This window comes from Ambystoma mexicanum, chromosome 4q (assembly GCF_040938575.1).
Source record: "Ambystoma mexicanum isolate Mex_15411 chromosome 4q, UKY_AmexF1_1, whole genome shotgun sequence".
NCBI lineage: Eukaryota > Metazoa > Chordata > Amphibia > Caudata > Ambystomatidae > Ambystoma > Ambystoma mexicanum.
In genome coordinates, this window is record NC_090928.1 from 361,159,966 (window position 1) to 361,232,054 (window position 72,089).

Below are 72,089 nucleotides of genomic sequence, written 5' to 3' on the forward strand. Positions count from 1 at the left end.
TACCTGTCACTTCTTGCCCACCGCATTGCCGCACTCTGCCCCAGCTTCCAGTGCTATGCGGATGATACTCAGCTCATTTTCAGGATACCCTCAGCCACATCTTCTCCCTCCCTCATCTCTCACTGCCTGTCTGCCATCCAGGAGTGGTGTGCCGCCAATGATCTCTGCCTGAACGCCAGCAAAACTGAGATTCTCCTCATCGGCACACCCACACCCTCCTTTCCTGTCACTCTCTGGCCGGCCTTTCTTGGCCCTCTCCCTGCTCCCACCTGTGAGGCTAAAAACCTTGGGGTCATCTTCGACTCCACACTCTCCTTCTCTCCTCACATCTCCAATATCTCTAAGAAGTCACATTACCAGCTGCACCTCCCCAGAGGTATTCTACCTTTCCTATCCTTCCCCCAGAAGCTCACTGTCTCCACAGCTCTGGTTCTCTCCAAGCTGGACTATTGTAATAGCCTCTTTCTAGATCTACCTGCTTCTACCCTCTGCCCTCTGCAGCTCATCCAGAACCGGACTGCAAGACTTGTCCTTGGCCTCAAGCCCAGGGATCGTATCCCTCCAGGACTGAAATCCCTGCACTGGCTCCCATTGGTTGCGAGTATTAAGTTCAAAACCCTCTGCATCGTCCACAAGGCCTTCTGGGGCAAAGGGCCTCAATACATTCAACTCTCTCTTCCTAAATATCTCCCCTCTCGATCTCTTCGCTCATCCACCTCCAACTCCCACAGGGTCAGTCGCTTCTCCAAGCAACAAGTTGGTGGTAGATCACTGTCTTTGGCTGGGGCCTCCCTCTGGAACCTCCTCCCTGCCCCCCTGAAACTTGAGGAGAACCATTTCCGGTTCCAGAAGCACCTCAAAACCTTTCTCTTTGCTTCTTCTTTCTCTCCTCCTCTCCCCTGCTGATTTCCTGGCTTATACTGAAACTGCACTGGCTTACCTGGCCACCCTCTGATCTCGGGCCCAGGTCCCCCACCCCCCTCCGCCAGTCGCACACCTGCACTGCCCTCCTGGATACCCCAGCACTTGGGGACTGTTCTCTGTACCCCTACAGTCCTACCAAAAGCACTTGACACCCAATGCCTGCACTTAACATTCTCCTTTGCACTTGCCACCTGTTGGCCATTCTTTACTTTGTTATTTATTCTTATCCCATGTATTGCACTGTCCACTTCCCCCTTGCCCCCCTGCACTTCCCCTTCCCCCTTCCTATGCACTTGCGCGATCTGAATGACACTTGGCCTCTGTAGGATCTTTGTCTGTCTTCCCTATGTTCCTCCTCCCTTGCCTCGTCGTGCCGTGAAACTTTTGTCTATAGGCATGTTATAAATGCCATATCATATCATATCATAGATGTTTATGACCATGAAGTGACACAAACATACACACACACACACAATTACACATTGACAAAAACTCATGCTCTTTTAGTACCATACTGAGATATCCTTGGACACATAAATCACTGCAAAGTCACTCACACTTAAAGAGACCCCCAAACACACACACACAAACAAAAAACTGGGGGACAACAAAAGGTTATTTGTAAATGGTGACACTTATTCAGCACCCCTGAATTTCTTAATACCCTGTGTATTAATTCCTATTGAGTGTGCCATTGGCTATGATGGGGTAAGGTGCAGAGTTTCATTCCATAATGGATGGTCCATTGCTTTAGTCCATGTGCCTGACTTCAACATGGTCGCTTCTCTGGTTATATACACTAATGCTAGACAATCTGAGCAGGTGTAACATTCTGCAACAATGATTGTGCACAAGATTGTACCATTCAATGGATCACCATGCATTCTATCCAGTCTGCTAGTAGAAAGATAACACTGACACACTCCCTGTCCAGGGTAACAGTAGAGGGTGTGTATATACCCTTCTGTTTCATCATTTGTTCTGATATGCAGAAGGTAAAGTGTTCTTCTCACCAGAAGTGGTTATGTTATGGAATTAATTGGAACATAAAGATTGTGGAGGGTCAAATACAGCTTCAGACAATAGATTAAGCAGCTACACAGTGTAGCAAAGTTGGTTGGCGGTAGGCACTGGATATGGTTGCCATTTCTTGCACGAGCGACTGCAAGGATAAGGATTTTATTTGGTCATTTGAAGAAAAGCCCTGGAGAATTAAAAGTGACATAATCCAGTCTCTATAAGTGGTGATGCCCCTACTTGGAGTGTATGTGAAACTGCATCTATTTTTGTTAGCCTAAGCCCTCCTTTTTGGGTGCGATCTGACTCAATTTTGTGTCACCCATTTTCTCTCCTTAAAACTAAATACATCTGCAGCATGAGAATACCGTGATGCCTGACTCAGTGTTTGTTCAGCCTTGTACCTTGAACAGCTGGGTCCCAGTGAGATAGGAGATGATATATGCCTTCCTTGTCTGCCTCCGCTAATTGTGTGGGTCCCAAGATGTATGTGCCAATGATTAACAATGCAGGAGGTGTTCTGTGCGTACGAGGAAAGAGTATCCTAAATAAGTTACAGATGCACAGAGACCTTTGGTCGGACAAACATAGTTAGGTTGGTGAGAATGTGTCTTGGAAGTGGGAACAGCCTGAATTCTGAGAAGGTTAGAAAATGTAATTACAAATACTGATGAGTAATGAATGTTTATACATGCATTTGCAGAAAATTCTGTATGTTGCAGGAAACCATAAACCGTCTGGGAAATGACAATTTCGGTAGATCTAAATGTATAAAAAGCGAAGCGATCTTGTTACAAATTGCCCACTTCTCTATGACTGTACTTGGTTGTAGATGAACCTGGGTCCGCTTGAAGCAAATAAACTGTTGTTAATATTTTACTCGTGACTGTGGTCTTCTCTTATCTTTTTTGCAGTTACCAGATTCTGGTTTACATGCATGAGAAGAAATCCATCTGGATGCCTTACTTTATTGTAAGGATGGTGTGGATTAAGTCTGAATATCCATTTTGGAATTGAAAATAATAAAGCCTTGTGTCTAAGCCTGTGTCTAAGAGGAACACAAATCAAGAGACCATTCTGGAACAGAAAGTCTTAACTCCAATTTGTGCATGTACTGAGTTCAGTTTTTAAGTTGCTATTTGTCCTGATGAAGGCCCTTTGGAACATTGGAGGAAACATCAGGGATGAATGTATTCCATCTATAACTTGGGCCGAAACATGCAGTGTCGACACCTGAATATCGACGTTTAATGTGTGACGTCGATTGTTTGTCATCCTGAAGGGAGGTTAGATTCTCTGTGGGTTATGTGGTATAATAAACGTTGACAAATTGTACGTGTTTAGTTTAAGTGTCCTTGAAGCAAGCACTTTCAAGCATTTTGCACTTTATGGTATCTATGTAGCACCTTATTGGACTTTCACACAGAGACTGTGGGCCTGAGTTGCTATTAACTGTTGGGATTTTAATGTGTATTAATAACAATATATTGGTGTTCATTACAAGGTTGCCGGTCTGGATACAACGGTACCGGTAAGTCTACCATTATTTTAGACATTTGAGGGCATGGTATCCTTCTCTGTGTTCCTTAGTTCACTATATTATAACCCGCTATTTGAGTAGGTTTCCCTTCTACGGATAAAATAGGGGTGACCCTGTAGTGTTTTTGAGCCTTTTTAATGAGGACAGTCCAACTGTGCGAAACAAAGAAGTCTGCTCACAACATTGTTAATGAAAGAATGGACAAAAAGTTGACTGTGTAACCACTAGAACAGAAGTGAACTCAAGAAAGGTAACACCCTGGATTTCTTTCACTTCAAATGGTACACCAGGAAGTTGTAAATCAGCTTACCATTGTATTATGATTATAGGTTATTTATAACGTGATTAATACCCAGAGGTTTCTAAGCACAGAAACCTGTGTTGCTCCGTGTCATCTTGCTTCCAAGGGGAGCACTTTGCCCCTGAGCTATACTCAAGCTATCCTCAATCTTGCTAGATTGATAGAAGAGTGTCTTGTGTGGTACAGAAAGCACCATGGACCACCACATCAGCTTAGTTTTGTTTCTAAAGATAATGATGACATGAAGTCACATTGACTGTCCGTTATCTTTGGTGTCATTAGAAGTAGGAGCTGTGGTAATTATTCTAGGTAAAAGTCCTTCAATGTCTTCCACTTGTAGTGCAATCACCCACCACAGAATCTGGAATGAGTGGAACGTTGTGAGCTTGACTAACACATGTCCAACTAACCACTTTTCTAGCTTTCCTGCCATTTTGCTGGCACTGTTTATCATTTATGGAGCTCCATGAAAATGCAATGTCATTTGTAATTGAACTGGCTGATACATGCTCTGTGCGCTCTCCGGGCAAATTGTCCTGACCCATCAGACTATGAGACAGTTCCCTGACATCCCTCCCTTGAGCCAACTCACAACCAGGACCGCAATGAGTAGACACCTAGAGGATCCAAGCATGGTACCCACCAAATCTCCCTACACTCTACACCCTCACATTCATTGCCTTTGACCATAGCCCAGCGCCACCTCTGAGCTTCTAGATTACAGGCTTCTTTAAACCCCAACCATTGTCAGGGCTACTCATGCCCCTGGGGAAAAGCAGGCATCCACAGAAGTGAGCCCAGCATTGGGGGACCTCAGACAGTAGGAACGTGGTGGCAAGATATCAGCAAAGCCAAGTCTGTTTTTATGGACTATTCATAGTTATCTAGCTTTTCTTAAAACCGCCTTACTGGTCCACACTGTTCTTGCAAAAAATGCATTTGTAAGCGAAGATGAGATTAGGAAGTATACACATTGTTTTATCTCTCAATCAGCCAGATCACACTTATTGAATGTCTCTGATGTCAGTGTGCCCAACCAGAGAAGGCTCCCATTCAGACACGCCCATGCCTCTCTCTAGTGTCTGGGGAGGATATGACTGAAGCAGCTACACAAATGAGTGCAACCCTCTTCCCCAGACTCCCCTGCAGGGACTTGGGAGGCCTCAACTATCCCAATCTCCTCCAACTTAATGCCTGGAATCACGCTCGAAGGGAGTCACTGGCAAGTGCTGCCCCCATGTGCTTCAGTGGTCTCTAGTCCTTCTTAGTTACACAGATGTACTTTTGCAAGTACCTGCTTGTTGTAACAAAGACTCAGGCTTCCACTGTTGTGGCCCAGCCCCTTCATTCATGTCACTTATGCTGCCCATTCCCTATTCCAGCAGTACACCAGAAACCTCAACTGGTAGGGTAGCTAGCAGTATTTTGCAATGCCTCCATCCAGGTCTAATTACTCGCCTGCCCTCTTTGGGCAGGTATGTGAAACCCTGTGGAATGGATTTACCAGGCATCTTTTTCTAGGAAAACAAGGCACACAATAAAGTTTGTCTATTCCCTGATGGGATGGCACATTTTGAATTATTCCTTGTTCCTGTGTCACCTCCCATGTCACAAAAGGATGCATTGAGTTTTGCTAAACTGTGAATTGTCAGTGGGGTTGGTACCATGTGCCATAATTGTTTCTTTTTCACCTTGTTTGATAATGCAGTTATACTTACAAAATACTTCTTTTCACAAGTAGTTGGCCTTTCCTCTGCATAGACTTGCTTTACCTCCTCCATACACCCTATGTCAGGAAGCCTGGCACCTACTTTCACCTCCCTGCCTCTTAGCACTGGCATGGCACAGGTGCACTTTTATCATCCTTACTCTTTCATACCCATTAAGAGTGCCCTAATTTAGAAATATATCTAAGTACCACTGGTTGGATCTAACTGAAAACACCTTTGCAATCCCTTTTCTAAGCCTGAATGTGTGGTTCTTTTCAGGTTTTTGTCACTCTTTACCAATACAAATGAGGTGCTATTAAAAAAGCCAGGTTTTGGAAATGTGCATAATTGAAGAATTGTGGGGGCATTCAGAGTCAATACTGGATCCGAGCTCCAAAGGGTGGGGGTGTGACAATGGAAGGATTGTTTGTGGATCCTCTCTTTGCAGACTAGTTGTTGTTCGAGTTGGTTGGTCAATTTGCTGTGCAAGGAGAGTGTGCCACCAGATATGTGGTGCTTAGCTGCCAGGTACGCTGGTGGGCTACTCTTGACTGCTTTGTAGATGATACATGCAGTCTTGAACAGTATCCTGGCCTGGAGAGGAAGACAATGTAGTTCGCATAGGACAGGGGGCTATGCGGTCAAATTTCCACGACCTGAAATAAGACGTGCTGCAGCATGGTGGACTGCTTTTAGGGGAGCCAGGTGAGAAGCTGGGAGCCCTGTCAAAAGGGCATTTCCCCATCGATGTGCAAGACCACAAGGGCCTGCACTACGGTCTCGAGGTCCTGCAGTGGGGGGAATGGTTTGATTTAGCAAATGGTGGAGATTTGGAGTTGTGTATTAAATTCTTCTAGGTGCATATCATTGAATCATTGTTGGACAAGTTATTGTTTAGTGGGGGGGGTGATAGGGAGACATGTAGGCTTGTCAGGGTTAGGTTTGAGGTACAGAGCCGACGTTTAGGAGTGAGATGACTGATTTCCTGAGGGCTTTTTATTCTCATGTACAACTGAGTAATGTCTGCATATTGGTGGATGGCTGTATCAGGACCTTTGGGGAGTATACCCAGGGGCTCCATGTAAATGTTAAAAAGGATCAGTGATAGGAAGGAGCCTTGGGGGACTCAGGAGAAAACTGAGAGTCATTTAGAATGCACCATGTTCATCTGGATGGCCTGGTGTCTGCTTCTGAGGTACGAGGTATGCCAATTCAGGACAGTGCCAGAGAATCCCATCCTGTCAGCAAGAAGGGAGAGGAGGATACAGTGTTCAGCATTGTCAAATGCAGCTGAGAGTTCAAGGAGGATAAGGAGGCACAAGTCACCCTTATCCCTGATTTGAAGGGCATCATCCACCACCTGGGTGGTGGCTGTCTCGATGCTACACTGTTAGGCAGAATCACATGCAGTACCCTTTGGATCACTACATGCAATTAAGACTACAAGTGTCAGTACAAGTTCACCTTTGGTACAAGTCTGTACTACACAGAAATGTGGTAGCAGTGGCTGAGCAGCCAGACCTATCTCAAGAGTAAAGTGAGCAGTAGAACAAGTTAAACAAAGGACCAACAAATACAGTGATTCAAACAAACACTTACTCAAGGTTTCTTGGTAAAAGAATATACATTTATTTACACAGTCATTTGGAAAACATTACACTAGCAAGAGTAGCTCAATATCATATACCAATATACTACAAATACACAACTAATAAGTTACTGAACAAGTTCAGCTCCCCTGAAGTGGGAGCAACATGGCACTTTAGTTACTTTAAAAAGGGGTAAAAAGACAAGGTTATAAGAATCAACAGCACAAATAGTTTCATAGGCAGGGCAAAGGGTTTCAGTTAACTACAACCAGCAATTCAGTTCATAGGCCTGGGTCAAAGTCAATGGTTCAGAGTCTTTGTATAGGAAAGCACAGTTCTGGTAGGAAACGGTTAAGTCTTTGCCACAGAACTTAGAAGAATTTGGTCAGATGAAAAGTTAGATGTTCGTTTAGGGAAGGACAAGCCTTCGAAGTAGGGAAAGTTTCACAAACTTTCACCATGGCCGAAAAGATTTCCGTACCGTGTTTGCACAGTACCTTTAAAGTGAAGAAGAGCTGTAGCTGAGGCAGTTGTTCATGGCAGTTCGAGCAGATCTCGCTGTTCCTGAGCTTCAGTTGTGGGGACAAGAAGGAGGACATCGGGAGGTTCCTGCACCACCCAGGGAAGAGGCCACAAGCTTGGCAAATGTCGGTTTAAGGTGTGAGGGCCTTAAAGATCACAAACTGGTATCCTTCCCACCGGCTATCCAGTTTTCCACAGCACTCTGCAGAGAATTCGACCAGGAGGGGATGGTGTCCAGGCGGCTTGCAAGTTGGTTGTTCCCACCAAACTCAAGGGAAGAAGTTAACCTTGAAGGGCTTCTCTGTCGTTGGAGTTTCAGGCAATCCGGAACTGCAGGAGGGCTTCACCGGCCATCCAGGAGTTGCAACAGTCGTCTTCCTTCAGCTCGTCTTTGGTTCTTTCGTTCCAGTGGTCGACTCTGCTTTTCAAGTCCCAGAGACCTACTTTTAAACAGTTTTCCCCCATTCATTCCAGCCTGGCTGTCACTGAAACAGCAGGGTGGCTGTCCTTGCCGGACAGCCAGCCGGCCAATCACACCAGAGTGCATTCAGGTCTCCTAGGACACTAAGCACAGGGAGTTTTGGGCACCTCCCTCACATCCTGTCCTTCCCAGACACTCAGGCACCAGAGGAGGGCTTCAGCACTGAAGCCCGCCAAAGGCCAACGAACAAAGGGACCAAACCTGGTTTGCCGTGCAGAAACAAACACAAAAAGGACCTTTCCAAAAAGAAATGCCCAAAAAAGTTGACCGGAGTCTGTTTTTACAGATAGGTCCTGGGCGCCATATTGAAAAACATGGCTGACCCGATTTTAGCTACCGTTGTTCGCCGTCGGCGAAAATCATGGTAGTTTGATCTAAACCACTGCTACCAGCCATTTCAAGTAGGAAAGGGTAACATTTGACTGTTACATACGTTTTTTGACTCAGGGGATGGTAGGCAACCACTCCAGTACTCTATAGGAAGATAGTTGTTAGGATTAAAGATGATGAGTAGGCAAGCCAGGTAAGTTACGTGTATATTTATTCTGTATGCAGCTTAGGTTTAGTGTGAGGGCACCGGCACCCCGTCCGGCAAACTCTCCTCTCTAACTGTCACTCTCCGAACGCCCAGCCCCTCACATGTGCACACCAGCACATCACACGCGCACCACATACCAGGGTTCTAACAACCCAATACAACACTACAACACTTCTCCCCACGTAAAAGGCCATCAAACCCAACACAACACCTCTTCTCCTGCTAAAGGCCAACAACCAATACAACACTACCAATACAACACTTCAACACAAACTCCTCCCGTAAAAAGGCCAACAACCCAACACAATACCTAACAGGGGAACACCAACTAACCTCACCACAGAGAACTCCAGCCAACCCCTGGGAACACCAACTAACCTCACCATGGAGAACTCCTGCCAACCCCTGACACATGGCCACTGCGCAAAATGAACAAAAGTGTCAGCAGATAGATTTATACGCATACATATACATAAATATATATATTACACGACCACGGTAGTGGCCGTGTAGTTATGGTTATATTGCTAATCCCATAGGAAGAGCACTTTTTGGGTGGGTTATAACTTCGCTCTCCCTGGACGAATCCTCACCAAACTTGGCACAAAAAAAATCAGAGTGGGCCATACACTTTTTTTGCAAAGTTTGGTGAGGTTTGGTCCAGGGGGTGCAAAGATATAGGGGGGGTCCCAAAATTTCTTTTTTTCCCGTAGACTGAATGGGGAAAAAACTTTGCTCATGCCTACAGCCCAAACCACTGGACAGATTTGAATTCCATCCAGTAGTTTTTTAAAAAATGACCTAAAGGTAGGTCACAAAAAAATTAGTGATATCTATGTCCGGTCCGCGGACAAACTTCCCTGTTCGCTCCACGGACAGTGTCCTGATTGGCTAATCGGCTTGCGTCATGTCCACGGACATGTAACGTGTTCGCTGATTGGATGGTGAGGAGCGTGAAGTGCGTCAGATTTTTGGAAATGCCCACCATCTTGGATTCGTGGACAGCGGCCGATGTCCGCGGACATCGCGGTAAAAACATATGAAAAAACACAGCATTCCACTTGTCAAATTTATAAAATAATCTCTGGGGAGGTGAGGGGTGATGAGGATGGGATGGGATATGGCTGCAAGAAGCAAAAAAAGGGTGTTTTTGCCGCAAAAGTGTGTGAACATTCCTAATGTTCACGAAGAGTTCTGTGAAAGTTTGCAAACACCCTAGCATTACAGGGTTGATGAAATGTAGTTATTGGATGGCTTATAACTTAATGGAACTGCATAAAATTTTGCATATTCCTGGGCTGATTCTGAGTGAGTATGCAAAGACTGGTGAGATTCTGTCATGAGGGGGCAAAATTAGAGGGGGGGTCCCAAAATAATATAAAGGCTTATAAATGAGGTGCCATTTGACGAATCCTCACTTAATTTGGGAAACTGATAATACATTTAGATGTGAATGTTTTTCCGAAGTTTGGTAGGATTTTGTGAAGAGAGGGCAAAATTAGAGGGGGGGTTCCAAAATAATGTAAAGGCTTACAAATGAGGTGCCATTTGACGAATCTACACTTCATTTGGCAAACTGATAATAGATCAAGATATACATGTTTTCACAAGGTTTGGTGGGATTCTGTCAAGAGGGAGCAAAATTAGAGTGGGGGTCTCAAAATATTGTAAAGGCTTATAAATGTGGTGCCATTTGACAAATCTACACAAAGGTTTGCAAAAAGATTATAGATCTAGATGTTTTCGTAAAGTCTAAATGGATTTTGTCAAGTGGGGGCTAGGTTATATGACGATTGTATGTGCATACAATTGACACTTTTGAAAAAATAAAACATGGGTGGATTTCCAGCAAACTTGTGTAAGGAGCATTGGCAAGGACCTACAAGCATGGCTTTGCAAATGTGTCAGTGTTTTATTATTTGACAAGTGTCATAATGTAGCTACAAAAATAGCGGTATACCTTTAGTGACTGAGGGGTAGCCTGTGGCCATGGGCAGTGCCAGATTGTCCGGGTCATGGAATAAGGTCATGATCCAGACAATCTGGCTATTCGCCATGACCACAAGGGACAAAACATAGGATTAAAGTGGCCATGTCCACCTGGGACTGGCTTTGTGGTAAAGTTATTCGAAATTAGGATAGATTTGAAAGGGAAGAAAAATGTGCTTGTGGTAATATGGTCATAGGGTTCTCTTTTTGCCTTCTGCAGGCTGCTATGGAAAGCGAAGAGGGGCCCTGTATGGAACCCTCACCTTCCCTTTCCATGGTGGCCATGCTGGAAAAGGATTTTCCTTCCTACACCGGGACGGATGCAGCAGGCATCCCGGCGTTGGAAGAAAAATCCTGTTTTCTATCACCCCGGGTTTTCGCTTTGGGAACCTAGGGTGCTAATGGCCTTCATCCCCTATTTCAGGGGCTGGAATGGGGGGATAATGGTCCAGAGACCTCGTTATCCACCATTGCTTCGCTTGGGCTGATAACTTGTGCTGCTGGGCTGGTATCCACCGTTCCAGTCCCTGGAACAGAGGATGAACGCCACAATATTCTCATTAGCATAACACAAAATGCAAATGGAAATGTTGGTAAATCTTATTTAGTCTATGAACTTTACTGAGAAATATAAAGTAGATGGAGTCTATACATTTTTTGTTTAGTTCTATTTTTTAACTGTGAATGGTGGTTCCTAAAGGAATATGTCGTTTGTTGTTTTTGGATGTATTTTTTTTGGCAGGATAGCTGAGAACGAAAAGGTGGGGAGGGAAATGAGGGAAGAGCAGCCACACACTAATATGGAGGGGTAGTTGGACAAGGGAAAATGTTGCGCGTGTGTTATTTCTAAGTCAGGGGGCACTGTTTCTCATGCTCCTTGATTACAGCAGTGGTGGTGGCTCTTGGGGAGGAGGGATGAAATTAGCTGATGCCATTTTAAGATAAATAGCAGTTTTGCTAAAAGTATGTACTGTGTACTAGATTGTTAATGGATAATGAGGAGGAATAGGTGTTGGAGCTGTGCAAGGGAAATTTTGAAGTTGGAAGTTACTAGATCAGTAGAAAATGCAGTTCCGAACTGTCCGCCAAGCAGAGATCTTATCGTGAAGTGCGGACGGGTTCTCAGACACGTCATCATGCCGCGCACCAGCGTATGGTCATGTGGCACTGTCCGGAAGGTCAGCTATGAAGTCAGATGTTCGTAGACGTCTAAGGATGCAAAACTAGTTGAAATAGTTTCAAGAAGTGTATAGAAGTGTTAAAAATTATTCCAGATGGTGGGAAATGGCAGAGTTTTAAGGTGAAACTTTGGAAATTGGACACAAATATTGATATATTGGGTAAGTATGATATTAGTAAGTTGTAGGAAAATAGCATTCACTGGTAAAAACCTATGAAATTCAATGAAAAAACTTAGTTAAAGGGACGTTATAGTTCAATGAAAAAACTTCTTTCTTAAAGGGACGTTATGGTTAAGTTACACTAATAAAAACCTATGAAATTCAATGAAAAAAACTTTGTTAAAGGGACGTTATGATTAAGTTGAACTAATAAAAACCTATGGAATTCAATGAAAAAACTTTGTTAAAGGGACGTTATGGTTAAGTTTCACTAATAAAAACCTATGAAATTCAAAGAAAAAACTTTGTTAAACAGATGTTATGGTTCCAAGTAAAACCGAAAAACCCCTGAAATTCACCAGTTATGGTAAGCTAAGCAACCATAACTCGTGCTACCACCGTGCACTGCTAAGACTAACACTCAGGACATCAAAGATGACATCACAAATGTCATTGATGACATCACTGATGACATCACACGTGAAATACATTTTGATGAAAAGTCTCTACAAGGAGTTGTGTTTATATTGTTGATAACAAGATGTCTGGAGTGATCGGGAGACCTCTCATGAACTACTTAATCTATTAAAGAATGTACTCATCTAATATAATTGTATGGGAGTTTTGTTGTTAATACAGAAACCTAATCATATATAAGCATAGGCAATGACTGCAGCATGCACCATATAAGTACACTATTTATAATATTGTAATTCTGGATAGTACAATAATGAATGCTCCCTTATCAGAGTTTTGAGTAATGTTAAACATGTAATAACTAGCTAACAATTCAAGACTTACAGCACTTGTGCTGGTACAAACAATACATATGAAGCACCACAATGCATACAAATCAGAGGCACATACAGGGAAACTAAAGTAAGGAACAAAGAAACTGCATCATCAGAAAATGTTAATGACATTAAAGTTTATCTTCATGTATACAAATTAATTGTGTATTTGAGGCCTGCTCATTTCCCTATGTATGTGCAGCATGAGCTGAGACCAAACCCTAAGGAAAGTACTTAAAGAACATATGACAAGGTTAACATCTAGATATATAGCACCTTTTTTAAATTGTATTATTCTGACTGCCAGTGAACAAAACCACCTGGCCTATATATGTCAAGGAAAAAAACAAGTGGCCCAGATATGTGATGTCATCAGTGATGTCATCATTGTCATTTGTGATGTCATCTTTGATGTACTGGGTGTTAGTCTTAGCAGTGCACGGTGGTGGTACGAGTTATGGGTGCTTAGCTTACCATAACTGGCAAATTTCATGGAGTTTTCGGTTTTACTTGGAACCTTAACGTCCCTTTAACAAAGTTTTTTCAGTGAATATATATATAGACAACCAGAAATGAAACATCCCTGCTGAACCAAAAATGAACTTCACACCGACCACTGAACGGCACCCCACCTGCACAAACACGCAATGAATCAGATACCCCATGTTCAACCACCAACTACACAGACACTGCTACCACCAACCACCAATTCACCGCTATCTACCTTCCTCCCAAACAGAACAACACCATGACTCACCAAAGAACACCAAAACGGGACCCAAAAACCCTCGAGGCCAGAAAACAACAAACAGAACATCCACCGGTCCTGAGCTGCCCCTCAGAACTAGGCCTGCCACACCTAACTTCCCGTCAAAATGACAATTGAAACTAACCAACCGAAACCTTCAGTGCACAAACTACCTTCCGCCCCGAGCTGCCCCTCGAGGCTTCGAACCTGCCACGCTCGCGCACGAGCCCAGCTCTAAGACAGAGCAACAACAAGCACAATAACCCAAAACGGTCCCAAAATTCCCAAGATCTAGCAGAAAACTCAACTGAGCAAATTAAACGCCCGAAAGAAACAATTAGCACTGTCTCCACCCAGCCATTAGGGCCTACTAAATGAAACATCACTCTAAATCATAGCCTCCAACACCAAAGTGACATAAAGTCAAAACCTCTCACTCTCACTTGACAAAGTCACAGCTTCTAACTTCAACGTGACCCCAGGTCACAGCCTTTAACTCAAATGGCACACCGTAGCCAAAAATGCAAGATGACCCCTACACACGAGTTACTAACGTCGCACCCATAACAGGACGCCCACACCACCATTTAACCTACCTCCACAAATCCAAAGATCACGCAACAGAACCCGGCCGGTAACCCGCCACACCCCAAGGAACATGGCCTAATCGCGGCTCAACCCCTTGAGTATTTACACAAATTAGGCCAACATGCACAACCCCATGCATGATTCACACCTCATCATTGAAACCACCCGGCTTCCAATGCACACACCGTTGTTATCACGCACACCACACAACAGGCATACAACCACGGACACAACCGCTTGCAGCCAACAACCCTTTATAGAAACATAGGAGTTGCACCACAATGACCCGAGGATTCCTGGAAACCGGAAACACCAATCTCAGGACACTTCCCCGACACCCTGAAAAGATGTAGAGAACCACACACACAATACGCATACAGGCGCGGCCACAAACCGCATGCAACCAGCTACCAATACCACATAAACAGTTGCATTACACAGTCTCAAAGTTGCTGAATCCGGAAATCACCAAGCTCAGTGCAATAATGGCTCCGATACCCCACACTCTTGAGAGAATGTGGAGAGCCACGGCAACTGAGGAATACCAACCACCCTCAAGTCCATCCCACCTGAAAAGGAAAAACAATATAACGCTAACATTGCAGAGCTCCAAAACTGCTTCTTTCCCCCAGGGGAGTTGAAAAGTCACACCACTTGAGGAAAACACCCACCCTCAAGTCTGTCACACCTGAAAAGGAAAAACAACAATTTGATGCTCACAATACAAACTCCATTAATTACTTCTGTCATCCCCCAGCGGTACACCATGAAAATCTACAATAACATGGATTCTAAATTCCCACACATGTTAAACCGAAATTACACACAGAGAAGGGCCACAACGTGAACACTTATACTCACTCACACACCACACAGGCCCAATGCTACAACACCTTACTAAACTAAGAGGCCACTACAGGAACATCCACTCAGCACACACATACTGGCCTCACCACATCTCGTTAGCTAATCCTCAGCCAATGCGAGGTCGTTCAACCTAATGTAAAAGTCCCATAACTCTAGATCAAACTCCTTCAGGGTCTTCAGCAAGGCACCACAACTGTCACAGTAAAGCTTACAAAAACTCGACCTCCATCCCGCAAACAGCACACATCCGCATACACGGCTTCTTCCCATAATACGGTGAAGCATAATGCATTCTGCTCTGGATGCCTCCCAGCTTCCTTTTTGGTGCAAATCCACTTTCTTCACCACCGACGGGAACTCCATGCACGCTCTCCTCTGTCTGTGCACCACATGACGTTATGCTGCTGACGCAATACGGAAGCACATAGTCGTTGGTGCTCCGCATTCCAGATCGATGCTTGCCACGTTGCGTTCCAGAGAAAAACTCAGGGTGGAGACGTCATCATTGTAAATGCTGTCTCTGCAGGGGCAACATGCCTGTCACACAAACCATGGCCTGAAAGTCCCAACTGCCACTCTGTGTTACACATAGCTGTCGCACGCCATGGCCAACGGCACCACTCGCCAAGCCACTGGCTTCCAAACTCAGAAAGCTCAACTGCCCCAACCTCTATTCCGGACCCCAGCACAACGAATCACCAATCTCCACAAAGGTCCTCCTCTAATGTTCACTCACGGGCATGGCAGAGCGCTGCTTGTGCTCCTGCCAATTCTACGGACCTCTTGGCACGACGTTTGCCCGGAACTCCAACTCCGCCCAACTCAACAGGGCACGACTGGAAACCACCAGGACAGTCAATGTGGATTTGATCCTGATACGTTCAGCGTGGGCCGCCGGGCCAAGAACTGGACCCAGCTTCAGCGCTACCGTCAGGGCACCCACTCAAGGAACACCGACTTTTAGGCGTTCAGCTCCGCCGGACGGGGTAATGGTGTGGAGGGCGGTGTCCTCCCTGATTCTGCTCCCTCCGCAGCAGACACTTCAACATCCTCTTCGCCAGTGTTATTATTAAAGATGAGGAGTAGGCAAGCCAGGTAAGTTACGTTTATGTATATTTATTCTGGATGCAGCTTAGGTCTAGTGCGAGGGCACCGGCACCCCATCCGGCGAACTCTCTTCTCCAACCGTCACTCTCTGAATGCCCAGCCCCTCACAAGCGCACACCAGCACATCACACGTGCACCACATACCAGGGTTCTAACAACCCAATACAACACTACAACAATAGTGTGTGATGGGTCTATAAATTTAAAGAGACTAGTAAAGTCAATTTAACTTTACATGCTCTGGGAGACAGTAGTCAGTCCCAGAGAAGGTATTTAAAGCATGGGAAGTCTGAAAGACATCCCTGTGCCACTGCACTGAAGGTGCTATGTGACACACAGTAAAATATGGTGCCTATGGAGTTGTTTTAAAACTCCATAACCAAACAATACAAAAGTAAAACACATCTTAAAATACATGGAAGAGTGGAAAATAAGGCTCACACTAATTCTCCCTAACATACACTTGGGACAGAACACTGACTGATAGTTCTTTTGTTTGTGTAGTTGATTAAGTCTGGTGAGTAGTTGTGTAGCCAATAAACGGGAGGTTTGTAATGGGCAGGTCATCTAGGTCTAGGGTCATTTTGGGTTTTGGCAAAGCTCCATAAAAGCGCCAAAACCATTATTATAGAAAAGAGAGAGGGAAGGGGGATTCTGAACTGTTCATGTCTGGTTGGCATAGAAAACTGCAATGCCACAGCATGAAAATGCCACCTCATAAAGATTATTTTTCCAAACTCCTCTGCCGTACTATCCAATGGGGAGTTCTCTAAGAATATTTTCTCCATTCAGTAGCTACGTAAAAACGAAGCTGGGTGCTGGGCATTCCATTTCCCACCCGCACAGTGTTTTGTAATGTTTTTATATTGGTCAATTCTGTGCTACTTCATGTAAAATTGGGGTATTTTTGGCCTATTTTCGATGGCAGACCTTTTTTTTTAGTCCTCCCGAGGCTGCCTCTCTACCACTGCCAACCCACCCCACACCCACTCTCTCTACCCCCACCCTCCCAACCCACCCTGATTACATGTGCTGGTTGGAATTAGTTTGGGCTATTTTAGGCTATTTTCGGCAAGTCCTCCAGAGGCTGCTTTGTTCTTCATGTTTTTTACCCCGACCCATGCACCCGACCCTCCTCTCTCTCTAGCCCCACCCAACCAACCCGCTCTATTCCCCAACCCACCAACCCGACCCCAACATCCCTTTCTAGTCCACCTCCCACCCTACCCCCTTTCTCTATCACCTCTAACACTCAAAACGTATTTCTTACCTTCTCACTCTCAGCCTTTCTTGCTCATATTTCCTCTTGCTCATCATCAATGGCATCCTCTATCAATGGTGTCCTCCTTTGATCTATTCCCCTTCTCCTTCTCATTCTCTTGCAGACTGGCACCCCTTATCGTTTCCTTCTTTGCATCCTGGTGCCAATAAATACAAAATGCAAAGAACGCCAGTAAACGCCACAACAATTGGCTTTGCCAGTGCTTGTTTTCAAAAGAGCCCCTATGAGACCAGTCTTAAGAGTGTACGGGAATTACCCTCTGTGGGGGAAGCATTAATGATGCTAAGTAGTGCATTGAGCGCTGGGCAAATCAATTGTTTAATGATGGAGCCTGGCATGATATCATCAGAGTACGAAGTAGGTTTGAGAGAGGTGATTGTACGAGGTCTGGAGAGAATTCAGTAAAGAGTGAGTGGTGGTGCGCATACTGGAGTGCAGAGAGGCTTATAATGTGGGAGGTTGATTTGATGATCTGTCGAATTGTGTCTATTGTTTCAATAAAATAGTTGTTGATGCTATTGCATTTTTCCTGAGTTGCCTGCACCTCGGGTCGGTGAGGGTTTGGTACAATGCTTTACTACTTCAAAGTGGATGTTGCTCCTGCTAGAGGCTGGCACAATGGTGGTGGAGTAGTAAGGAGCAATGGCCCTGTTAATCAGAATCCTACGGTTGATGCTGAGAGATTTGAGAATGGTGAAATCTCCAGGGTCATATATTTTGCGCCTCAGTTTCTCTATGGCTCCGATTGAGTGTTTGTTCGAGGCAAGCTCAGTGGTCTACCAGGAGACAAACTGATTGGTCATAGCCAAGGAGGTTTTTGGGTGGCATGAGTGTCCATCAGATTCGTAGGTGATTTACTGAATTATTCTAGGAGGACCGAGGCATTTCCAGTGATGGGGGAGTCTAGCTCATTGACCAGGAAGGATTTGAGTAAGCGGCACTTAGTGAGGGGGCGTTTTGCCTGAACTTTGTGGGCCATCACCAAGTGGGCGATTGACAGTGGAATGACAGCATTGTCAGACCAGTTGAGTGGGATAGGGGCTGCACAGGTGATGAGGGGGATGAAGTAAAGACTAAGTCTAGGGTGTTGCCTTTTTTGTGTGCGTGGGGAGAGCACAATTTGTTTTCTGAAATACTCACCTGTGCTTCAGTACACGGGTTCTTATGGGGGCACCATGGAAGTCCCTACTTCTCCAACACTGATCCCAATTTGTGTGTTGGAAGGCACTAGTGCGATGAACGAGAGAGGTGTAGGGTTGTGCCGACTTTCTCCCACCCTTCCGCCCCAATGGTTGAGGTGTTGTGGTTTTCCTTCAATAACATACAATGGCATGAGAGATTGGTCTTTGTGTGTGTTTCCCTACCCTCTCTGTGTGTGCGGGTGAATGTTGGTTAGAGTTGCACGCAGTCTGGAAGCTGACTGGGGCCAGTTGCATCATTGGGTCCCACAATGCAGTCCTGCTGACGTCGGCTTGGCTGTTTCTATGTCTCGATATCTGTGGCACATTGTCTCAAAACTTTAGTGTCTAACCTCCCTTCTTTGCCTTCATAGGTCGAAAGCACAGGAATCCAGGGCAAAAGTCTGGTGAAGAGATGGAATGAGGAGTGTGCGAGCAGGATCAGGTAAGTACAGTGGCAAGTGGAACAGCAGAAAGAAAGATTGTGGAAGCAGCTTTTGTGACCTTTCTGTGCTTCTGCAGAGTGGTTCATGTGAGACCCTGAGAGAGGCCCATGTTGTGTGCCCTGGGAAATAGATGAATCCTCAGGTAAGTGCCCCTGATTACTTCCCCTCTTGCAGGTCTACTTTCAGGCTATGGGCTGCCTCAGGCTGGAGAGCAGAAACTGTTGTTGGTCCAATGCAAGAGAGCCAGGTGTTGCAGTGTCAAGTTCCTGAATGCTAAATACCAGCTCAGTGATGGGTGCGGCTATATGTAGCCGCACCTATCAAAATAGAGCCTGGGAGCTTGTAATCCCACAATATTTCAAAGAATGGGAGTTCAAGATCCTGCACAGTATATGGGGGTAATTCCTTACACACCGGGCTTGCCTCTGCCTCCAACTTCCCACCAAGGAGGTCTATGTGGGGCCCTCCCGGTGGTGGCAAGAGTGGCCGTAGCTCGTGCCATGACAATTTGCTTAAGGTCCGTGGATCCGGTAAGTGCATAAAGAGTGCTTCAAGTGTGGTTGTCACTGTGAGACTCGGGGACGCAAACATCTCCAACAAAGACATTATTAGTGTGTGCTTGTTTGGCAGAGGAGAGTAAGTTGGAGATGTTAGCAGTGAAAGAGTCACTCCTGTGAGGTGGTCTGTAGATGAGGTGAAAGGTGATGGATTCCTTGTGAGAAAAAGGAAACCTGCAGTTGAGTGAGTCAGACAAGCTTGTTCTGGGAGAGGGGATGATGGAGCATGGTCAATCACTCCTGTTAATGATTGCCACTCCACCTCCGATGGTCAGCATGTTAGATGCAATAGCCTGCGGAGCAGAGGATATTGAAAACATGGGGGGAGGATGGGAAAAACCATTTTACTGTGATGAAGAGGGCATCAAGGTTGTATGAGATAAGGTTGGCGATCTCTGCAGCTTGAGCAACTGCTAAGCGAGCATTGACCAGCATGAGGTGGCATGTCCATTTGGTTTGAGGGTGTTGGATAGCGGCAAAGGCGATGTTGATGAGGTTTGCTAGGGTAGCTTGCCAGGGCTGCTCAGGGTGCTTGACCATTCAAACCCTAATGAGGGCGGGGATATGCTGTGGAGGGAGGAGACACATGGTGATGTCTTTTGGTGAGTAGTAGCAGTAGCAACTAGTTTGTAGATGGAATTCAATACAGCGAGTCCAGCCCTTGGCCCTATCAGGCCGGAACAAGTACAAACAGGTGACATCCTTATCTTCATCCATCCTTTGCTAAGGGTGCCAGTGATGAGGACACTTAAGGACTACTGGTTAAATAGGTGGTGGGCGGAGCAACTGAATGGCAGAGCCTGGTCACGTGACCAGCAGCCTCCTCAATGCAGTCTGCCTGGAGTCTTTAAGAAGTTACTGGTAAGGCGCGAAAACTGGTGGTGGGATGAGCAAATGAGTGGCAGGTCCTGGTCACGTGGCCAGCAGCCTCCACAATGCAGTCTGCCTGGAGTCCTTGAGAAGCTACCTGGAAGGCACAAACACTGGTGGTGGGTGGAGCAACTGAATGACAGGTCCTGGTCACATGACCAGCAGTTTCCTCAATGCAGTCTGCCTGGATGTCTTCCTATCAAGGACCTTGAGTAAATTGCTACAGGGAATGGCGCATTGTGAAATGGGGATCGATAAGCAGTCAACAAACCGAGGAGACTACTGTTGGCTTGGCTGGTAAAGGGCGCTGATCAATGTACAGTAGAAACAATTCCAAAGGTTCCATGTCTTTCCTGCACCTAGTGCGTCTCCCCTACTGACCATTCCAATTCTTTATTTTGACATGGCACCAGCCCATCCTGCCCCCTCTTATCTCCAATCCTCATGTTGACTTATTGTTTAACTGGGGTCCCCTCTTCACCCTCTGTTGCTTCTGTACCATCCCATCACACCCAATGGCTTTCTTTGCTCATGCTGCACCTCCTCCATGTTGTTTTTGGCCCCATTAGCGCCCCTCCGTACTCCCCCGTCCCCTGCCCTTTCCCCACCCCTCCTAACTCCGACCTACCTCAATTCTTGCATAGTGATTTCAGGTGCCGTGGAGACACTGACCAGTAAAGTGAAGCTGTCACACTAAAGTCCAGCGGCGCAAAGCCGGCATTGGTAGAGACGTGTCACCATTCCAGCATATAAAGCTTCTAGCTTGTGAATGGTTTCCAATTGTAATAGCAACTGAGAATATCAATGGCCACTGTGTACATTGTGCCTTGGGCTTTTGCATCTGCAAAGTCCTTTCATGCATCAACACTAGAATCCAAAGGTCTGACGATTTAAAAAGCTCTGATTGGCTGTAGGCAAACTCTCATAACACGTCGCCATCTTGAAAACACCTTAATATTTTGACATTCACAACACACAAAAGATTGCAGCACATCCTGCAAGTGAGTATTGTTGTTTGAAATAACTCACCCAGGTATTGTCCTCCTCTTCACAGATTCCACGCTTATATCAAGTAGCATAGGAAGCATAATTGGAGAAACGCCTTCATTTCGAGTTGAGAGAAGCCTCATCAAATTAAATAGGAGATGTGAAATGGAAATTGTGTTTGAAATGTTCACTTTATTTATAAGAAGAACGCTATGTACTAAGCAAAGGCAGACGACTCATTTTTATTAATCAGACCATACTGGGACTTATTATAGATGTGTCGAATCGTATTTCAAGAGTGGAAAACCTAAACATGATTACAAGTGTTTTTTATGAGCAGAACCTAATTAAAGATAGATTGTCTTCATAGTATAATGCACAGGCAGACTCCCAGGGGGAATAGAGTTCGAGAACAAGGCCAGGGTGGCGCAGGAAATATATTACTCATATATTTTTTATTTAAAAACTCATATATTAAAGTGCATAATTCAAACTACAACATGTCATGCTGTACAGGGTCAGTTTCTCCTGTAAGAAACCAAGAACGGGCAATCAAACAACATATTAAAATAATACATCAACATTGGGAAGCTGGCCCTATTGTTAGGGCTGGGGTCTTCGTTTTTATTCGTAGGTCTTTAGATTTCTATTCGAGCTGAAATTCCACTGAGTGCAGACCTTTGCAGAGTAAAAGGCAGGCCTGCACAGTTTCTTCTTCTGGACAGAACACACCTGTTAAAAGAGCCTTTCAAAACAGCGTTTATTTAAGATATAAGCACTCATACCAACTTTCCATTGGGGTTTTTATTTATTTATTGGGTATTTATAATGCGGCTGTACACAATGGGCCTGATTCACTGTAGAAAAAGAGAAAAGCCTAATTTTTAAGCACAGCAGCAATGCAAGAGCACCCAGATTCGAATTTCCTAGAAAAAGCAAAAAGTCTCATTTTTAAGCATAGCAGCAATGCAAGAGCATCCAGACTTGACTTTCCTAGGAAAGAAGGAAAAGCCTAATTTAAAAAAAAAAAAAAAATACATCAGCAAAGTAAGTGCACCCAGATTCAACGTTCCTAGAAAAGAGGGAAAAGCCTCATTTTCAAGTTCCCCAGTACTTTCAGGGAGTGCAAAAGGGAAGGGCCAAATTGTGGTGTGCATGCTTGTGCGCCGCTCTCTTGCACTCCACTGTGCACAGTGAATACACACTTCCTGCCGTGTAAGCATGGCAGGCAGTGTTTACAATTAATTTGTATAGAGGCTGCCGGCTGTCTCCTGGTGCAAAAAGCCGGGAGACTCATAGGAATACCCAGCATTTGCGACAGCATGAAAATCCATGCTGGCGCAAATGCTGGAGTATTTGCATGGCAGAGACAAAGGGAGAATCGGAAACCTAAGTTAAGTTCCGCCCTCCACTCCACCATAAAACTGAATGAAAATTTGTTGCAACAGAAATTACATGTGTAAAAAGGCTTTTTTACGGATGTCATTTCCATTACAAACAGCTCAAAAGGAACTCCATTGTATTTGTGGGGGACATTCAGAAGCTCAATTTGTAGTTTGCCATAATTAGGCAACGGGAACCCGTTACTTTTACACTTTCATATAAACGGGTCCCTGCGGCCTAATTTTCCTCATTTCCTTGGTGGAGTGCAAAAGGGGAGTTTATAAAGGAGGCATACATGCATGGCAGGGAAGGCAGCTTTTACAATGGTTGCCTATGGAGTCTGCCTGCTTTTTAGTGGTGTAAAAAGCTTGGGGGACCACAGATCTCACGAAACTTCTGCAATGTCTCGATTTATCTGCAGCTCCCATGTTCTGTTATCCAAAATAAACACATTCTCCCATTAAATGTTGGTTTATAAGCATGTTGCATTGAAACACACTCTCTCTCCATTTGACACTTTTATATAGGTAAACTCCCAAATTTGCGATCCATATTTGTCGTTGTCTTTCAATCTCTCTCATTCATTCTCTACCTCTCTGGCTATTGATAGATAAGCAGATAGATCTCTCTCTCTCTCTGTCTCTCCCTGTCTCTCTATCTCTCTCTCCTTCTCACAGGAAATCTCTTGCAGCCAGTGTTATAGCTTAGAAAATGTGTGGGGTGTAATTCTGGAACCCCCCAACAAGCAATGAATAGTAGTCAACTAAAATGGGTAGCACAAGACGTCAGAAGCCAGAAGTACATTCTAAACTTTCAGATCCAAGCATGCTCTATTTTACCATGTCTTCTGATACTTCATAACCTTCATAACGTCTATTAAAATGTTCTACATTTGTGGGGTACATCCCCTAGCAGGCTTGGACTGGACTATTGGACAATAGGGACATGTCTGAAGTGCCAGCCCATGATTCTAGCAGGGGGCATTTATTTGAGCCAGAATGGACCGATTTCTGACTAGAGTGGGCCAGTTTCATGAGTTACTAGTTTTAGCCAATGTTATCTAATGCATTATTTGCATCATAGCTTATCACAACCACCAGATTGTGGGCTTCTCAGAGTATGTTCTCACTAGTAATGAACTGTAATATGTGACTGTGGTACACTTTTGCCATGGTGCCTGGACAGATTGTATGCCCAGTCAGACCCGGTTCCCTAGTCATAATCACATTCCTTTACACCTCCTACTCAGAATTCTGTATGGCACATTCCTAGCCCACCCTCAAAAGTGGTACTATATTACTTATTTAATCTATCCATGAGGAGAGAACCATAATTTACAAGTAACACTGCATGACAATTCTGCCTGTGGTCTGAACTATATGCATCATTTTTCTTCTTCCTCTTCTTCTTCTTCTTCTTCTTCGTCTTCTTCTTTTTCTTCTTCTTCTTATTATTATTATTATTATATATGTAGGGTAAAACAATCCATAAAACAATAATACAGGTGAATGCCTAGCACCAACCAGGGATACCTTTAAAGATGTACTGAACAAATATGGCGCAAGTAAACTTGCATGGTTTAAGTACATCTGCAGATTAGCTACAGATTTGAACTTGGTCACTCTTTGGGATTGTACCCATGACTCACAGCGTTCCTAACTTCTGCTGAGATCAATCATCAAGAAGGCCTACGAGGAATAGTTGTATTCAGATAAATTAGGTAAAGACTTGAGGGAGTGGCCAACTCTGGATATGGTTGGGGAAATATCAACAATAACAGATAGGATACCCTGCCAGGAAATATTCGCCTAATCAGAAATAAATTCAAGCAACTCTTAAAATGTGGTAGTTGCAGGGACCTTCAATGTCACTCTGCTCTCTTTTACCCCTATATTTCCTGGGCAGACTGACTCACGAATTGTTTAGGTCAAAAATCACAGTTTTTCTTTTTTGTCACCTGTTGTTTGCAGGTTTTTTTAGTTTCCAAAAGTATTAAATCACTTTACGTCTTTTAACAAATAAACAAACACATATACATGATACATTAATATCTAAAAAGATAATGCATACATACAGTAAAATGTAATGCATACAAGCATAAACATGGTTGGTTCATATTATAAATGAAAACCTAGCAGCAATAGTCAATGGAAAAAACATAAATTCTACGCTTGTGCACGTGTGTTATAACATCTTCGCCCTTGCTATCTAACTAGCCTGTGAGCTGACCAATATCAGGCCAACAAGAACCTAACCGACCGGTTTTTGTATTCATAAAATTGGCATGGACTCCATACCTAGGTTTAACATGTAGATATTGAGGCCCAGATTCATGGAATTATTTGTGTGGTAAATTGGGACATTGTGCACCAAACTGCACATACCTCAGTTTGTCGTACTGTGCGGGGACTTCACGCAGGCTTGGCCCATCTCTGCGAGTGGCCGAGTGCCTTGCGTGAGACACCTCGCAGAGCACAGGCGTGGCCTGTGCATAGACTGGAGATGGGGGCAGAACACACAAAATGGGGAAGAAGAAAGGGAAATGTGGGCGTTACGAGGGACGGCCCGCAGGCCGTCCATCACACGCCCACAAATGCATATAACTGCGAGTATTCATGGATTGGTCCGCGGAACCTCTCGTCAAGGAAATGGCCACGCAATGCACTCGAACTATCCGACCACCCGTAGGCAGGCCCACAGACACTTGCACATAGGAATCTCTACGCAGAGATAAGATTGGGCGTCAGATTTAGGTGTGCATGCTTGCAGCCAAGGTTCCAATCGCACTTGGGGGTGCTCATAAGCAGCGTAGCAGGGTGCAGGAACTGTTTACGGGGGTTCACACACATGTGTACCGGAAAATGAAGATTTGTACGATACGTGGCATGCATGATGAGGGGGTGCTGGGAATAGTTACGTGGGATCCCTTGCCCCCCCCCCTGCGGTGTTAACTTGGTTGGGGAGGGGGAGGCAGGTTTTTTTTCCGGGGTGCACTGCTACACGCGCGCGAAGTGCACAAAGGTCTGGTCCATGACTAGAATGTCTCTGCGTGTGGGCGTGCCGTGGGTGTTCTGGACGCGACTTGTCCATCGGGTTACTTTGCATGGACAATTCCATGAATACGTGTTGCGCGCAGATTTTCTTATGAGGGCCACACAGGTTTGTTCTCGGAGCGCAGTCTTTGCGGGATCTATGCACCCTTTTCCATGAATCGGTCCCTAAGAGAAGAAGAAGAATCAATTATTCTGATTGAGGATAGTGAGGCCAGGCTGCTCATTTTGAAATGCTCCTCTAGGTGTATTCGTATGTAAATGGAATATCCAGTATTAAGATAAATGCAAACTACGTGTATTAGTGTGTGAAGACCTGAATCACCTGCACTTTATCTGTACATTTTATATGAGCGTGAGGAAAAAATATCTTTTTCCAGTGTTTCGAAAGAGTACTATTCGAACAATAAGGTAGAACCTTATTTTTTTGTTTCCAAACACAATGTGAAGTGTTGCTATGGGAAATCTCACAATTCTCGATGACTATTGGGCGATTGAGAAGAAGAGTTGGTTAAAGGTTGTCACGTGTATATGTTAAACAGAAATTACAATAGTAGGAAATTGATATTTTTAATGAGGACTGAATTGAATACTCAGATAAGATCGTGTAATGTTGTTTAAATAAAGGTGTCATTGTTTTAATCATGTATTCACCTGATTGCTTTATGTTTGTGGTATGACTCGTCCCATTGCTTGTGCAGCAATGTAATATTTGTTGTATATAATTGTATACTGTATTATAAACAAAATCAATCGGATTGAATGACTGAGTGAACACAACAGACAGCACTATACCCCCATACAGTATTACAACTGTCCTCTTTCTTGCAGAGCCACGTGAGCGCCTGGAGACTGCCCTTGGGTGGTATTGGTGCACGGTATAAATCAACATAACATAACAATGCCAATATGAAAGGAATGAGGCATTCATATTGGCAAGGCTCTAATGTAGCCTTGTAGACTGAGGGAAGGGTCGCTATCGTGGGATAATGACCTGCCTCCACCGATGGCCATAAGTTGGGGAAGGTTCATTATCCCAAGCAATAATGATCCCTCCCAAGTTCTATAACCCTATTAGGCCATGGTGGCAGTAGAAATACAAGTTTTGGCTGTTTGGTGTTGAAGTAAAAAAGGTTACTTAGTGTGAGTGAATAGACAAACTGAGTTAGTAAATTAAATGTGGTTTTATTTTGTAGTAATTTTGTAGTATTCTAATTGCAACTTGGTTGAGCTGGAAGAGGAACCTTTCCACCCACTATCCACCTTTCCAATCTTTAAGTGGCACAGTAAGAGCTCCATTCTGAACTGCAAATAAAATGGTGCCTCTCGTGGGGTCACCCTCACACATACTCAACAAATATTTTTCAACTTGGCACAGATTTCCAGGCGGTTCTATGCCCTCTGACACGTTATACTAGTGGGGTGCACCTTTTAATGCAGGGGTTGCAGTGGTGTGTGTTACGCAGACGTACAAGGATGCTTGTGGCGTGGGACTCTAATGCCGCAGTGAAGTACTCTGCGGCCTGTTTCTGGAGTCTGAAAAAAGGAGCAGCAGCACTGCCCTAAAATACAAACAGCCTAATTTTCAATGAGATAGGATGTTAAATGCAGGAGTTACAATGAGGCATCATGCTTGAATGCCTCTATTTAGCACTGCGTCCCATTTTCCAGATATGACGTAGGCCCGGCACGACGCGTTGATAAAATGTCTGCCGTGCATTCCCTCTCCATCTCATTAGTGCGTAGCGTTGAATTCAGGCATGAGATTTTCTTGCAGGTGTATAACAAATGAAATCCAGGCAGATCAGGCAGATCCCATAGGACTCCATTGTACATGCCACTTGCAAAGCATATTGCAGACAGTGTTTACATTTCCACGAGGGGGAGTGCAAAAACGGAAAAGTAAATGTGAGGTTGCCTCACTTTTACCCTTTCCTTGTCCAGTCAGACTCAGGCACATTTAAAATTGAATACAAGGAACCCCACAGGACGGAAGTGTTAATGTTGGTGGTCCCCTGCATGCAATTAACGTTCTTTATTTGTTTTTTTAAAACATTTTTTTTAAATAAGGCTAACAATGTCTGTGGATGTGTAGGGTGGGCCAATCACCTGTCCAGGGTTGCCCTCTTTATCCTTGCACAGTGACTCCCACGAGCACCATGTAACCCATGGTTCCCCTATGTCTTGAGTTTGAATTTGCAGCATAACTACTGTGGCCGCTCTTGTTGAGACAGTGGGCCTCTTATCATGGTAAAGAGCGCATCACGCGTCAGCCAATATTACAAATGTTGATTCTATCTGCTCTACAGAAGGTCAAATCAACTTTTACAATATTGGCTGACACGTGATGCACTTTTTGTCATGACACAAGACCCACTATCCCAGCAAGGATTTTTTTTCTTTCCATTGACAGCCACAGTTTAAAGGAGCACATTGTTTGTTAGGAATAACAAAGCATGCTTCTGGCACTCCTCTGGCACTGGGCACTGTATATGTTGCAGCCTTGTACTATACCGTATAGCAATAGGTAAAATCAAAACATGCACTGCTCAGTGGTGTCTATGGTATTTTCAGCCAAAATAACATTAGTGGAGCAGATCAAAACCTCATGCCTAGTGGAATGAGGGGTTCACCAAGATCAAACCCGTGCTCCCATAGTACTGTGGGTACACCAGGCAGGCACTCAATCTCACATCAACTACTTATGCAGAGAACAATGGGCAGCTGAATGTCTATGTTCTTAAAAGAACATCTTCTTCTCAGTCGCTGTCTCGCAGTGCATTGTGGCAAGGGCATGCAAGGGTTGCCCGCCCCCGATGATGGGCACTGAGCAATGTGCAATTGTGCACTGAGATTTACAAAGGGGATCAATAAATAGGGATTACTGATGTACTTTTTTCTGAATCCTTTTCTGAATTCCACACAACTAGTGCAACCCCTGCAAACACGTGAATGGGATGGGTTGTTGCATCCATCCCATTTATGTGTTTGATTTGTTTATTTGTTTATTTGTTTGTTTTTGACAATTTTTAATGCCCATACCCAGCGGTATCACAGCGTTTTGTACATAAGCAAGGAAGACACAGTCAGTAGTACATGAACACAGCAAGGCAAAGATGAATCACACACAGCTGTCACTCATATTTATGAAAAATCAGGCCTTGACCAGTTATTTGAAGGTGGTGAGGGAATATTTGTTTCTAATGTATGTGGTCAGGGAGTTCCAGAGCTGTGATGCAGAAACTGACCCCGTCTGCTCTTTTGCTCTTAAAGCAGGGGTTGGCCAGTAGGGTGCTAGCGCTGGATCTGAGTACAGGCACGCGGACTGTTCTGGTGATGCAGCTGTGGAGGTAGGTGGGGGCCTCCTTGTGGATGCAGCAATGTGCAATAGACAGAGTTTTGAATTCCACACGCGCTTTTATGGGGAGTCAGTGAGATTCAGTTCTTATCGCTGTGATATGATCAAAGCGTGTTAGGCCAAGGGCGGCACTGAGTGCTTTATTTTGGAGAAGCTGGGGTGGTGCACATGAGTAGGGCATTGCAATAATCAAGTTTAAAGAGAATTAGTGCATGTGACAATGTGAGGCAATTGTTTGGTGACAGGCGTGGTCTGCTTAGAGAGATGAGTCATGCAGTGTAGGCAGTGAAAGATCCTAATGCATTTATCGGCCTGGACATGGCTAGGTCGGCTTCTAGGTAGTCCCCCAGGGTTCTAATTTGTTTGAGGACAGGAATGGTTGAGCCATCAATGCAGACGGGAGAATAGGAGGCATCCAGGTGTTTGAATTGGTACGGTGAGCTAATGATGAGGAGCTCAATTCTTTCTTCATTAAGGCATAAATTATGATTGGTCATCCACTTTTGGATTGTGCTATAGACTGTGTTAATTGTGGTTGTGTCGCAAGCATGGTCACCTCTGATGGGCATGAGTATTTTGGTGTTGTCCACGAAGTTGGTTTAAATCATCTACCTTGAGTCAAGTAGATAAAAACGGGCTTAGTATATGTGCTATACAGTGTCGGAGAGAGATAGGATCCTTGCAAGATGCCTAGAGGTGCGGTGATGGGGTCGGCCGATGAGTCCCCGCTGAATACTTGCATGGTGCGTCCACTCAGAAAGGACTTGATGAAGACGGAGACTTCAGGGGAGAAGTGGACATGCTGGCTGAGGTGATGGCATAATATATTGTGATTGTCTAGGTCGAGCACATCAAAGACAGCTCACAAGAGGAGGATAGCAAGTTTTCCAGAGTCACAGATGGAGTCCATTTGTATTTTTAGGTCCAGCAGAGCAGTTTCTGTGCTGTGCTTGGGGTGAAGCCAGATTGCCTTTTGCCGAGAAGGTGGTTTTGCTCCATGAAATGTTGCACTTGGGCGTAGGCTAGGTGGTCCGTAACTTTAAGAAGTAACAGGACTGTTGTAATGGGGCAGCAGTTAGTGGGGATCGAAGGATCTAGGGAGGTTTTCTTTAGCAGAGGTGTGACCAGGCAGCTTTGATGTTGGTGGGCACCAAGCTAGTCATGAATGAGGCATTGGCAAACTCAGTAATGAAGGGAGCTAGCATGGAGGTGCAGAGCTTTACTATGTGAGCAAGGCAATGGTCTCCTTTGCATTTGGAAGGTTTCAGTGGCTTAATGGTATCAACTACTTGCTATTGTGCGACTTGATTGAATGTGAATATGGGTCTATTGGGGGCAATGGTCCTGCTGGGTTGGGCAGTGGCTTCAGGTATTGGCAGTTTACTGGCAAGCAGGGCTTTTTTGACATTGATCTTGGTAAGCAGTGACTCAATGTTGTGAGAGAGGGTGTCTTGTATCGTGGTGCACCAGGTGTGTGAAGTTTAATTTGAGCACAAAAACCCAACTTCTTTTTATGTGACTTTGAATGGCAGTACATCAGATTAAGAGGAGATAGAGTATATTTCTTCATGATGCATGCACCCCAGTCCTTTCCAGCAACACAGATATGTTAGAGAAGGCAGCCCATCCCCTACTGAGAGTGCTCCCATTATGCACTGCCTTCCTCCTACAGCCTATCGCCTGGCAGTATCAATACTAATGATTAATGTTGAGGAAATGTCTTTTGTCTGCAGTTATTTCAGACCTATTTATCCCACGTCATCCTGATAAGATACTGGCAGAAATCTAATTGCTCAAATAATCAAGTTAATGATATAGGACATCAGTCTGGCGGAGTACAATTCACAATATTAAGCAATTACAGTTGATTGGCGGCTTGGCACACAGTGATAAGGCTCGTCGCCTGTTTTCTGGGCTGCGTGGCTCCCATCTGCTGGATCCCAACGTCTGCAATACGTGTATTGTATCAGTCAATACTTTGAGGTAGTGTACACTGCACCATTAGCTGCCTCGAGCATTCCTCCTCGATCATTCTAGGTTCATTTTCAAGCACAGTTGCTTTAGTGTGAAATAAATCAGGACAGCTTAAAGTAGGGTTCAGTGACGTTTCCATTTTGTATTTGACCACAAATGAAGCCTGCAAGTGTCCATTGTTTGAGGGCTAATTTTTGCCTTCAGCTCTTGCACCTCCTAAATGCCAAAATATTGATGTATTATCAGATCATGTGGGTTTGTGCAGTCTTTGACGTGTAGTATTGCTCTAATTTGCGTAGACGTTGAATAATTGTTCAACATCCAGGCAGGTTCAGCAATTCATGTACCGCAATCTAGCGCCTGGAAGTAATGTGGCTGCTTAGGTATTCCATGCTCGTCTGCTATGTCAGCAAGGAAGTGTGGGAGAGGGGCTACACATACATCGCCTTCCCTGTCGACCACCGTGGAACTCTGTGAGATACAGGAGGGACGAGTCGTTTCCCTGGGTTGCCCTTTGTCACAGCCAGAGCCATTGATTCTTTTCCATTGGCAGCTTGCTGATTTCAGGACCCGATGGCGGGGAGTTCCAAGGGGGTGGGGAGGAGGTCAGGGAGAGCAGGAATGCAGAGTGGTGCACCCAGGGCTGGGGACACTAGAGTTCCCTTGCAGGGACAGGGGTTTAGCAAACCTGCGCATTCTCCTGCACAGGGCCAACTGGACCCGCAACGCCTTTACAAAAGTAGAGAGGGCGGGAAGGTCGACCATTGATTCTGCTTGAACGAGGGATCAGTAATGTGACCTTCCTGTGTTGTTTCTCTCACGGAATGTAGTACCTGGCACAATCTCATTTAACATTTCTAAAGTTAAAAAAGGCATTTGTAACCTCACGCCCAGACTCATTAAGAGACTCTATTTTTTTATTTCTTAAGAGATACATCTGCATTCTTGTATTCCCCTGTTGGGAAGGGGAAGGAATGCATGACTCTGGTCTTTTATTGTTAATGGATCCCCTAGGTCTCTCTTAGGAATACAAAAGCATACAAAACAAATTATTTCTAATGGGTGGGGGGGTTGTAAGATCTTTTTTAAGACAGATAAAAAAATCCACATGTATGCAGTATCTTACCGTCCCAAATTACAATGTTACCTCTTAAGAAATGTTTTAATGGATCCTCGCTGACCCAGTTAGAAATAGTTAATTTATATTTTTTTCTATGAATGTCTGTTTGGGTCCCTTTAGCAAGTTACCGAAACTTCTGAAAACATAGTCTGGCTTCTCTAGGGTGCACAGACCCTTAGATCCACAGAACTGTGGTTATTTCATTCATACTCTTTCACTCTTCCCATTAGCCAAAGAAAAACATTATTTCTATACTGGACAAGGCTAATTCTTTAAGATTAGCAAGACTGTTCATAGTCCTATGGGGCATGCCTTCATCCCACTGAAAAATAAGAAATGTTACGCTGCAATTCGTTTATTCTAAGCACATACCAAGACATGCTTAGAAAACAGTACTTTTTTCGTTTCCTAAGGGTTTTGTGAAAGTTGTTGAAAAAATATTTATGAAAACGTTTCAAATTGTATTTATTTATTTAAATTTATATAGCACGCACACAGCCCTTGAGCATCGAGGTGATGTTAGATGTGATGAGCTTAGTTACAAGAGGCATCTAAATGGCATTTGGGATCAATCCAAATATAATGCAAAAAATGCATATTTTACAAGTAGATATATTAGTAAAGTTGTATACAGATGGCCAAAGTCAGGATTAGGTGAAGAGTAGAGCCTTAACAGCTTTGCAGAAGGCTGTGGGGGAGTATTCCACTCTTAGGGAAGGTGGGAGGGCATTCCATTGCAGGGCTGCTACGCGTGGGGAGCTGGCTCCTCCTGCTCTAACTCGCTTAATTTTGGGTACTGTGAGCATGTTAGAGTAAGGAGTTCTAGTTGGTCTGGAGGTTGCGGCTCTGTGAATTCTTTGGGACAGGTAGAGACTAATGTAACTCTAGTCAAGTCACCTTGTTACTGCAGGATTTCCTGCAGGTACAGGGATCTTAAGTCACAGTGGAATCTCTTTCAATGGAACTGCGGGAGTTGTCCTAACAGGAGAATGCATGGAGGTCAAAGGCTATATTTCCACTAACAGTCCTTCAGCTGTGCCTGGTCACAGTGAACCTACACTCCTACAGTTTCCTGACACTAGTTCCATTTTGTCATCCAAGTACATGGATCATTTTGTTGGCTTGCACCTATAAGTGAACCTACACACAGCTGCAACCACTGTAGTAAATTGCTATATAGAATTAGCATTGGTCTTCAGAAAACCATAAAGTTCCAGGTGGGTCACCCAAAGACTCAGCGATTTCAATTGAAACCATCATGTTGGCTGATAAAAGTCCAATTTTAAAAATGTATTTAGGCATATAATGGGTACTCGGAGAGAGTACTGCTGCCATATGTGTCCTGAGGAAATGTCAGCAAAACAACCTTCCTCAGATGATTGGTTGATGTAAGGTCCACCTCTCTGACTGCTCTGGGTACTCTCGCTTACCAGTGAGGTGATAATATTCTTTTTAAATGTATTTATTTATATTGGGTATGTATTGAGTTCAAAACTATCTTCAAGAAGCATTAGAGCGCTGCACAGCAAAGGGTTAACAATAATGCAGGTAATGGGGCACAAGTTACAGCATGGCTGTGCCACATACAGTTAAGCAACAGGGGCATTGAATAGGGATGAGATGGGGTTGGCAGGCCGGAAGGTTTGCGGGTATCAACATTATGTGTGTGAAAAGGTGATTGTTGGTGTGAATGGTCTTCTTTCTGAATTGCATGATAGTGGATGCAGGTCTAGTATTGACTGGCCAGTGGCTGCACAGTGTTTCCAGAGCCTGGGGTGTAGATTGAGAATGCCTGTTCCCTATTTTTGTTTTCTATTTTGCTCTCTTGCCGCTTTAATCTGGGCAGGATCTGGCTTCTTTTGGAGAGTTGGCTCTAGAAATTGTAGTAGGAGGAACCATGCAAAATGATAGCTTTGTAAATGATAGCGCTGGTCTTGCAGGCAATGCATTCTTGTAGGGGCAACCAATGTAGCTCATTGAGTATTGGTGAAACGTGGTCAAATTTGATGAGCCGAGCCGTAGAGTGAAGGCTGTTTCCCATTTGTTCTAAGATTTGTTCCAAGATGGAGGCTGGTAGGCTAATTATTCTACTTTAAAAAAATATTTTTTTAATTCATCCAATTCATGAAAAAATGTACTTCACACCGATTCTCATATTTCCCATTTGCTCTAAGATATTTTCTGCTGTGAGTTGGTGTCATACAAAACACCAATAAAAATAAATCAATAAAATACACCAGTAAGAGGATCTCAAGTAGAGCTTTTTATAAACTTTTGGCCACTTATCGGGTCAGAAGCGCTCCATCATCAAACTGTGCTGGTCAGTTGTGAGCATGAAGGGGATCTTACAACTGCTTCTAGTTGAGCATAATGATATATAGTAATGGAACATGCTCTATGCACAGCAGAACAATCAGAGAAGTATGCTGTTAAGAGCAGATATGGCTAGGTTTAATGTACCGAAACATTTTGACAACATGGAAATCAGAGACATTCCATGCCTTTATTTTCTGTAATTAAATAATTACTCAAGATTGTCTGAGACCGCTCACTGTTTAAACCAAAATTCACTTTGAATTTGTATGACTTTCGCCCTTCTACTCAGGTGGCAATTGCACCGATTTGGAAACCGTGGTGATGATAATAGTGATGTCGCTCCTCAAGATAACATAGAGAAACATGTTTTATGATGCATTTGATAACCCTGAGACTTCTAAGATTGAAGATGATGAAGAATGAACGTCAGATATGCTAGGTGTCTGCCAAGAATACAAAAACGAATCCACCATCACTAAAATACCTCAGTGGGTTCTGTTTGGAAGAGCTAACCTCCACAATCCAATGCAATCCAATATATTTCTGTAGTACTCAAAACCTACTAGAACTAAAGAAGGAAGCAAGAAAGCACGTTTCACAGATACGTTTCTGACTAATTCTGAAAATGACAAATGGTTAGTTAATTTATTCTAGTAGCAACTTCGTCTCAACCATAATTATCCCCCTCTGAAGCTGCACCCCTCCCCATCTCCTCAGCTAACCCGGCACCCTTACTTGCAACCCGCTGAGTGCATCCCCTATGGTACAGTGCTCCAGTGCTGCCCAGCTAGGGTTACACTTCGTAAATCCCATACATACATACATACATGCATATGTGCATAGATCTATACATGCATACTGAAAATAGCAGAAAAGGAGCACATTATTTGACTCCTAACTTGGAATGATTGTAGGGAATGCAGATTTCCATATTGTGACTCACTCACTATTTGAGGAGACGTATACATATGTAATTTCCTTTTCATGCAGAAAGATTGCTTGTTAGACCTAACTATACGGTGCCTATTTAAAGTAATATTTCCCCTATGATGAATCAGTGAAGTCTGAAAAGTGTGGAAGAAATAAGGTAAGTCATGGGACGGGCTGTGATTACCCTTGCACTAGAAAGAGGTGGACATAGTGAGTCAATGGGCCTCATTACAACCCAGGCATTAAGGGGTTAACGGCACAGTAAAAGGTGTCGGCGCCGTTAAACCCTTAACGCCTGATTACGAGGTCCCTTTGCGGGTTGCACTTTAACGCCTGCTTTTAGCAGGCGTTAAAAAACCAACCCGCAAAGGGACCCAGGAGCTAATTACAGCACCGTAATTTACGGTGCCGTAAATAGCGCCTTCCCCATACCCATTGAGCCCTATGGGGCAAAAACGGGAATGGGGAAGGGCCATGGCAGCATGGGGAATTACCGCCTCGCCAACCTCATAATGGAGTGGTAATTCCCCATTCCGCCATGGCGGAGTCGGTAAGTTACGGCATGGACCAGGGTGCTATTAGCACCATGGTCCAACGCCTGGGTCGTAATGAGGCCCAATATGTTTGACTGAACTGAACATTGTCGGAAGCAGCTGCAGGCATTTCGGGGGCAGTGGGCAGTGTGGCTTAACGGCAGGAGGTTCTTTCCTCTAGTGTTTCTAAGCGTGACAAGGGCGGTGCTCCCAGAGGGAGTGTGGCGGATGCTGCAGCCATAGCTACAATGGGATTGGAGTTCATATACTGGGCCCCTGACCCCACATTGAGGTGGCTGAACTTGTGGTGCAATTGGTGGCAGTGGGCAGTGTGTTGCCCTACCGGCAGCCCGTAGCCCTAGCGTGCTTCCTATCTTTGGGGGTAAGAGAGCCTCTCTGATCTCATTGCCCAGCCCCCCCTCCCTCCATTCACCTTCCTGAACCTGGTGCTTTGCACCTTAGGTGGTTGATCAGCGCTTGGGAAGAACGGAACAGCTTGGGGTGGTTTGACTATATGGTACATGTAGTGTGCTTTGCTGTGGTGAAGGTCACCATGAGCCTGGAAACTGGAAGTGCTGGACAAGTGCTGGTCAAGTTATGATGTGTTGAAGTCACATATTTTTTTATCTTGGAGCATATTTTGTAAGATTTGGCAAACTTTTGCTGTCTGTATCCTAGCACCCTGCAGTTGCAGCTGGTAAATTTGGTGTTCCTTTGAACCTCTGGTGTACAACTTAGATTAAGCCCCACCACTCCTATGGAATCTCAAAACCTTGCGGTGTACACACTATGCAGGGGAAATCAAAATGCTAAAATGTACATACCAGTGAACAAACGCTTTTGGAAACAGATATGCTTTGCAAACCACAGGCAGCAAATAAAAGAACTGCATGCTTACCCAAACATGAAATGAATACCATTTTATTTACGCACGGCCCTCCGAAGTCATACAGCCTTGTCTGACCAACGGCTCATACAAATTAATCTACCTCTGATTCTCTGATTTCTTGGTCTGTAATTGATCTTAATGAAGAAATTAACATTTCTGGTGGGTTCTCCAAGACGTTGAAAGGAGAGTGAGTTTGTCTCTCTCTGATGCCTGTCTTAGTCTTGAAGATGAAATTCAGGCAATAGAAGCAATCTCATCCAGATTGAGGGCCTCATTACGAGGCTTGCGCTCCCGTAATGAAGGGTGCCGGTACGGGACAGGCACCGTTCATTACGGGATGCCTGATTACGAGGTCCCCTAGCGGGACCCGGAACAGACTTCTGGTAAAACCAGACTTCCTTTCCGGATCCGGCGAGGGGACCAATGTGCCTTGATGTCTTTGGGCGACTGTGCGATTTATAAGTTGAAATAACATAACATAACCAAGGAGCTAATAACGGGCCCGTTATTAACGGGCCCGTTATTAGCTCCATCCCCATTCCCATTGAGCCCTATGGGGGCTCAAATGGGAATGGGGAATGGTTTTGTGCATGAGGAATAACCGGGTCCTCCAAGGTCGGAATGACCCGGTAAATCCTCATTCACAGAACCCGGTACTGGAACCCGATATGGAGGCAGCCATGCCCTCCATACTCATAATGAGGCCCTGAGTGTTTCCCCCAAAACATTTTATCTTTCCTGGGGAAGGTGTAACAACAAGTAATGTGAATCAAGCAGATGACTCTTATGAGTCATGAAGTGTGGGAGATAGATGTTCAGGGTTGTCTTTTCTGCAAGAGTCAGAGCTACGGAGGGATGCTATGGTGAGCCCTAATAGTCCTCTAGTAGCCCTAAATATAGCCCTGCATTCATTCATACGCCTTTAGGACACTGTCATTTTAGAAGTAAGGAAAAATTTGACAATTCTTACACAATTAAAGGTGTCTCTTTTAGAAAATGAACCATGTATCCTAAACTCCAGACTCAAGGCAATAGAACAACACACACTTCATCCGGACCCAACCTGATTTAGAAGACTCTCTCCCTCGGCAATAGACTATGTTTATCTCGTACATTTGACACACGAGTGTGAAAAGTCTTTCTTGGTGACTATGACAGTCAATAGTGATCATGCAATGTTGGATTTTGTATTTCACCGTTTATCAAGAGTTGATGGAACATTTCAACATGAGTGCAGAAATTTGATAACAAACACTGCAGGAAATAGAGTGTCACAGGTGTCTAAAAATAGTAGAAAATTAAACTTGAATTTATCACAATGGTGGGTTGACCTGTCAGAGCGTGAGATAGCTAGACACACGTCTCCTGTCACTTTCCACTCTCTTCTAGGCAGACTACTTACCATTCCTCTTACTGCAGAGTGCTGGATGCAGAGAGTTTTTGTTATCAATAGCGAACACAAAGATGATCCTATAATCAATCTCAGGAAGTGGCAGCTCTGCTTAGATGCAAGAACAATTTGTCGAGATAAAACCAAGGGAAAGTAGAAAAAAAAGGGAAAGTAAAAGAATTAAACAGAAATTTAAAGTTGGGCTCAAACACCACAGATTGAAACACTATATTGAGGTTAATCAAAGATTTCTTGAAGATATTACAAAAAGGGATGTGAGGTGAACCTGGTGGACTTTAAATAACAGTGACTCTGAACAGCTGTGTAGTCAGTTAACCTGTGTAGCTGAGAGGGATTCGATAAAACATTTTACTGAAAAATTCAGCTCATATTCTACAGAAGAATACCAGTCAAATAACCTTTTCGATAAAAGTAAATGCTGGTCTTACAGATTCGAGAGTCATGAGATAGAAGATATCTCAAAATTGAAAAAATATCGTCCCAGCAAACCGGACGGAATAACAAATGGGTTATTGCATAGCGATAGTAAGTTATGGCCTGATATTCCACCCTCTTGGAGCTAAACTATAATAGTACCTATATTTAAAAGAGTAAAAAGGAGCGATCCAACAAGTTATCGCCCAATCTCCCTTCAAAAATGCTTCCTACCATTCTTCTAAAAGAAATCATAAAATGGGCAGAGGGTGCTAATTTGTTTAGTCCCTTTCAGATTGGTTATAGGAGAGGAGGTGGCACCATCGAGAGTTGTCTGGCATTGGTCACAAGTATGTCACAAGCTAGTGGGAGCAATGGCAGAATTCTTTACGCGGCAATCCTGGTTTATCCTCAGCGTTTGATAAAGTAGATCTAGCGTGCCTGTGGCCTAAACCTATGCAGTGTCGGATGGATCCAGGACTTCTGTGCATTATACAGCTGCTGTCCACACATAATGTGGCTAGGAACAGGATTAATACCTCAGATGTTCTGTCTAGTCCTATCTCCTTGGGTCGAGGAATCCACCAAGGTTATGTAATTGGTCCAACTTTATTCAATCTTTACCTGGCAGATTTATGGATCGAATGCAAACAGTGGGGTGGTTATCCTACGAGGTGTGGAAGTGAGCAAATTACTTGTTTGGGTTATGCTGACGACCTAATATTGATGCGTTACAACCCAGCTGGTCTGCAATGATCCTTAACTGGAGAAACGCTCTATCTAAAAGATAACCAATTGGAGATAAACTCGACTAAATCTTTTGTGATGACAGTAACCTCAAAGCATAAACTGAGGAGGTGTCAATGGTTTATCAACAAGGTAGTAGTAAGTGAGGTAGGTTCTTTTATCTATCTAGGACTTGTGTTCTTGGCTAAAGGGGCTCTCCTTAAATACAAGGAGAAAGTGGAAGAAAAGGTGTGATCTTGTATCTCTCTGCTAACGATGATTAATCGCTTGTTTTGTGCCTTTTCTCTGACTCCTTTGTTATAATTCTAGCACTTAAAGGATACTGCCATATGCTTGTATGTTTGGAACTCAACAAGAAGGTACTTGGACATGACTAAAGGCTATATCCTCAAGGAGATGTCGGGATTTCCGAAATCTGTCCCCCCCATCAGTGCAATCTAAATACAGATGGGGTTAACTTCGTGGTGCGCACAATATTTGAAAAAGCCCATTCTTCCGTACAGAAAAATCTTAAATTCTGATAAAAATTCCGTAGCATTCCATTTTTGCCAAATGCTAGAGAAAGGAGCCATTGGTTTATTGTCTAAATTTCACAAAAAGTGTTGGTCTTTATGGTGCTTGCTGACATTTCCATCTTTATTTATTTATTAGCATTTTTAAAGCGCTAACACAGCCCGCAGGCATAGAGGCGCTGTTACAGGAATTTCTTTTTTTTTGTTCCGTAATTGTTTTTTTTTTGTTGTCTTAGTTGCGTATTTATAACACGCTTAAATACCCAGAGGTTTCTAAGCGCGGACCCGGGGATCGAACCTGTGTTGCTTCGTCGTCTTGCTTCCAAGGCGAACACGTTGCAGCTGAGCTATCCTCCCGGGATCTTTGATTCTCAGTTAGTAATTAAAATGAAAATTAGCAGGTGGGACAAAAGTTCAGATCTTAACTATTTGCAAAGATTAAAACTGTACTGAAATAATGGTCTTTATTACACTACCTCAGTTGATCTTTGACCTTACATTTGAAAATGTCCTTCTAAAATACTATGGTGCTGGTTCCTAAAGTTTAGGTTAGCATGTTTACCTACACTCGAGGTAATTGGACCAAAACTGGGGATTCCAAAGCAGTTAAGAGCTTGTAGAAGTTGCATGAACTAATGTTTAGAGTCTTTACAACATGTTGTATTAGAATGTCCTAGCCTAAGAAAATCTAGGCTTCAGTTTCTGGGTCCCTATTTACACTCTGCATCTGAAGTCTTGCTCAGTAGCCTATGGAGTAGGCACATGATGGGCACTCATACATTGATTACCATGGTTATGTCAAAGTTCTTGGTACTGATTTATGAGGACCTGCAAGCAGTCATTTAGCAAGGACGTTCTCTCTTACTCTAATTTTCTACGATATTCTGGAAAGTTATCCCTTTAAAAACTTGGTAAAAATTGAAATTTAGATTTTTGTATGTTTGATTATTATGAAATTGTTTTTTATTCTTCTTTTCTTTAATTATTTGTGTAAGGTACTCTGCATACACAATGGGCCTCATTACGAGGCGGGCGGTAAGGGAATACCTGCACCGGTAAGGGCACCGGTGCTGGTAATCCCTTACCGCCCTACTACGAGTTCCCTTTGCGGGTCCTGCCTTAAGGCCTGGTTTTTCCAGGCGTTAAGGACGGGACCCGCAAAGGGACTCTGGGGCTAATAACGGTACCGCAATTTGCAGTACCGTTATTAGCGCCTTCCCCATTCCCATTGAGCCCTATGGGGGCTCAAATGGGAATGGGGAAGAGCCCTGGTGAATGGGGAATTACCGGTCGCACCAACCTTGGAATGGACCGGTAATTGCTCCGTTCACCAGGGCGGAGTCGGTAGGGTTTTGGAGGCAGCCATGGAGCTAAGGGAAGGCACTAATAACGGTACTGCAAATTGCGGTACCGTTATTAGCTCCAGAGTCCCTTTGCGGGTCCCGCCCTTAATGCCTGAAAAAAACGGGCGTTAAGGGAGAAGCCGCAAAGGGAACTCGTAGTAGAGCGGTAAGGGAATCCCTTACCGCCCACCTCGTACTGAGGCCCAATATCTGAATGTTGCCAGCTGACAAAGGGATTCCAGAACCTATAATGTTCTGAGCTATTCTGGCACTACCCAGTTCTGAGATTGACAGACTAATCTTGAATAGGAACCTGCAAGCATTATGGAGTGATTTACTGTTACAAGGCAACATTGGAATTGGGGAGTCAGAAATGACACAAAGGGGCCATTTTCAGACAATTTATTGCATCCTGAATTGCCTGCATGCTATGGACTTCAAACAGTCCCATTTGATAAGATCGCTGGTAAAATGTTGCGACCACTAAATTTCTTTACCCAAATATTCTAGGAGGGCTATCATTTTATATTATTACCTCCTATCCTAGAACATTTGGAGAAAGTGTCAGATTTTCTGGAGGGTGCATTTTTAGGGAAATTTTGCCACCTGACTTCCCTTTTCCCAGCAACATTTTCACTGGATAGCCTTCGAATATGAGGGACTCATTGCGTGCCTGCCTTTGAATATCTAAATGCAAGGTGCTCACGTGACCCTAGCACCGGGCAAGGTGAATAGACTTTCGCTGCCAATGCATTGTATATATATCTTCCATTATTTCAGGATATCCTGCAAAAAAACAATATGTTACATGCCCATGTTTTATGATATTCTTTGCACTGCAGTGCAGTATTTTAAGAACCATGTCTGCACTACATGTAACTCTGCACCTGTCTTTTGACATGGCAGATCAGACACAGGGTTAAAGTGGCAGCTGTGACAAACTCACATTTACTTACCACCTTCTAGGAGAACTGAAATGTATTGAACCCAAAGCACTATAAGGAGGTATTATAGGATGGACTCCTCAGAGGCTCTCATTATGTCTCATGTCATCAGGCCTCAACAATAGGCATTAAGAACAATGATAGAATACATTGTGATCTATAGGTCTTGTGTGAAGAGACATGTTTTGAGGATTTTTTTAGAAGGTCCAGAGGGATGGGTCAACTCTGAGTGATAAGTGGAGGGCATTCCACTGTTTGGCGGCCACAACTGGGAAGCTGCGACCACCTGCATTAGCTCCTTTGAATTAGGCATAGTGAGGAAGTGAGAGTTAGATGCCCGAGTGGGTCTGTTGGAATGGGGTTTGGCTAGAATGTTGGAGAGGTACTTCGGGACTGTGCTAGTTAGACATTTGTGTGTGATGGACAGCATTTTGAATCTGATGGGGTCTTGAACAGGAAACCAGTGGACATTCCGTCTGGCTGCAGAAATGTGTTCTTTCTTGGAGGGTTCCATGTGTTAAAATCGTGGCAAAAATGGCAGTGGATCCAAAATATAGCGGCAAAAAGGCAGTGGTTTTGCCGCCACACCCCCTCAACCCCATGACCCATTATACCATTTAAGGGAAGCGGGGGACACCCCCGCAATGCCTGCTCCCCTTAAATGGTATAATGGGGTACACCTTTACCGGGTCAAACCACAGCATTTTTGATGCAATTTTTTGCACAGGTGACATTTTTGCTGCGATTTTATCACTGCATACCTTCTTTGAGGTGTTTAGTGCTGCTCAAAGTGCGTTACTCTGGATGACTTGTTATTTTTTGATATTGCTTGTGGAGGAGCCCGCGAAGAGGGCATTGCAGTAGTCTAGTCTGGATAGTGTGAGGACTCTGGTTAGTGTGATGCAATTGTCTGTCATTAGGAATGGTCTGCAGGCATTAATAAGTATAGCAGTATATGCCGCAGCAGAGGAACTTGCATTGACTTGTCTGGTTAAGGAGAGTGAGGAGTCTAGATAGACCTCTACGGTTTTCACTTCCTTCAGGACAGTGATGGAGTTTGCGTTTATTGTGAAGGATTTCTAGTCGGCATCCAATTTGTTGAGTCGAGATTGGGTTCCTACCAGTAGCAGTTCTGTTTTGTCGTAGTTAAGACAAAGTTCATGTTTTGCCATCCATGTTTGGATGAATCGTTCCATTTTGTTGAGGGCATTGGTGTCCTTGTGATTTCCAGAGACAGGCAAGAGGATCTCTGTATCATCTGCATAGTTGGTGTAGGAGATGCCTTTTTCATCCAAAAGGTCAAACAGAGGCTTTGTGAAGATGTTATAGAGTGTAGGTGATACACATGATAGTTGGGGCATGCCGCAAGGGACCAGGGCTGGTGTGGCGGCCGCTATATTAGAGAAGACTCTCATTGTGAGATCAGATAGAAAGGATTCGATCCAAGCTATGGCTTTGGTGGAGAAATGCGCTGCTGAGGATAAGTGTTGGCAAATTATTTTGTGGTTCTCTAGATTGAATGCAGCTGAGAGATCAAGCAGGCGTTACATGGATAGATTCCCATTATCTATTATCTCATCCTTTTGGATTTTGAGATCTAGGAGAGCTGTCTCTGTGCCATATTTGGGGTGGAAATGTGATTGGCGTAGGCCAAGGAGGTTGTTTACTTCGAGGTATTCCTGTATTTGCAAGTATGCTGCTCTGTCTAAGATTTTGAGGAGCAAAGGGACAGTTGTGATGAGTCTTTAGTTAGTTGGAACGTTAGGTTCTAGTGAAGGTTATTTTATAAGAGGGAGGACTCAGGCATCTTTTAAGTTGTTCGGGAACGATGCCTTGACTGAATGAGGTGTTGCTAAGAGATGTGATGAATGGGGCTAGTTATGTCACTCAATCTTTGATAAAGGGGGCAGGACAGATGCCGCGTTGGCACCTTGAAGGATTCGAGCCGGTAATGATTTTAGTAACTTCTGGAATTGAGACTGGTTTAAATTTGAATAGATTATTGGGTTTGGGCAGGGTGTTGGAGTCAGTGGTAGTAGCTGGTAGTAGAATGTGTTTTTTTTGTCTGCAATTTCGGTTTGAAATTTGGTGATTTTGTCCAGGAGTGCCTTTTAGATGTGGGTTTCTGGAGGGTTGACCAGAGATTTGAGTTCCTGCAAAATGGTAAATCATTCTTTTGTGCCTATTTTGGCATTAGTTATGCGCTCATTATTGGTGTGGCTTTTTGCCTGTAGTATGGTCTGTTGGTAGATTTTTGATTCAGTGAGTAACTGGTCTTTATTCATTTTTGAAGGAGTAGTTTTCCACGTGGACTCGGCAGCTCGCTTGGTGGACCGTAAGGACTTGAGGTTGGGTGTAAACCAGGAGTTGAGGTGAGCTAGTGGTTTTGGTTTGCGAGAGCTCAGTGGAGCGACTTTGTCTATCGCAGGAGGAGAGTGTGATTGTAGAGCTCTACCATAGAGTTGGGATCGCACGCTATGTGTAGATGGTTGGTGATCAGGTGTAACAAAGGGAGCATGTTTTCTGGTGTGACATTGCACGTGTTTCTTGATCGCAAGGCTAAAGCTAATTGGGGTGGAGCTTTGAGTGTAGTGAATTTTGGGCTGGAGAAGTAATGACATTATGATCAGACCAAGCGCAAGGCTGGTTGGAGATGATATTAGTCTTGCCGTTCATATCCGCCAGCCAGTCTAGTGTTCGGCTTTTGTTGTTTGTAGATGTGTGGGTGATGTGCTGTGTGAATCCTAATGATTCAATCGTGTTGTTGATGGTCAAGGCGTTAGCATGTGAGGGGTCCCTGAGACCTAGATTGAAGTCGCCCAGAATAATGATTCTGGAAGAAGGTTCATAATTGTTGGTAAGGAGGAGGGCTACGTCCTTGTCGAAGGAAAAGGGTGGGCCCAGTGGCCTGTAAAGGATGTGGAAGGTCAGTTAGGCTGGGCCAAGGAGTGAGAGTTGATTGACAGCAGTTCACCTGACGGGAATGTTTGGCTGGCCAGTTCTCTGATAAACAGGTGCATTCTGCCAATAAGGGCCACACCACATCCTTTGGCGAGAGGTCTGTCTTTTCTGAAGATGATGTAACCCTCTGGGATAGCTAGGGAGAGGGTCGGGCCGATGGCTGCATGCAGCCAAGTTTCTGTGACGGCTAGTAAATCAGGTAGGTTAGAGGTGATGAGATCTGAGATGTTGAGGGCATGAGCTAGTAGTGATCTGGCATTGATAAGCCCACATTGGTTGTTTTCTGGTGTAAGTTTGTTATTTGCTATAGAGGCATTAATGTTATCATTTGGTTCACTTGTGCGGTGCACATACACAGCGGCTTCATTAGGTACATTTGGGCAGGGCACATACACTGAGGCCTCATTAGGTTCACGTAGGCTGAGCATATACACTGAGGCATCATTTGGTTCACTTACGCAGGGCACATACATTGAGGCATAATTTGGTTCACTTAGGCAGGGCACATACATTGAGGCATCATTTGGTTCACTTAGGCAGTGCACATAGATTAGAGGCATCATTTGGTTCACTTAGGCAGGGCACATACATTGAGGCATTAGTTGGTTCACTTAGGCAGGGCACATACACTGAGGCATAATTTGGTTCGCTTAGACAGGGCACATACATTAAGGCTTCATTAGATACATTTGGGCAGGGCACATACACTGAGGCCTCATTAGATACTTCTGGGCAAGGCACATACTTTGAGGTATCATTTGGTTCACTTAGGCAGGGCACATACATTGAGACATTATTTGGTTCACTTGGGCAGGGCACATACATAGTAGCTTCATTGGCTACTTTTGGGCAAGGCGCAAGCAAAAGGACAGCAAAAGGTGTAGTCAGATGGGGGGCATCCGGTGTGATGACACTGGATATGTGCTTGTCCAAGATGTTAGGTGTTTGGGGTTTAGACGCGGGCTCCGTAGTAGGTGCAGGCTCGTGGCTGTCATTGTAATAGGGTTTGTCCATGTGATGCACATTTGGTGGGTTTAGTAAAGACAGAGAGTATTGGCAGAGGCTCATGAGTGTCTTCGTGATGCAGATGATGGACGTGCAGCAGAGTGCCTAGGAGCACAGGGGGTTGAGCAGTAGCAGTTCGTAGTGATAGTCGATAATTGTGTTCCTTTAAGGTGTGTTGGTTCTGCAGAGCGGCTTCAATCGCGCTCATATTATGTTTTGGACTTTACTGTGTGCACAGTGTGGTAGCGCGTCAGGTAGGAAGCTTGTGGGTGGTATGCCGAATGAACGAGATAGCCATGTGGACATTTGCAGGGATAGGATTTGGATTTCCTTGCCAGAGTGTTTCGCAGCTTGCTCGAGCGGTGAGGCCGGCTCCTGGCATCCAGTAACCTCCAGTGGCCTGACAGGGCCAGACATTCTGGACTAGTTGGAGGGGTCACAGAGTGTAAGAAGGTAGATTCAGGAGGAGGCTATTGAAATAGTCAAACCTAGAAAAAACCAGGGCCCGGGTAACATTGAGCCTCTGGGGGAAGGTGAGAAAAGGTAGAATTCCTTTGAGAAGGAAGAGGTGAAAGTGGGACTTGGCAATGTCCTGAGTGTGAGGGAGGAAAGAGAGAGCGGACTCCAAGATGACTCTGAGGTTTCTGGCTTCCGAAGAGGGAGCAGGGGGGAGCCCAGGGAAGAAGGCCAGAGTGGGGGGAATAAGTCGAGTGCAAAGGTCCCAATAGGAAGCATCTCTGTTTTGCTGGCTTTGAGGCAGAGGTCATTGGAGGTACACCAAGCCTGGATGGCAGAAAGGCAGTCTGGGATGATGGAAGGTGCAAGAGGGTCAGCAGGAGGTTTGAAGAAGAGTTGTGTGTCGTCAGTATAACACTGTAATGTGGGGGAGAAGGAGGAGATGAGGCATGTCAGCAGAGTAAACTAGTTGTTAAAAAGCCAAGGCAAGAGAATGGATTACTCTGATTAATACTGATTTAATACTCTGATTACTCTACTCTGATTACTAAGAGTAGAGGAAAACAAGCAGGAAATGCAACAAGGAGTTCAAAAAGATATGCCTTGCAGGATAAAATTGCAAAAGTAGCTTAACCAGAAAGTCAGGTGTTTTGACAGCATGGAACCAGACTTTGAGATGCTGCAGATACAGGTCGAATCAGGTGCAGTGAGTTGTATTAGTTCAAGCGTCGAGCTGGAGTTAAGTTGGTTGAAACAGGTGCTTGGTGTTGGTCGAAGATGGTGGTTGATTGATGCACTTGAAGTGGTTCTGTTGTGTATCCTAGCCATACATGAGATTGAGCATTGTCTTAAGCCATGTAGTCTTCATGCACAATAGCATGTACAAAGTAAAATGCATCTACTTTGCCTGAGCTTCGAGCCAGGCTAATCAGTTGTTTTTTTTAACACTAGGGTACACTATAGCTAACGTAGCTTCTGGGCTGCAATCCAACAGTCTGGGATGTGTTGCAATATTTTTTGTTTGTTTTGGTAAATAGTACCCAATGTTCTAATAAACAATAACAAAGTCCTGAAAGACTACAATGGATTAAAAGGCTTCCGGCCTATGGTGGATGTGATGGAGATGGTTGACTGATAAAAAAAAGCTTCAGGCTTTTAGAGCTAAGAAGAGAGGTTGAAGTGTATGACAAGAAATAGTGGATCTATGCTCCCTACTTGCCTGGCCCTGCTCTCCACAAATCCCATTGCCACACCCCATCCCACGCACAATACAAACCCAAAAACACATGTGCCTGCTGTTTAAGGGAACATTCTGTGCAGTGCACTGAAAGTGCATGTTTCAGAAACTTCCTACGCTTTATTTTAAAATGGAACCATACGGGAACAATTTCTTTTAAAAATAATACTAAAGGAAGAGTGAAACTTAATTTAAAAAAGTAGAGGAGCTGCGCTCCCAACTGCTCCCGACCAATTCGACCAATGGATATAAAGCATCAGCCTTGTGGTAAACAACTGTACTAAGTATAAAAAGGCCGTTTCTGGGAGGGGGCAGGGAGTGCAGTTTGCGTTCCTCCATGAGGAAGGCTGGAGGCAGAGCTAGATGACCTGGAAGCAAGCTGGAAATACTCTCTTCATTATGTCCTATGAAGAGAGGAGAGGGATCAATCCTTTTTTCTGCCTAGAGTTTGAAGCTGCTGAAATTGCATTTTTGGGCTCCAGAGACCCAGAAAGCATGTATTTTTGTTTTTTGTGAGACAACTGCTATTTTTGATTGAGCTGCACAGGAAAGCAATACTACCTATGGTAATCAGCTCACCACCCATGGAACTATTTAATTAAGATTTGATTTTTGTTTGCATCAGGGTCAATTTCAATTGACACTACGGGCCTCATTCCGACTTTGGAGGCAGCCATGCCCTTAATAAGGGCATGGCTGCCTCCAAAATCGTGTCCGGGTCCGGGTTCCCTGAATGGGGAAATACCGGGCCATTCCGAGTATGGAGAGCCCGGTATTTCCCCCTTCGGGGAACCCGGGCAGGGTCCTTCCCCATTCCCATTCGAGCCCCCATAGGGCTCAATGGGAATGGGGAGGGAGCTAACAACAGGACCATTACTAACGGGCCCGTTGTTAGCACCCTGGTCCCATCGCGGGACCTCGTAATAGTGCGGAGTGGGTTTAACGGCTCAAGCACCATTACCGGCGCTGTTAAACCCATTCTGCACTAGTCGTAATGGGGCCCTACATCTTTTGAGGAATGTTTACCTTTTTTGCTACTTTTTGCTAAGAGACCATGATGTTTTGATAGGTGTTTTTGTTCAACTAGATTTGATGCTTTGGGATAAATTTCTGGATTTTTATGGTTTGTACAGACCACAAGCCTTTACCCAGGCTCCAGGCATCCAGCCTTCAGCTCTCCTCTGACCACTATTAGAGGACTGTAGCGGGCATGAGAGTCAGTTTTACCCATTTTACCCATTTTTAATGTCACATTTGGAAAGAGGAGAGGTATTAAGAAGGCAGTTCTTTCGATTGGGCTGTTTAGTGGCAATTGATAAGCTAGTGAGAAGGCAGTTCATTTCACGAGGCTTCTTAGTGAGCATTGATAAGGTAATGTGAAGGAGCTATTATGTTTTTGAGATGGTTGGCTCATCTTGAGTAGACATATAGGCTAGGCAATAATAGCTATATTTTCATGTATAACCTTTTGCATATTGAGTCTGTTATGTGTAGTTACAATAATAGTGGCAACGATTTTGCACTACTTATTTCTCATAATAAAATAATTTCTCTTTACAGGAGAGTGTGAGAGTATTCATTGAGTATTCATTATTGAGAATCAAGTTAGAAGCATTGATTCATATGTATTAAGTCTGGGGCATCTATTTAAAGTACTATATATTGTATTTACTTATATGGTGCAAGTTTTGATAAGGAATGGGTCAGTAGGGGGTTGAGCAGTAGACCCTCATTAAAATGACATGGCATTAGTAAATCAGTCGTGTGTGGATGAGTACGGGTAAATAACCCACTGCAGGGATGTGTTACCTACTCTCTCTTTTGATGCTTAGTGACAGGTATAACCTTTTCTCTACCTCTATTCCTATGCTCTGTGTGGTAGAGGTGATAAGAATCATGTCAGTTCACTAAGCTCGGTTCAAAGGTTGAGTAAGTAACCACTAGTTCGGGTGACCATTTGACACAATGCTCCAGAGGTTCAAGTCAAGGTCGGATGGTACAAAGCTCTGACACTGATGGTCCAATGTGATGTTCAAATGGTTGTGGTTCAAAGTCATCTGCAGTGGCGATATGGTTGTTCAAGTCAGCGCACAATTTAGGTGTTTGTTTGTTTGTTTGGTTATTTCATAATGCGCACCGAGCCCTTGGGCAGCTGGGCGCAGCAGTACAAGAATTCCCGAAGCTTATTTACAATGCCTGTCACAATTTAGTACATACATGTAGTTACAGTGTGAAATACATAAAAAATATAGAAAATACATGAAACAGTACAGTCATTTGATACAATGTGGATAAAGTGAGTGAGGTAGAATAGATATGGCTATTCCTAGATCATGGAAGGGGGTAAGTCATATCGGATAAAAGTCAGACTAACAGGACGTAGGTTTAGTAGAGCCTATGGTTACAGCTGTAAGTAGGAAAATAAGTAAGTCACCGTCATACTGTCAGGTATTTTGACAAGGTTGTCAGATGTGGTCAGATGTGGTCAGGTGATGTGGTTAAAGGTCGTTGGAGCGAAGCCATTTGTTCTGACTGGTAGAATGTGGCATCAAGCCAGTTTGAAGGTGCAGCAACAGCAGTTCATAGGTTGAGAGAGTGTCAAAAGCAGCATTGGCTAGTATCATTGGTTTCAAGGGTGTTGAACATGTTTTGAAGATGGCTTGAAGTGGTGTGATGGTGCAAAACAAGGATCCTGGCTGTTCTGTCTCTCCGGATGCTCTGAGACCCAATGCAGGGTGCTCTGGAAACCGTAGAATCCTTTCAGGTTCTCCTCTCCTAGCATAGGGAGGTTTGCAAGCAGAGTGGCAGCCCTTTCTCCCCAGAAAGAGTCACCGCCAATGTTCACTGAAAGTGGGTAGGGTGCAGTGTTTGCGTCTGCCTTGGAGCATTCTTTCTTCACCTCAATGACTGAAATCTTTGGAAAGATCAACTCTTCCCAAAGAGCTGCAAATGAATTATTTCCTAACTGCTAGATGGTCCAAAAGTGAATCAAAGCAGGGGTGGGAGACCCGCTCTTTTATAGGAAAAAGACCTCAGGTGATTGGTGGAAAGCAAGCCTGCTTTAAGAGGTCATATCCCTGCCTGGTTGTATCATAGCCAAAGTGCTTTGTGCTGAAGGAAGAGTAGGATACAGACAGGAAGGAGAGGTATAGAGAAGAGCAAGATGGTGTAATTCTCCCCCAACTTTGCTGAGTGCCCTCTAGCTATAATAATCCGCCCCTTTTCAGACACAAAGCATCAAAGACGCTTTGGTATGCAACACCCTGGTGTGAGGCAAGTCCTTCTGTTCACGGTGTACCCTTTGAATGCTGTTTTCCAGGACAGCTCCTGTGGAGGGCTATCCTGCTGGAGAGAGGTGTTACCTGACCTCAATCAAAGTATCAAAGGAGAGGCAGCACTCACTGTCTATTGTCCTGCTGGTTGCAGCAGAGACAGCCAGTCTAGGGAGAATGCACACAGACTGTCAAAGTCTGACGCTGGCTCACACTGTTGACATGTGTATGATATGGATCAGATGGGGCTTTATTAATTATGTGAATTACCAGCCACCATACCCCATCTCAGATATGACTTATGTATATACATTAAACTGCAAACAGTATGATAGTTCGGTTTTGGTCATTTTGACCGAATCTAATGGTTCGCAGGAACCATTTGATTTACAAAATGCTACCACCAAAGGTTCGAACACCAAAAGTTCGAACCTTTGGTGGTAGCATTGTAAAAAGAACGGAGGCTGCGGGGTGTTTCCCGCATCTGCCCGCTCACTATACTTGATAGTATAGTGAGCGGGGGTTGCGAGGAACACCCTGCAGCCTTCCGTTAAAAAAAAAGCAAGAAAAGGACATTGCGGTGCCGGTTCCCGATCATGGAAGTGAAAGGGAACTGGCACTGCAGGAACCCAGCGTGAAGAAGAAGGTAAGTGGGGTTTGTTTATGTTGGGGGTGTGGGTGGGGGTGCGCTGAGGGTGTGGGTAGGGGGTTTGTTATGGGTGTGTTGTGTGTGTGCGTGTGAGTATGTAAGTGTGTTTGCATGAGAAAGGTGCAAACTTTTGGTAGTTCGCACATTTCTCATGCAAATGCTCCGGCCGCAGCAAATTCAGCCACGGTCGGATCACTTAGAATCAATAGTTCATCATAATTATGTGATATTTTAACTGAGGTGCATATTTTAAATACATAATCTTTGCTAAAGTTATTTTGCTGCCACCCCAACTGTCAGACAGGGGAGCTGTAAACTCAGAACTTGTTCTGTCCCAATGGAGGGCAAGGGCGGCAGATCAGGATACTAATTGAGCAGGGCACAGATTGTTAAATGGGAAATCATATCGTGCCTCCTTTTGACTTATATTGGCCTAAGCCTAGTCGCTCTGTGAAGAAAACCACATTGCAAAGTTCCGATCTTAGATCGACTTTGCTGCCATTTTAGAATCATCTGCCATTTTGATTTCTGTTTGAATGATTCTCTGTTCTAAAATGGTGGACTGTGTTTCTAACTTGCAAACCGAGCCTTCCCAATCTTTGAGTCCTGTTAATGGTTAGACTGTCCGAAGGCCGACTGTTTAGACTAGGTAATGAGACATTGCACCAAGCATGACTTGTTGTCCTAGGATTGTCTGCACTAACAAGCCTCATCCACGAATACACATCGAGGACAATGTTATGCAAATGTCAAGCGTGGACACTGGCAGAACTACATTGTGAAGGGACATGTACTAAGGCTTACTGCTAAATCCAGGAATACACTTTGCCATTGTAACTTGTTGGAAACACAAACTTATGTAATCCATGTCCATATTATTGTATAAGCTATTTGTGAACTCGGCACAAACTCTAAACCGCAGATTATTAACATGCAGAGGGGCTGGACAATATTGTAGGAAATGTATAAAAATGTGAATGTTTAGATGTCCAACACTCTCCCTCCTCACTCTGACGGGCTGGTACTCATTGCGGGGTGTCGAGAGCCAGATAGCTATCTGTATCAGATATGTGTTTCTTTGTAACTGCTCAGTATTAAAGATCTGTGAATCTTTATAGTCCGTGTTTGGTGTATTTCCTTTTGTGGTACTCAGCCTCGATATTTCCTTGCTTTTACAGATGGCGCCCGAATAGGGACCCTCAAGATTAATGCCATCTCGTTGAAGTGTTGACGCGGCTATCGGACCGGGATCAGACGGTGAGAAAGGGGGCCCCTTCTTGAATGAGACGCAATACCTCAACAGTACTGCGTGACCTGATCCCTGGACGGTGAGCCTGCGGTCGAGACGGCATCTTGATGAGGGTCCATATACCGAGGCGGGCAGTTTCGCTGAAATCACCAACCACAAGGGTCCTTAGTCGTCCATTGTAATCCGATCGGACCTCCTTTAGTTCTTTGATCAGGTGAGTCGTGACCCAATTCTTAAGTATCCTGATAATTTGTTTTTGGCGTATTGTACTCGCGAACACAATTATTGACCAGGTAACACCAGGAATCTGATATGCCTGAGAAATTGTCTGCCTGTTTCAGGGCATTATTCCGCAGAGACAGACAATCTTTGGAATTTGGCCCTCCGGCGCCACAGGCGGGGTCACCGGCGTGTACTATGAACTGTAAGCACGGCATAGGTAGTGTAGTGTTTAATGATATTTGGCACAGACAAACTAGACATGTTTCCGAAACTTCAGTGGCCAACCAATGGTAGCTTTGAGATTCCTCGTATAGAATATTTAGAATCTATATTGTTAAAGAAAAAAGCTAGACCTGCAGCATTTGATGTATTACAAAATTGGAAGAAAGAAGCTATGCAGCAACTTAAAAGTAAAGAGAAACATGCACGCCGACATATGTCCAACGCTGACAAAGCGTTATTGAATGATCAAAGTAAAGAGTCAGAGTCAGTCAGAAATATGGATAGGGCTTTTCAACTTGGTATTCAGAAAATATATCTGTTTAAAGATTTTCATGTGTCTGATGAATTAATTTACAAACATCTAAATGAACGAAGGCCTGGTGCCACTGCGCCACCTCCTTATGTACCTATTCCTGTTGCTTTACCTCTTCCTGCTGTCGTTCCTCCTCCCGTAGCAATTCCTACTCCTCCTATCGTTCCTCCTATTGCTCCTCTTCCTCCGGTTTTTGTTCCTCCTTCTATCGTTTTTCCTCCACCTGTACTTCTGCCTTTGCCTACTGTTAAAGGTTTGGTAGATTTGTCTTCTGCACCAGTGATAGCACCTTTGTTACCGATTGTACAAGATTTGTCTACTCTTCCTCTTCCAAGTGGTTCTGTTCCGCTTATAGTTGATAAGGGAGCGGAATCAAAGATTGTAACTCGCAATACTGTGTCTAAAGAGAGAAAGCACGATTTGACTGCATGGGTTAGGCAGTGCATGGAGAAGGGTGAACAATCGGATGTTTTTGCCACCCTCTCTAATTTAGAAAGTTTTCCTGAGAAAAATGTTTTTATTGAACAGACTGACTGATGTAGATCTCCCACAAGGGTTGAGAGATCTGAATGTTTTTAGCATATTCAAGAGATACTGTCGGAGAAAGTATATGAGCACGTCGAGAAGGTTTTTGAGTATAGAAGAGAGTTAAAAAGGTTACGGAATGAAGAAATTGATGGTGATAGTTTGAGCGCTATTTTTGTACAGAAATGGTTCCTTCCTCTTTGTGGATCGATTAGTGAGGAAACACGAATTTGCACGAAAGATGCAATAAGAGTATTTCAGATATGTCAATATCTCCCGTAGAAGTATATGACACGTATAGTCAGTATACGCCAGAAATACAGAGGAAAGTGATACAGGTTATGGTAGAATACCTGCAGGATGAATGTATAAAAAGAAAGACTTTATCTGATTTAGCACACGATTTAGCTCCGTTGCTCACTAAGCGTTTGGAGTTTCCTATCTCTCAGTTGCCTATGAGAGAGGTTCCTCCGACATTTGTCCCAAAAGGTGAGGTTCCAGCTAATGCCGCAGCAGGTACAGCTGCTTATGACATTCCTGCACATTATGTATCACAGTTTCTTCATGTCCCGTCTCAAGACAAAAAGTAAACACCATTAGACAATCCATCCCAGATATTAGAAAGAATCCAACAGGGTTCTATAAAGAGATAGAATCTGTCTTGCAGTCGTCAGTATTTACTCTGAATGATATAGATTTGTTATTTCCCGTGCTCCTACCCATTGATTTGTGGAAACAAATTAGGACAGTAGATGATGCAACAGGGTTAGGGGATAATATGGCTAGACAGGATAGGGCTAGACCAGCTGGCGAGAGACCGCCACAGGTAATACTGACTTTGCCTGATAGAATAGTGACAAAACTAAAAGCCTTAATTCCCGAGAGAAGGATTGTCTGGGACAAACTTACTGCTTGTGTCCAAGGAAATTCTGAGGGTGCTACCGAATTCTTTAATCGGTTTGAACAAGTGTTTTCATATTTCAGTGGACAAGACTTAAGCACAGAGTCTGGAAAACGATTATTTGTAGACACATTTGTGCGTGGATTGTTACCCGACATCCAGTCGCAAATTATGACTTCTGAGAGCGCTTAGCAAGCTAAGTCTCAATCTGAAGTGTTGCATATGGCTCAATATTATGAAAACCAAGTCAATAATGAGAAAGAAAGGATCGAAAAGAAAAAGGGAGACTTGAAAACTAAGGTGTTGTTGCAACAGATTGTCAAAGGTCCTAGAGGCGGTAGTGCACAGTTTAGGGGACAGTATGTTCCACAAGGTACCGTGCCGTTGGGTCCTGTACACGCGAACCAATGTGCTTATTGCAGACAAGAGGGTCATTGGCGAGCACAATGCCCGATCTTCCAGCAGAGGTCGAATAACACATTTGGTATCATGGGTAGACGATCCAGAGGCCGCCCTGGGGCAGGGGGTCCTGGTAGAAGCCAGTTTTCTCAGAATTCACAATCTTTTTCACAAGACAATCAGTCACCAAGTGTGGATAATAGAAACATTTTTGATCATCCTTCTACTGCATATCTCTCTGAAGATCTTCCTTTTGACGATATATTGTTTCGCTAGGATTGCCCGAAGCAGGGTTTGGAACGGACATCTATTCCCGTTAATTAGAAAGGTCCCTACGTTGAAATGATAGTGGGAAATAGGAAACGTCTATTCTTTATAGATACAGGAGCGCAGAAGGGTTCCATTGACCATTCACGGGTTCCAAACATTCCACTGTCAGGGCAAACCAATGTTTCTGTAGGGTTTTCTGGTACACCAGTGGTTAGTCCGGTTTCTTCGGTACCGATTACACTGGGTCCATTCACAGATCACTGTCCATTTCTTTTGAGAACGAACTGTGGAGAGAATTTGCTGGGGTTGAATCTGTTGAAGGAATTAAATGCGGTAATTTATTGCTCTTCGGATGGAGTGCGTTTGACGATTTCACCACAGCAACTTTCTGCTTCACAGTTCCTGACTAGACCTTTGCCGCCGGAATTTAGTGATGTTCCCGAGTGTTTATGGGCGATTGATGACAACGATGTTGGTGTTCTACAGATTGAGCCTGTTAAAATCATTTTGAAACCTGATTTAAAGTTGCCACGTATTCCTCAGCATAAGATTTCGGTTGATGGAGAGCAAGCTTTGAAGTGTATGGTTTCCGATTTTGTACATCGTGGGGTAATTAAAGAAATTGCATGTATTCTGTGCAATAGTTCGATTTTGCCTGTGTATAAGAAAGGAGATAATGCAATTCCTTTTCGTTTTATCATTGATTTACGCGCTATCAATAAGATCATTGCTCCACAATTTCCTATTGTGCCTAATGTAACGATGATATTAACTATGATCCCAGCTTCTGCTACTCATTTTAATGTTGTGGATCTTAAGAATGCTTTCTTTAGCATTCCTATACACAAGGATAGCAGATACCTGTTCGCGTTCACCCTAGGGGGACGCTTGTTTACATTCACCCGTGCACCACAAGGATACACGGAAAGTCTGAGCATTTATAGTAGGGCTTTGAAAGAGCAGCTTGATACACTTGAGTTGCCTACCACTTGTACATTGCTTCAATACTTAGATGATCTTCTTTTAGCTGCTGAATCAGAAAGTGCCTGTAAGGAGGGCACCGTGTTGTTGCTTATTCACCTAGCAAACATGGACATAAAGCTTCACTCAAAAAGTTTCAATATTGTCAACAGGAGGTCGCCTATTTAGGCTATCTCCTGTCAAAAGAGGGAAGAAGGTTGACGCCTGAACAGATTTTAATAATTTCTAGCATGTCTGTCCCAAATACACAGAAGGAAGTCACAGCCTTGAAAGCAATGGCTTCTTACTGTATGCAGTGGATCCCCAATTTCTCACTAGTGATTAAGCCAATGTTGGCTTTGACAAAGAAGGGCATTTCTTTGACATTGCCGTGGAACTTGGAACACCAGAAAGCTTTTGATCTGCGCAAGATTGCACTGTGTTCAGCACCAGTTTTGGGCACACCAAATTATGAAAAGGCCTTCCAGTTGCATGTGCATGAACGTGATGGATGTGCTTTGGCTGCAATAATGCAGGAACATGGAGGGAAGAATAGGCTATGCGGTTACATTTCTTCCGCCCTTGATCCTGTTGCATGCGCTTTGCCGAGATGTCTGAGAGCTCTCGCTGCTGCTGCTGCTCTGTCTGTCAAACAGAGCAAGGGTATGGCCCTAGGCCATGCTTTGACCTTGTTGGTACCTCACTCTGTAGATGTTCTATTAAATAGAACACCTCACCTCTGCACGATTAACGAGATATGAATTGATCTTGTTTGCACCGCATATACAAATCAAGAGGTGTTGTGTATTGAACCCGGCTGAACTATTAGCTTTCCCGCAAGGTACTGCTTGCAGTGACGAAATGTCACATGACTGCCTTTACACCACAGAACAAGAAACTAAAGGCAGGATTGATCTGAAAAATACACCTTTGAATGACCCACAAGGGGAGCTGTTTTGCGATGGCTCCTGTTTCAAACTTCCGGATGGTACGTCCACAGCTGCTTATGCCATCACCACACTAAGCACGATTGTGGAAACCAAAAGAAGTTTGCATAACTCTGCACAGGCCGCAGAGATTAATGCATTGAGTCGAGCTTGTGAACTTTCCGAAGGGCTTAGACTAAACATATATACTGATAGTCAATATGCTTTTGGGGTAGTTCACAACTTCGGTAGACTTTGGGCAGAACGAGGTTTCTTGACCTCACATTGAACGAAGATTCAATATGGCTCCTTGATAGTGCGGTTACTTTCAGCGCTTGCACTTCCCACTCAGTTAGCGATCATGAACTGCGCAGCGCATCAGAAAATCATAAATTATGTAGGAAAAGGGAATGCTTTCGCTGACCAGATAGCCACACAAACTGCTACTGATCTCTATTCAGATATGTACACTACAAGGGAAGCCACAAATGTCTGTACCATAGATGAAGGCATTGAATCTGTAAAGAATATCAAAGCCGATGCCACTTTAGAAGAAATTAAGCAATGGGCTGAGGGTTTGGCGAGGTTGGATGATGATGGGTGTTGGGTGGATAAGTTAGAGGGAAATCGATGCTGCCAGATGTGTACATTACTATGATGGTCGCAATGGCTCATGGCCCCACCCACATCTGTGCAAGGAAGATTTGTAAAATGTTAGAAAATGTCTGGGTAAATGATAACATCCCGAAAACAGCTGAGCATTTTGTCCAGAGTTGCATGATCTGTCTACAGCACAATATGGGGAAGGGCACATCGACACCAAGGGGTCGTTTTGGTCCACCGTCTGTCCCCTTTGAAGTAATCCACTTTGATTTTATTGAAATGCAGCATTGTAACAATTTTAAGTTTGTTTTGATTGTTATTTGCGCCTTTAGTAAATGGGTTGAAGCCTTTCCTGTAAAAGATGCCACAGTAATTACAACGGCGAAAACCATGCTTAAGGAATATTTTCCTAAGTTTGGTTTGCCATGGGTCATCTGGTCAGACAATGGTGCACATGTAATCGCTGCAGTAAATCTGCAGATATGCGTGGGATTACAGATCAATAAACGGTTCCATTCGGCTGGACACGCTCAGAGTGCTGGGTTGGTAGAGAGACACAATGGAATTTTAAAGAACAAGCTCGCTATGACGTGTGCCGGCACCAATTTGAAATGGTCAGACGCCTTACCGATAGTGTTACTGTCAATGCGCACCACCCCACAGACTAAGACTGGGCTCTCCCCATATGAAGTGGTAATGGGTAGGCAGCTAACATTTGGAACTTCCCAAAACCCAGGGCTCTGAGGAACATTGAGCATGTACTTCTTTCTGATTAATGTGACCGGTTAACTAAAAATCTGTATTTGATTTACCAACATGTGCGAGAAGCCCTCCCAGTAAAATACGAGGGGCCAGGTCATAGTATCCGACCTGGAGAATGGGTGCTCATTAAAGCATTCAAAAGAGCATCCTGTCTCGCACCACGGTGGAGAGGGCCACACCAGGTCCTCCTGGCCACACAGACAGCTATTCAGGTGGAAGGCAAGAGGCATTGGATACATGCGTCGCATGTCAAGAGGATACCCTTCCCTTTGCCACACGACAAAGAAGATACGGAGAAACTTACTTGCTCTGCTCCCAATGATCACTCAGCATTGAGCAGTACTGAGAGTGGTTCGGAGACACTCCCTGAACCCGTAGGGCCTGGGGAAACAGCTGCTTTATCTCCACACTCTCCTGCAGATCCTTTTGCATCTCCGTCTGGTTCTGCTGCAAATTCATCACTTCCATCAGGAAGCAACGACACGCTGTTCGCAGATCACATTGTACCAGGAGTCACAAGGTACAATCTGCGTCCATGGAGCTAGACTTACTGCACGGTTCGGCTGTGCCAACAGGAAAATCATCATAGGGCTTGTTCTTTCCCCTGTCTTTTGTATACGAAGGAAAGTTGTTGGATGGGGATAGGTAAAGACTAAGAAAACGTGTGATCTGGAGATCACCAGCAAATGAACTACAGTGTTTTCGTTTAAAAGGAACAATGCCTGTTATCGCCTCTACCCATATGGAACAAATAAGTGACTGTGTGGCCAGCAAAGACAATGGACAATCAAATGCATGGTCTTTTAAAACGTATTGTTTTCTTGTAGTCATGTTAGCCGGTTTCACAATAGTAATTGCCTTACGAGAATAGCGATACTTCGTCACAGGTTCTGGGTGACGTAGTGAAATTCTTTGTACCTTTTTGGGGGAAAATACTAAACTCTGAGGAGACTAGCAAGAGTAATGGAGAGAACCATCAGCCGGACCACTGACATACTCTATAACATGGCTCTAGAACAGAAAGCAATAAGGTTAGTGGCACTACAGAACCAGATGGCGTTAGACGTCATCCTGGCCGAGTATGCAATTAGTGGGGTCCGCTTGTTACGTTTTTGTACCGGATTCTTCCCCAACCATCTTTAAGGCTATACAAAATCTGCACATCCTTAGTTCAGAAGTGCATGTTCCCGAGGGAAATTGGGATCTTAGCGCTTGGTTCTGGGACTTCTTACGATCTTGGGGATGGAAGCTACTTTCAGTCTTATTGATTATTCTGGGTGTTCTGTTGTTCTGCTGTTGCTGTATACAATGTCTTCCTGCCAGATGTTCAATGTTAGGGGGATGTTGTACACAGACGATGGGAACATTAGGACAAAAGGTATGTGCACCAGAAAGAATGACCAACGAATTTGTGTTGAAGGAAATTTCCATCACAGACCTCATGGCGATAGATATCTCTGATGATTGTGATTCAGGTTGTATGGACATTGAGACGTGGAGTTACTCGTAAAGTGACTAGTTGTAGTTTAGCGCTTGGCTTAGGCAAAAAGGAGGGCTTGTTAAACGGGAAATCATATTGTGCCTCCTTTTGACTTATATTGTCCTAAGCCTAGTCTCTCTGCAAAGAAAACCGCGTTGCAAAGTTCCGATCTTAGATCGACTTCACAGCCATTTCAGAATCACCCGCCATTTTGATTTCTGTTCGAATGATTCTCTGTTCTAAAATGGTGGACTGTGTTTCTAACTTGCAAACCGAGCCTTTCCGATCTTTGAGTCCTGTTAATGGTTAGACTGTCCGAAGGCCGACTGTTTAGACTAGGTAATGAGACATTGCACCAAGCATGACTTGTTGTCCTAGGATTGTCTGCACTAACAAGCCTCATCCACGAATATACATCGAGGACAATGTTATGCAAATGTCAAGCGTGGACACTGGCAGAACTACATTGTGAAGGGATATGTACTAAGGCTTACTGCTAAATCCAGGAATACACTTTGCCATTGTAACTTGTTGGAAACACAAACTTATGTAATCCATGTCCATATTATTGTATAAGCTATATGTGAACTCGGCACGAACTCTAGACCGCAGATTATTAACATGCAGAGGGGCTGGACAATATTGTAGGAAATGTATAAAAATGTGAATGTTTAGATGTCCAACACTCTCCCTCCTCACTCTGACGGGCTGGTACTCATTGCGGGGTGTCGAGAGCCAGATAGCTATCTGTATCAGATCTATGTTTCTTTGTAACTGCGCAGTATTAAAGATCTGTGAATCTTTATAGCCCGTGTTTGGTGTATTTCCATTTGTGGTACTCAGCCTCGATATTTCCTTGCTTTTACAAGATGTACACTGTGCGTTTGGTAAGGTGCTTATTGAAAAGAGGATCTGGTTAGTAGACCACTTTTCATGAGATGGAGTTACTGCATCATTTTATTATTAATAATGATTTTAAAAAACTAGGGCTTTTAAACCCTTGCCAGATGGCAATTCTTCTCATCCCCATCCAGCCACAAATGTTGATACTCACCCTTCTAACGGTCTTGTTCATCCTCCAGGTGAAAATATCTACAGAGGCCTTCTGCATCAGAGTGCTACAACCCAGGCTTCTGTTGGATGTCCATTGCAATCCCAGTAGGGATATGGCACAATGCAAAAACGCTGTATTCTCTCCCATGCATGGTCATAAACCACCTAACAGGTGTGTGGTGTGTTTGGACCATGAAGTGAATCCCAAATATGTAGGGTTTCAGCTTGTCTACAATCCAAACTACCACAAAAGCCTCTTTTCAATTGTGGCCCAGTTGATCATGCACTTGTTCAAGCACAGACTATAGTCTGGAGAGGGTTGCTGGACCCTACGGGTGTTCAGCTGTGCTAGCATTGCACCAATTCCAAATGTGCAGGTGTCTTTCTGAATTTTGAATTCCTTCCCATAATCTGGCTTCTTTAGATCTATGGCCTTGCACAGACCATCCTTCAACCTCTGAAAGGATGTCTGACAGGAAGGGGCCATCCCTTATTATGTGATTTTGAAACAGAGGTGTCCTTTTTTTAATGCAGCTTCTGCGCTGGAGGGACATAGCTGTCAGCTCATCTGTCAGACATAGCATCTGTGTCCTCTGAACCTGTTCTAGCCATTGAAGAGAAGGTGCTGCACATCAAGATACTGATGCAGTAGGGCAAAGGTGTATTCTATGCTTTCGTCATGGAGTTTGGTGAAGGGGGGGGTCAGATTAGCAGACCGCCCTTTCTGAGATGGAATTACCTGCATTGTTTTATTATTAATACAAAGCTAGGGATTTTACACCCTTGCCAAATGGCAATTCTTCTCGCCTAACACCATTGTGTTAGCTCTAAAATCTGTCCAACATGCAGCCGATAGAGACGCTTGATGTGATGTATCCTGTTTTGCCACTAAGTGTATCTGCATCAACAGGGGTCCTCATGCCTTCACGTGCACATGCATGCTCTATCCGCAATGCTTACTGAAACACCATTCTCAGGTACATGAGAACTCAGGTGCTTATCTTAGCCAGAGCATTGGTATAATAATGGTTAGAACACCCTCACTTAGAAGTGAGCAGCCATGAGGGCTGATTACTCCTTTAGCTTTTTTTATTTTTTTATTTTCATTTTATAAATGAAATACAGATACAAAGAACACGATAGCACCATTTTCATCCCTTAACCCCTCTGCTACCGGCACTAATAACATTAATCACAGAACAAAAGTAGTTCTAATAATAATCGTGTGTGTTATTTTATAGGGCTTACGCCTAAACTCTCTACAAAGAACAAATATGCATACAATTATTACCCAACCAAAATTGGTACTCATTTATTGACCCCAGAAAGATGAAAAGCTGAGATGACCTTGCCGGGATTTGAACCTGCGACCTGCAGATGCAACACAGATTGCAGCCCCAAGCGCTCAACCTGCTGAGATATAGTGCCGGCAATATCCTCTAATATCACCAGCATATTAACATTTTAATTTCATGTCCTGCACAGGCATGTTATTGCAGCCATCCCAATATCAAGGTCCATGTGTATCCTTCTTTCCCAACAGAATCATAAATAGTGTCCATAATACATTAGCCAGGTCCCTGGCAGCTGCGTTCCCCATTATAATTCATATTGTCTTGCCATCTAGTTCACCCATTTAAGAATATATAAAAGGAAGGTCCCTTTACAGTGAAGTGCGATACATAAAGTGCAGTTTTACACACTATCAAAACTTACTAGGTAAATACTGGCATTCAGATTCAGTGAGGCCATTGGTAGCCCAGGAGAAAGATGCCCAATGCTGCTTTCCTTACAATCCTGTACATTGCGGTGTGTACAGTTGATCATCTTCCCACCAGTCAAATGTCAGCTTCAACGTTGCTCTTAATATTAATATTACTATTTGCTCCACCAAGTGTTAATTATATATCGTACCATGGTGTTGCTGAAAAGATAAATGTAGCTACATATTTGCTGTATGAAGACGTTCCTATGCACGAAAAACGCAAAGTCACTGATGCTCACCTTTTAACATTATTGTGGTCATGCATTTTAACTGTATCAGCCCTTATAACGTCAGCATTCATTTCCAGTATGTAATATGAACATTACAAGTGCTGGCTTAATGTACTTAGCTTTAGTTCGTTAATTGTACATTATATATTTGGCTGTTGCTTCTGAATAGCCTTTTAAGTGTGAGTGTACCTAGCCGCTAGCTACTGCTCGTCCATGCCACTTCCCCGCAGTGCGAGTGATGAGAAGAATGTGTGCTGTCTGACAGCTCAGATAATCACGGCTGCATGTCCCAGCCCTGGGCTTCTGTTTCTCAATCAATTTACTTCTAGGAATTGTAGTGGCAGTTTAAACGCTGACTCCCATCACACACGATCACAGGCAGGCGTGTGCTCTCTGCTATTGCCCTGCATTTCAAGTGCAGAAAGCGCCGCAGTGGCCTTAACATTACGGTATGTAGATGAAATGCAATTTTATTTTATTTTTATTTTTTTTTATTGTGTTTTTGGTTTGCAAAATATAAACCTTACACAAAATAAAAGGTTTTGATATCGTATACATACACTAAATTATTAGGAAATTTAAGAAAGCAGTACAAACAGTGCAAACAGTAAAGTATACAAGACACAGAACACAAGCAAATATAGTAGAACTTCTACCCTTCACATTCCATCTTCAATGATCTTAAACACATCCATAAAAAAATCTATGAAGAACCACATTAGTAAAACACTATCTTCCCACATTAGTCTTGAGCCAACCATTCCACCCGTCCAAGGAGCGCCCTCAGGGGCTATGGATGTAAAGTGGACATTCCTGTTAACAGACAACTTGGGCAATTTCAAGACCAAATGCTTCAGTGTTTCCAGAGTTGATGTACAACAGAGTCTGTAATTTAAAAACAAGTCTACTCCTGTTTTCCTCCAATTGCCCACATATTCTATAGTTGGCAGCTGAGTTAATCAAAGCGTATATAAAAGCTGCGAACCTGGGAAAAGGTAGGTGCAATTAGGTACACTGTCTCTTCTCCTAGGAATGTGTGCATACTCCTTATAGGTGTGGAAGCGACTCAGGTCAGACGTTCAGTTGTTTCTGACCAATCCAAAACAAATGGTTTAGCCTTTGTGTTAGATGGTCTACACAAGTGGATAGCTTCCAGGAATTTAGTCATCCACTTCCCAAATTCGTTTACAGTATGCAAGGGCTCAGCTCTCAAAGTGTACCCCAATGCCCAAATCCAAGTATAGATAATTCATTGGAGGACTAATTATGTTTGCATAACATGACAATTGCCTCTAGAGGACCCTATAATGGAGTGAAATCAAACCAACTCATGTCTGATTACCACGTCAGGGATAGATTTTGCCAAACCCAGGTTTTCTTTCCAGATTATGCCCTGTGGGGTTTCTAAATACAGACCCATGTGAGGAAAAGTCATGTCCAAGCAATAGAGAATAGATCATTCCACCATAGCCAGATAGAACCGAACGAGGGATTTTCCTCCAGCAAAATGCTGGAAATAAATCCTGAACCTTACCACCAGAAATCAGCAAAAATTGATGAATTACCCCTAGCATAATTTCCGTCAGCAGTAATTCTGCCAAAATCACCATGAGTCCTATGGACTCCAAAAAATAGGGACTTACACTGCCTAGCACCACTTGTGATCCTGTGGTAAATCCTATGGATGGAGTGGCGGTAACAGTAATTCTGTTTGGCAGCATTTTGATGTATGTATCACCGAAACACTGCCAAACTTGTAATCAAGCCCAATAGTCCAACGCCAGGTATGAGTACACCAATGCATGAGCAGAATAGCAGTGTATGGATGTAAAATGGCAACCATCAGTTTGAGTAGGTAGCATGAGGGAAAGTGGTATTGTCCGCTAGTGCTCGGTAAGCGGTAGGTGCTGTGCATTGAGGTCAAGATGTTAGCTATCTTGCATACTATAAAAAGGAATACTATTGATGTAAGGGTGCCGATTCAAGCGCATATACTATAGCATGAGTGAGGTGCGATGAACAGGATGCAGAGCAGAATACATCAAGCCTGTGAGGCGAGTGTCAAGGAGTGCCACATGATTCGGTACATAGAGACTGTGCGGGTATATATGAGGAGAAAAGTCACAATGGCAGGACCACAGTCAACCTGTGTACGTTGTGGAGAGAACGGGAGGGACATGCTGTCCTCCCCGTGGCTGCGAGTGCATGCAGGTAAGGCAAGTGATTTTTTATGTAATGTGTATGTATGTATGCATGTATGGATTGCTTGCATATATGTATTTATGTATGTTGGTGTTTGATTTTATGAATGCATGCATAGAAGGAGTTATATGAATGGTGTGTGAATGCATGGGTAAAAGTATTTGTGTGCATGTGTGTGTCAAACCCCACCCCTAAGTTTAGGGGTGGGGGTTGCTGAGGGCATGGCATTCTTTTTTGATTTACCCTTGATGCACAATACCATGATGTGTAATTGCTTAGCTAGATATACCAACATTTAATGTAGGCCAGTCTATGTGCCAGTCTATGCACATAATAACACTTAGGTTTGCTTTGTCCTTCATGCACAGTTCCTTCTCTCGTGGCACAGTGGACACCGCATTGACTGCATTAATCAGTGCAATCCACACATCCCCTTCTGACTGCCACTTAAGATGTGCCTCTCTGCACCAAGGAGTCGTTTCTCTACTGGCATCATCTTGTTAACGAGCACTTGCAATTCTGTGTCAGTGAAACGTGTGGCCCTTGCACCTGCCATTACTGATGTGCAGAAATGTGGCTGAATGGACTATAGTACTCTCTTCTCTTCTGCTTCAGGGACATTGCTGAGAAACTGTTGCTGTGGTTGTGGCAGCATTGTTTCTGTCTGACCGCTGGCAGAGAGAGGTGGACGTCAGTTCCGCCGGTGGTCTGACAGCTGCCAGAAAGGTTTTGACACGGGCACAGCTCCACCATCATTTAGCTATGGTACCGCTTGGCCGGCGCAAAAGTCATGCTACTGCGTGACAGAGGCGTAGCCAGGATTGTCTAACAAGTGAGGCCTGAAGACAATGTAGTAGGGCCCACCACTGTGACATTAAAATCTGTAAATGCCCACACAGCGGTGCTGAGTGGGCATTTACAGATTTTCGATGGGTCTTGCCCTCTCAGGCCCTACCCTGTCTACGCCTCTGCTGCGTGACACTATCAATCCATGTCGGCAGATGGCTGAAGTCTACGTCCGGAGAACATCAGTGGTTTTTACGCCACACTCTGAGGTCAGATGAGTGTTTTATGAGGCCAAGTTGTGGTACATTGGTGGCTCCAGCCAGTCATATATTCTCGTAGGTCATGGCATTTTTGTACTTTTCCTCAAGGGTAAAATCAAACATAAGTGTGATTACTTGGTACACTGGCCTATCTCGGTATAGCCAGTCAGGACATACTTTATTTTTGTGGCATGTGATTTATTAAATGGATGGGAGTCCTTATAAGGAAATAGTGGCATGTATTGGTGCAGCATGCCTGACACGAATGGGCACAACGGACATGAAAATGTTTGATATACTGGCATATGTTGTGACCAAAGGCATATTGAAAATGTGTTGGTAAATGGTCCTGTGCACTGTTGGTGACTTGCATCTATTGTGCTACCATACAAAATTGAATGCAAAATGTGTGGCTTTTGACTCAACTTTTCAAAGAAAGTACTATAAAATGTACCATTTTAACCCATTATTTTAAACATTTTCTTCAGAGGATGAACCTCCCCAGAACCCTGTTGTTTGGTTTGGGTTCCCTAGCTGTGTTTAGTTGCTCCCGTGGTTTAGAATATATTTACGGCCCTCCAGATCAAAATACACCAGTCGCCATTGCAGGACCTTTCACTTTGGATGTGACCAAATCCTATGTCTAAGTGAGAAAGCACCATGTTAGATACTTTGAGATTGCACTTTGTGCAGGAGGTGCTATACAAATATTCCTACTCTTGCCCTCAATCACCTAATAATTGCAACAAAGGCATGAGACTGTTGTGCCATCGTTTATATATTTACCACATGGGCCATCAAAGAGCAGTAACCACGCATCCTTGCATGCCAGAGGATGATAAGAATTGGGAAAATATCATGCGTCATTTTGTAATGTGAGCTGATGGGCTAGGGTCGAGATGTTCCTCATCTCCACATTTTGACAGGGTCGGGAATTTGACACTGCCAAGGATTGGGGAAGGGCATACAAGTGTTTACTGGTAAAGCCTCCTGTTACCCAATCCTTTCCAGTACTGTTTCTGGCCTGTGTTCTCTTTCTTTTCTTGCAGAACTTCATCTTGCAGAGTACACCTGAGAGCAACCATCAAACCCCAGACCGGAAACCCAAAATGTGGCACGTTACATGCACTTGGAACAGCCATTGTGCACAGACAACACCAATAGCTTTAGAAAGGCAAACAACTCACCGCAGAAAAAGAAAAATGCACTTTCAGACCCACAGCAAACACAGCATGCCAGAGAAACAGCAGAGAAGCCACCAGAGAGTGCTACAAAAAGCGTGCTCAAAAGGGGAGGGACTTAGTTTTAAAGCTTTTCACCTGTGTGGCCAAGTTCCTTTTGGAAAAGGCAGGCACAGATTAGACCACAGAGTCAGGTGATCCCTATAACCAATGAGGGAGGGAAGTAAGTCAATGGCAGAGTGTGGATTGTAGGGGTGGAAGTCAGGATGTGTGAACCAAAGAGAGGACAGAGGGCGAAACAGAGTTCTGCAGAGTTGCTGGCGGATTGGATGCATAGGGCAGTTGATATATTGGTAGTGAGAGAGAGAGGTACCAGTTTGTGAGTGTGAAGCAGTGAGGGAAAGAGTGTATGGGTTCGAAACCTGAGTAGTGCGCTTTGACCACTGGTATTCTTTTTATTGTGGCAGTCTGCGTCACCTGTTCCACAAAGCCCACCCAGAAGGGCTTTGAAAATTTGAAACGTGAATTCAATTGGATTTATGTGAATCGCGTTCTGACCCCAATAGGAATAAATCATTCTTTTGGAAGACCTATTTGGAGGACTTTGAAATAATTGTGCATCATTACATTGCTCAGAAACTCTAGGAAGGCAGAGCGTGATTCACCTAATCCCAGTGCAATTCACGTGATTGAGTGAAAGAGTGTTTGTGAAGGCGGTAATAGTGAGAGAGGAATGGGAGACAGAAGTAGGGAAGCCAGGGTAGCAGGTAGAGAGAGTGGATTTTGAGAGAGAGTAATGCTAGTAGAGAGGGTACAGGAGAGGGGAGTGAGGAGTAGGGTACAGGAGAAAAGTGAGGGTGACAATAGCCAGTGAGTGTCTTAGGTTGAGAGAGTGAAGTTAGTAGAGAAGGGTGAGCAGGGCACCAGAAACCTGAAATGTGAGTAGTACACTATATCCCTGGGTTAGTGAGCAGGGCATCATATCCCAGAGTAGTAAGGAGGGCTGAGAGTAGAGGAGTGAGAATGGGGGAGAGTAATAGCATGAGGAGGGTTGAGATTAGTATTGTGAGGAGGGGTGAGAGTAGTAGCATGAAGAGGTGTGAGAGAAGAGGTGCTAGAAAGCAACGGAACATCAGCGGGACGGAAGATAGGAAGGGAAGGTGAGAACGAGAGAGAGGGGGGAGAATAGGGATGTTTAGGGTAGAGTATGAGGCAGAGGAGTGAAGAGTAGGTGAGGAACGGAGTGACTGCACTCGAGAGTGTCTTTTATTGACAGAAATAGAAAAAATATTATTTATATTGAAAAACATGAGGATTGATCGGCTAGGTTATTACCTAAACGAACCCAGGAGGGAGCCAGAAAGGGAAGCCTTTGGCTTTGAGGCCCTCCGCTAAGATCGATTTTTAGATGGAAGGGGTTCCCAATCAGATGAAAACACTGTTTTTTTGGAATGCCTGGCTAAGGATGGGGAACTTCAGGGGAGGAATGTCCAATAGTGTATCCGACCCTCCCGCCCCCCCCCCATTCAAGCCTGGTGCATTCCCTTGAACGAATCGTCCTGTCTTAATATTGAACAATTTGCCTGTCTTCATACTTGACAATCAACACATTGATGACGATTACCGTCATACCCCTGCCACCTTCCCCCCCCTGGCTGCACCCTTTCCCCTCCCTAAAAACTGCGCGCATAGCCCTAGCGAGAACCGAAGCTGCCTCCGTCTCCCCCTCTGGCTCCCCTACCCTCTCTCTCACACCAATCGCAGCAAAGAAAGTGTGCGGACTGGACGAGTGTACGGACTGGACGAGTGTGCAGACTGGACGAGTGCGCGGACTGGACGAGTGTGCGGACTGGACGATGGTGTGAACTAGACGATGATAATGACTGGACGAATGTGTGGAGCGGACGAGTATGAGGAACGGACGAATATGTGCAACGGACGATACTTAATATGCTTTGGAATGAAGGAAACACTTGAAAACATACATCATACCACACCCCACGCTTACTCTCCCCCTTACACCACCACTCATCTAGAACACAGAGATACTATGACACCATTCGGTATTACTGTTCTCATATCTACATCTCCCGCTTACACCACATCACTCTAAGTAATCATTGCTGGTTTCACACCCCCCAGCCAGGTGTTCTCCTCAGGCCTAACGCAGCCACACTCGTTCTGGGTAAAACCGACCAGAGCGAACACTTACTCCTGACCTCTCAACCACCACACCTACAGCTAAGAAGCAGCTACCACTCGATTTCCGCACCAGCTGCACACATACCTGGTGCGCACACACACTTTTGGACTCCCTCTACTCTCTCTACTGACCTGAACTTCGGTTCCCAAGGGCGTTCAACCTACCAGCGCCAATGGTATATAAGGCGCTATATAAATGCAAAATAACATAACATAACATAACATTAAACTCTAGCGTATTATTTATTTTAATTAAAAACTCTTGAATCTTCCTGGAGAACCACAAGTTATTAGGGTGGTCTGTCACAACATCAAGGCATAGAACAAGCTTATAGAACATGTAAAATATGTGACAGCGCAGTACAGCACATATACATACAAAAAATGTAATACACGTTTTACAGAACCCAAATAGAAAAGAGCATTTGAAGCCTACAGGACTAAATTTGATGAATTTATGCTGCTGATGATGTACTTTCTTTTGCTAAACAATTGGAAGCAAAGCATTTAAGAACATCTTACACATCAATTTAAAATGCTGCATTACTTGTACTAACTGTAAGGCTGTCCATAAATTACACCTTGCTACAATTTTCTTTCCACGTTCCTTCTTATTTAGTAATGTGTCTGTTTTTTCATCTTGCAGTGGCTCAAACACCGTCATCTTTTACCATTCACCTGCTCAGACCATAGCTGTGAACACCCTCCACAAAATGGATTCAACTAATTTTGCCACCTTAGATTGTCGCCCCCACTCTGAGTCCTAACCTTTTTCAACCAACCATCCCCAGTGTGTTACTGATTGCTGCAACCCATTACCTCCCCCTAACACATTGCTCATGTCTTCTGCTGTGGATGGATCCCATTGCACTTTCCTCACCCTCACGTCTGCTCACAGTGTTAGGTTTCAGAAATCAAATTAAAGTCCCTGTGTTTCACACATGCAGATTTATTAAACCAGTCAATGATACTATAGCAACAAAAAATGTTATACTGAGGCATGTAGATCTAATGCTTTCTGTAAATTATATATAGACAATACAATACAGACAGTATGAAAACTATTTTAGTAATACATACTAGACACCTGTAAGCACTGTGAGAAACCTGATGGTGTCGCCCTGGCTGATCCCCGGGGATCTGTCTTCCAGGTGGCCAGGACACACCAATTCGCTTTTGGATCAGGTTCCTGGGGGGTGGACCAGTGCGGGAGGATCACCTCTATGGGGGGTCCTTGGGGAGTGGGAGTGGGACACTGACAGGTGAGATGCGGCATCCCCCTTCTTTAAACACCTTTTTCCCATCCTACCATATAGGATATTGCAAAACATTGCCCCCCCATTTTCTGACACAAACACTTTCGCACAACGCGAAAGACAACAGACTAACATCAGAGCCATTTGCCTGACATATCCCAATACAAGGGTCAGGCAAAGTCAGGCAATTGATCAGAATCACACATACCTGACGGCCCATTTCCTTCCACACAGGGAAAAGAGTTGGAGCACGACAGCACATTATGAGCAAGACAGACTGCACAACGTGAGAGCTAACTCAGCACGGCAGTTCAAGAGAAGGAGAAAGACGGTGCGAGTCAAGAGGATACCAAGGGGAGAAGTGACTTTGCCCTTATCGACAGAGATCCGTGAAGTCTCAACAGAAGGAATTGTAAATCCATGAACAATAGCCAGCGTGTGTTGCAG